The sequence below is a fragment of the Sinohyriopsis cumingii genome, unplaced genomic scaffold, assembly GCF_028554795.1.
Source record: "Sinohyriopsis cumingii isolate HCF-2022 unplaced genomic scaffold, ASM2855479v2 utg002966l, whole genome shotgun sequence".
NCBI lineage: Eukaryota > Metazoa > Mollusca > Bivalvia > Unionida > Unionidae > Sinohyriopsis > Sinohyriopsis cumingii.
The window spans coordinates 60,018-120,965 of record NW_028316354.1 but is presented as its reverse complement, the minus strand read 5'-3'; the positions used below and the strand labels follow the sequence as shown (position 1 = coordinate 120,965).

The 60,948-nt window shown below is 34.3% G+C and overlaps 1 protein-coding gene across 4 annotated transcripts; it reads right to left on the bottom strand.

The window, feature by feature from the left end:
* Window positions 1-4,459: 4,459 nt before the first annotated feature.
* LOC149769943 (uncharacterized) lies at window positions 4,460-39,475 on the bottom strand. Of its 4 annotated transcripts, none has more exons than XM_089949630.1 (23): window positions 39,105-39,475; window positions 35,948-36,016; window positions 34,766-34,863; window positions 33,826-33,927; window positions 33,283-33,399; window positions 30,517-30,801; window positions 26,331-26,466; window positions 25,209-25,425; window positions 21,556-22,073; window positions 20,006-20,344; window positions 19,315-19,432; window positions 18,563-18,742; window positions 17,849-17,885; window positions 17,316-17,588; window positions 16,653-16,703; window positions 14,906-15,048; window positions 14,386-14,575; window positions 13,990-14,109; window positions 11,995-12,149; window positions 11,296-11,418; window positions 10,498-10,612; window positions 5,884-5,977; window positions 4,460-4,709 (listed from the first exon to the last, which is right to left on the bottom strand). In XM_089949630.1, the coding sequence occupies exons 1-23, from the start codon at window positions 39,179-39,181 to the stop codon at window positions 4,577-4,579; spliced, it is 3,690 nt and encodes a 1,229-aa protein (XP_089805756.1). In that variant the 5' UTR covers window positions 39,182-39,475; the 3' UTR covers window positions 4,460-4,576. The 4 variants fall into 4 exon arrangements, with proteins under 4 accessions (XP_089805756.1, XP_089805757.1, XP_089805758.1 ...); XM_089949631.1 differs by having other exon boundaries at window positions 18,563-18,682; XM_089949632.1 differs by lacking the exon at window positions 18,563-18,742.
* Between the last annotated feature and the right edge of the window lie 21,473 nt (window positions 39,476-60,948).

Genomic DNA, 60,948 nt, shown 5'->3' with positions numbered 1-60,948 from the left:
TATTAGATGGACGAAGAACCCGGAAAAAACCCGGATTCAACCACTGACCCAAGGGAAGCTCCTGGTGAGTTTTCTCGCATATCCACATTGGTCGAAACGGAATAGAAACTACGTGGACTGAGGTTAGATGGCTGTGATGCGAAACCTTTTGGCCACTCTGCCACCCGGGGCCCGAATAAAAATGGAAGCAAAGATGGTAATTGTGAAAGGGAAAGGATGTGATGAATAATTTAACTATTGGCAAAAAGACTTTCATTAAAATAAATGAATGAAAATGCAAAAGAAAAATACCAGTAGTAAGGAGCATTTTACGTTTTTAGAAGAATGTTACAGAATAAATCAAGGATTCTAACGTACATTATGCGAGATTTTACCGAGAACAAAACTTAATCTAACACTGTTGCAGTTAAAGAACAAAACGATTAAGATGTAGGAAATGTTCTCTTGTGGTACCAAATGGAATGAGGAAGACTAAAATATAGGAAATGTTCTATTGTGGTACAAAATGGAATGAGGAAGACTAAAATATAGGAAATGTTCTATTGTGGTACAAAATCGAATGAGGAAGACAAAAATATAGGAAATGTTCTATTGTGGTACAAATTGGAATGAGGAAGGCTAAAGAGATGATGATGATTATACAAAATATGAGCTTATATTGTAAAAAGACAAAAATTATATGCAGCTGTAAATAATAGGTCATTAAAAGATATTGAAAAATAAATACACCGGAAATGAATACAACAGGGTAAAAGGTATTGCACATCACAAATATACTGATGCAGTCATGAGGACATTGACACCAATTTTAAATATTTCATTTACACAAATCCTCAATGGACTATGCACTTATGCACAAAACATTTACTAAGATGAAAATTAATGTTCACATATAAACGATGTTTGATTGCTACACTTTAAAATGTTTGTTAGTGATGATTCCGTGAAGGAAAAACACCAATGCATGACATCAAATTTTAATCAGCAAAAACTACAACATTCCACCCTAGAATGACTTAATTCACCTCGGGAAAAAAAACAATCAGTTGATAGATAGTGGGTCAGAAAAACAAAACACGGTACGTTAAGGTTTTTAGAAGTATAGCCAATAAACAATCAAACATTTATGTTTAATTGTTATGGCTGTAAAGTCAGCTATGATCTACTTTGTGAGATAGTATATGCTCTTTCGAAAATTTCTCTGCCACCAATTACAACACTTCTTCACTTCTTACCAAATTTCCAAGAAACATCTATATTCTTCATTTTATCCTATTTTTCTTTTTACCTGTATGTGAATCATTTGCCAGTCCTAATATTTGTAAAATCTCTATGTTATTCTATCTTGATTTCAATCCATTGGAATAATGCTTAATTTACATTTTTCCGTCATCACTCACACATAACATTTTATTTGGACACATGAGTCACATACATACTGGTTCTAAATGTACACAGTTCTCAGAGTAACTCATACACCACACACCATATAGCAAAATATAGTGCGACTCTTTCTTGATACATAAGGTAATTTAATAAGTGGACTATATTCACAGGCCGCTCATTTGTTTGCACTTATGCACTAATGACGTGAGTGATAAGAGATATAGTCACATTTAGTAATAGTTCTAAACAGAAACAATTGTCAGGGCAACTTGTATGTGTACGTATACAACATACCCTATACGGAAATATGGTGCTACTTTTCTTGATACATTAGGTAATTCAGTATGCGGGCCATTTGCACGAGTCTGTCATATTTTTGCAGTTTTGGAAAATGTACAGATATTTATTTTTCCCTTTAACCATGAATATATTTACGTTATCAATGTGAAACCGTTTGTGGTCATCAATATACTATTTTACTGGGTTTCTTTTCATGATATGTATCTTGTGAGTTTGTGACCTGAATACATGAAACTCTCGATAACCTTCTTTGTGATTGAATGAGCTAACATTTACATGTCTATCAGTAAATCTCTCGCCATACATCCAGAGCAATCGGGCTCAGTTACTAGTGCGAAAATAATAAATCGTATTTGCTTTTCCTGTATAATGACATTTAGTGTTTTATTCTCTCCGCTCAAAGGAAAGCTGCTACTACAGCGAATTTACTTTAGTCACGCATGCTATGTATTATATTTTCCTACTACATATATTTTGTTTTAGAGTTAAATGAATGAAGTAATCTAAAATTGAAAAATTACACATAGCACCAACAATACCTAAAATAAAGATTGGATGTGACAAAACACGACATATCTGACAGAATACGTGAACCACGGGAATCAGACATAAAAGAATCAAACTGATTCAAAGTTCAGGCATATTATATATACATTTTATCATTATTTTTGTTGGTATTAATTCAAATCGCATTTGTATAGCATGAAGGATTACTTGTATGGACAAAAGTTTAAAGTGTACATGCATCAATTTCATGGGTGAATGTAGCTTTAAAGTTTATTAAATGACTCGTGCTTTGAATATATGTAGAAAACATCTGCATACGCTTGGCAAGGAATGGATTGTTTTCGTACCATTAATAATATTTTGCGATTAAAATGATTGTCTTACTTGGCAATATAAGTTATATACGTATCCAGAGATAAGTTTTATATCTCTATGTATATGTTATTACAAATATCTCCATGTATGTGTTATTGCAAATATCTTTATGTATGTGTTATTGCAAATATCTCTATGTATGTGTTATTACAAATATCTCTATGTATCTGTTATTACAAATATCTCTATGTATGTGTTATTACAAATATCTATATGTGTATGTTATTACAAATACCTCAGAAGTTTGACATTGCTGAACGGAAAGCGTTTTCATATTAGGCATTCAGCAACACGATTATTAATTTTTTAACTCAGGCTGCTACTTCAGAGACAATTTTGGCATATTCCATCTTTCAAAGAGTGTCGTGTGGCAAGGTTTTAACAGAGGCTATCGAAAGAGCTTTATGGAGATCTACAAGAATGTCCTGATACCTGATAAATGTAAATAGTATTGTCAGTAAAAGATAATCACGTATATATTATAACTAATTTGGTCGACTTGTTTAGTTCAATGCAGATTTTACCATAGGATCTGATACTTTGACACACCGAATCAGGCTATCGCGTGATGTGAACTCAATATAATATATTATTACTCAGACACATTCATATAAACCCAGCAGCCAGATGTGCAAAACATTTATTAAAATCCACTACTTGTCACTTGAGAGTTGGTCTGTTGATGTTTTAATAACATAACCGTTATATACTGCAACTGTAGGGCAACATAGCTATGCGTGTGTGTAACCTAGTTTCGTTTGTTTTGTTGAACGCTTACAAATTCTGCTCTCTTTAGGGCAGTTAATACCCGCCTTTTACTACGCATATATTTGATACTAACTACGGACATCATTTGCTCCCAGGTCATTGTATTGAATTGTATGCTAAATTTGAAAATGATTTTCTTTAAAAAAAAACACCAGACCAGTTACAAGATCTCGAAATTGAAATTGCACATGATAATGTTTATGACATTTATTTGTAATCGTATTCATGCATTCAAGTCCACCCTCCTAGGAAGAACATTTATCAAATGAAAAAAAGGTCAGTGTTGGGAGGTAAAGTTTTCTGATATGACAGGAAGGTAATACATGGTACGTGAGAGATAGGGCAGCTCCGGACTATATCTTTGTAAACAAAGTAAACCTTTAAAGACAAAAAACAAACTGAAGTATACTGTCCTTATCTTACAACCATACAGTGTATACATTACGACTTTTTATAAGTATGCGGAAAGGTTTCAGAAAAATTTATTTAGGTCTCTAGTATGTAAATTTTAAAACGGTTCTTGTTTAATTGTATAATCAATTTAATTGTCGATCTAGTTTGCAGGAAAGCTAATCCATTTTGTTAAATAAATGTGTCTTTTTTGAAATCATTACATAGAATATGTCAGAGGACTTCATCATGGCTGCTAGAGAGCATTATAATCAAATATTTACGTGGAGGTTGACCATGAAATTTTTCATGAAGTAACAGCTACCTTGAAGAGTTAAGTGTTCAAAGCTTAGTTTGAATCACGTGATTCGGTGCAAGGCTGGTCTTCTCAGAGACGTAGTCTTTCGAAAAACTTCTCTGGATCACAGTTGTTATAATGAAGATACGTACATTGCAATATCGTATTGTGGATTTTTTACGATGTATTTACAGATAATTACAGGTCCAGTAAAGGATTATATATTGTTGCCTAATAGAATTTTATCAAAGTTTATGGTGCCTTTCAATACATGATGATTTGAGCATATGAGTATACGATGCCGTTAGAAATACATACACAGATTATTATACTCAAGAAATGACTATATCATCGATAGTCACAAGCACCAAGGTAATCATATAGTATCCCATGAAATATTAGAACAAATGTTGTAAACATACAAAGAGCACCATGTTGTGTCTATTAAAAAACACTTTATTCCTTGGTATCTTACATCACTTTTTTAACGACAATGAGTTAAACATTCACAGCGGCTAGAAAATAATCGTACTGAAAATAATTACAAATTGGTTAGCGTTCGTAGTAGTAATAATCTTCTCCAGCAGGTTGAATGAACAGTTTTCCAAGCTCCTCCCTCATCTCGGTGAATGTTGGTCTCTTGTCCGGGGACATATTCCATGTTCTCTGCATCAAATTATACCACCTTTCAGGAAAGAAAAGGCCATCTGTTATTTTCTTTGATGATTTTAGAATGGCTCATATACTGTTTACGATATGATATCTTCTTATTTGGAAAATATGTCGCAGCTTGTGGTTAAAAGTGTATGTTACCAAGCAGAGGACAGAAAAGGAAATAATCCGATATATAAAAAAAAAATCTTAGCAAAGCATGTCTGATAAGTTGCACAATAGCAAGAATCCACAATATAGTAAATAATAAAAGGGCGATTAGTAATTGAACATCGACGAACTTAATAGCATATCTTTGTTTTCAATCAGAAGTCCATGAAATATTTTGTACAGGAATATACCGCGGAATTTCGTATCACACCGCGATACCTACCATGTAATTATATTATGGATCGAAAATTTATTGTACTTTGGCAGGCGCCTAGCACATATTTATTTCTCCAAATTTGCATATGTCAGTAGTTAAGACATCTTGCTTTGCTTGATATTCAAATAACATAACATAATATCTATTCTATTTTCTAAAACACATAATTAGCTCAAGATAAAAAATTAAATTTTTTAAGCTCAAAACGATAATAATAATAATAATAACAACAACAACAACAACAACAAAAACTGCAGCAACAGGAGCATCATCACTTGCGTAGAAGTAGCAGAAAATAACTGAGTGTAGCAAATTCCTCTAACAACGAAAACTGGTGTTCATTACTACTTCCTTGAAGTAAGAACACATTTAGAATAACAACCTGCTACCACCAGTACTTCATCTGTCTGTCTGTCTGTCTGTCTGTCTCATTTCATTTTATTACTACTGTCACTTTCTCGTACAATAATGATAATGGAAGTATCATGATGGTGATCTGGGCAGGCACATTAATGTGATATTTGAATACAGCATGTCGCAAGCAAGACACTGTATGAAAATCGAGAACGTACCCAGAAAACTTGAATACTGGAACACAAATAGGCATGCAACAAGTTTTACGTGGACATGGGTTTAATACTAATGAGTTTTTTTGACTACATACCAAATCCTTCACTTACTGCATGACATTAAGTGTAGCCATATCTTACGTTTTAAACGTGTTGTCTATAATGTATTTACCGCATGTTGCTGATGACATTAAAATGTAAATATTTGTTGTTGTTTCTGATCAGTGTTAAATTACTAAAAATAAACGTACGTGTCATCGCATAGCTCTGGTCTTGGAAGACGTTCTCCTTTTCTCAATCTTGCAGGTAGGTCACGGCTCTTGATATTGGGATACGGAGTCTCGCCTGTATAGAAACAATATATTAAGCTGTAATCACAAAAAGGCAATGGAGTCCCGCTGTAGAAAAAGATATATATTAATAGTTATAATAACATTCAGGCGACAAAGACAAAAGCCAACACTCTTGAAGAACTATAAATAGATCTGCCCTAATAATAATTACAGAAATGGTCTTGCATCTCCCTCTCCTATACTAATTATCTAGGAACATAGTTAAGGTCCAAGAACTTTTGAAATGTATTATTTCCCATCATGCTATAGATTTTTATTTTGGTGGTGGTGGTGGGGGGATTGTGCCCACATAGTTTCATCGGTGAATTTCCTAACTTACACAATGAAACACACAACGTAATTTTCTCTTGGTTTAAGGCATATGATGGCTGTAGCACATTCTAAAGCACATGTTTTTTTTATATAAAAAAAACCAGTATAATACCATTGAGTAGCAAATGTATGACAAGTGTGACGTTTCAGACGGAAAACTATATCAAAGCTTACTACTATACTTTGTTACCTGAGCACATTTCAAAAGAGACAATGCAAGTAGTCAGCTATATCACAATAGCAATGGTGAGGGACTGCAGCAGCAACTTTATTCCATTCATTCTCAGTCCTCAGTAGCCGACCCTGGAATCAAGTCTCGTTATTCGCGTGAAAAACTGCAGATTTTGTAGAGTAAGTAATACATTATTTTGCATAAACCGACAGCTGATGCCTCACAGCAATTTAGTGTTTTATGATTCGTCGTGAAATACGAATACAAGAGGCGGGTGTCGAGAAGCCGCTGACTAAACTGTCGAAAAATCTTCGAAGTCTACATTGAGAATAAAACGCCTATATTATTTTCATTACGACGTCCGGATCAACTAATGTAGGCAATATTTTTCTGCGTCTGTTTGTACTAATATCTATGAATCAGCACTTTTAAGGTAAAATTAAATAGCAAGTATATTTTACTGAAATGAATTAAGCGTCTTTCCTGTACAAAAATATCAACATGATGCATAATTGTACCTTTACATAATTATTGACATTTTCATTCAAGCAGCACATCCTGTTAGGCTAATTGGAAGATCAACTGACTATGTTTTGGTCCATTTAGACTAGAGACTTTAATGGTTAAACATAATTGATTCTATGCTGTCATTGTGACTTGAAGTAATAATACTCATTACCAAGGTTTTCCGAGATTGATTTCGAAAACCTATTTGAGATTAAAACATTATAATAATGAATAAAAAATGATGGGGAAGACCTGAATAAACCAAATGTGTTCATCTATCTGAAATGTAAGTTTAGTCTGAAAAGGACGAGTGTTAAAACAATTGATTCACTTCGAACGCCCTTACAATCTAACATAAATATAGTTACCCTCTTTAATCTTTGACATTAGCTAATATAAAATAGACAAGAGACACAAAAAACTGCAGTTAAAATGAGATAATAATTTATTCCACTGTAAAGTGTAGAGAGGAGACAAAAGGTAGCAACAAAAATAAGGAAAAAATTATTATGAGTGAAATTTCTTGCGTTACGTAAAAGTAGGCTTACGCTGAGCAAGTCAATAGTCTGAAATAAGTTAAGTTCAAGATGGTGGTACACAGCAGTATGCCACCTCGTACATGTGCGCAATCAATTTCTTGAACAAATTGTAGTAAATTAAATTCATTCTCAACGAATTGTTAAACACCAGACAGTCACTTTTGTCCCAGTTTCAATATATGAAATGAAATTATAAGGAAGAGCTATAAAAATCAATATTTTGTATCATTTTGATGTCTTTATAAATGAAAACAATGCGTGTTCAGTTAGTTGCATCCGATATTTGGAACTACGGCAAAGACACGGTATGTCAAATGTCGAAGAAATATATTTGGTGGCACTTTTACAACCAGTGCCGTGTCGAGACTAACGTGCTATGGTCTATGCACGTGTTCCATTGGGGTCACAGATGGTAACAAAATTAATATTTCTTTATTATAAAATGCTGTCTGCATTGATTGTGAGATCTTCCATAGGTAACCATGTAAATGGCTTTTATGAGTGAACAATATATTCTTTGGTAAACTATCGTCTCGTAATCACCATCTACAAGAGGAATTAACAAGCTAACGAATTGTTATCAGAATTTAGTCAATTAGACTGTGCGGTGCAACATGGGAGAAAGTATGGAGATTCCTTCCTTTCACTAAGATGGAGTGTGTTAGTTATTTGCAGTAGCACGAACGCCATATATGTAAAACAGCTGTCAGCGAAAATATCACTCACGATATGTGGTCCATGTGAGAATATTTATTTTCAATATTGATATTTTAAGGAGTTTTAATTTCAAGATGGCAGGGATTATCATATTATCATACCCTACTCAACAAGACTACATATCAGCTATCATCTTTACGGCTGTATGAACGATGCATGAGGCAGCTCGCTTGAAAGTGGCAGTCGTAATGGCATTACTACACTAATTGAGATCCTTTTACATTTTCTTCAATGATTTACTTCTCCGGTGCATTAATAGTAAGTTCATATGAACCAAGACTATTTTACTTGTTGTTATGCACTAACTTAGACACAACACACAACATACCAGCATAGGCCAGACTGCATTTATTGCAGATAATTGCGTACGAGTGAAATCACCGAAATGTTTCGTGCAAAAGACCGTTCCAGAACTCAACGAATCACTCCTGTTTACCTTTATCATACTTCACAAAAGTCAACAGAATGAACTCAATAAGCCTTTATTTTTGTCTAGACTTCAATTCTGCTTTTCTGTTGAATACATTCATAGTAAAAATCATACAGGTCACGTATGCGCATATGCTTTTCTTGAATTAAATTTAAAAGTGTTGTTTTAAAATGAAATACTAATTTTGTTTAAACATAGTCTATTCAATACCGATTATTGAATGCTCTGCACTTTAATTGTCATGAAGAAACTTGCAGACGAAAAGTATTGATCGCTTTGGACTTTTCCAATGCTGGCCAGGTATTACATTTGGTGAGACTAATTGTCACAAAATAGGGTAGTACGAATTTGTTTATCAACATGCATTGTTTTCATTGTGACATTACAGTGCACGACATTCAGTTTAGATTGTACTGGATCACACCTTCATGCTGATCTCATCCAAACATGTACATGCACTTTAACAATAATTTTTCCGTATGTATTTCTCGGGACGTGTAAACAACGACCTTCCAAAGAAGTATGGATGTAAGAAAATCCGAATAAAGTGAGTAGTTGCCATTTAAATGTATGCAGAACAAAGTCTTAAAATTAACACCTATTGCTGAAATAGTCACTGTTGAATGCCTGCACGACCTGAATGACTTTATTGTAACATTTTTCGTTATTTAACAATTATCCAGAAAAAATCCAGAAAATGTATTATGTAAGAGTTTAAAGTTGTTTTTTTACTGATTTCATCGTGGTATAAACTGTCAGTTGCCGACTCACACAGCAAATAACGCCCGAAGGGCGTTATGTAAGCTGTGTGAGTCGGCAACTGACAGTTTATACCACGATGAACTCAGAAAAAAAACAACGTTAAACTCTTATAATTGAAATTTTAATTATTTGTTATGTTATTTTGTTTGCATCATTAAAAAACAGAAATCTTAATTGAGCGTAGTAATACATGTTTGTGGTTTTTCTGTTACGTAGCTATTTATAGCACTTGGGATGTCCAGCTTGATCGCACTGAGGTCATCATAATACCAGTCCTTCAACCAATGGAAGCCAAATTTTTTCAATGATTTTTTGTTTGTTTGTCAGAATGTTGTTTTTCTTTAATGCTTACTTCATGTCTGCCTTAACTGGCGGTGTTTACCTTATGCTGTACACGTGACTCTGTTTATAGAAGTGGAAAAGTAGTTCTCCTTACAGTTCATATAGAAATGAACGCAATTCGTTTTGATCACGTGGTAACATTCTGACCAATGGAAATGTTACTTTCCTGTACCAGCTACTGGCATTGCAATTATCTACTTGTAAGGGACTAACATATGATACAGTCACATATGATTGGCTCTATTAAAGTAGCACTACCTACGAAAACTTGTTTGTCTGACAGTCTAAAACAGCAAATCATGTAAGGAAGCCAATATGTAGGTAGATAACTACATTACTAAGTGAATGGGCTTGAATATATATATATATATATATATATATATATATATATATATATATATATATATATATATATATATATATATATATATGTATATATGTATGTATATATATGTGTATATATATATGTATATATATATGTATGTATATGTATGTATGTATATGTATATATGTATATGTAGATATGTATAGGTATATATATGTATGTATATATATGTATGTATATATATGTGTATATATCTATATATATATCTATATATATATGCATGTATGTATATATATATATATATATATATATATATATATATATATATATATATATATATATGGTATTTTTTTCTTCTTTCTGCTAGGAGCAATGTAGCCTACGGTGAAATACATATAAGACTGACCAAGACTGAATATTTCCCAAAGGACAACACCATATGACCACATGTCGCTTTTCTCTGTAGCGCCTGCGGTGCTCTCCATACACTCGGGTGCCATCCATTTCATTGGAATCCTCTCCTATATATGTAAATAAATAAATAAAATGAAAAAAATTAAAAATTAATGATGAGGATGACAAACATACTAGTGGAGAATGATCGTAAAAAACGTGACTAATTAGACAATTGAGATGTATACTCTCTGCTGAGATCATGAAGCCAGATTGTGTCAAATTAAATTAAATACGAAATTAGCAACATGAAATGTAATTTGTTTTTGAAAAACGTGTCCACCATGTCATATACAGCAATATTAAGAAACGTTAAGATTTTTGTTTGCAGAAAATAAGATTTACTCATCGGAATACTATTTGGGCCAACTAGAATATATATTCATAGTAAATTACGTTTAAGAATATATATATATATATATATATATATATATATATATATATATATATATATATATATATATATATATATATATATATATATATATAAAGAATAAAGAAAACTTTAAAAATATACAATATTATGACATTCTGGTAAAAAGATGTATATGTCATTAAGAAGTGATAAAATTAATCATAATGGAAAAAGATGAATGACTAATATTATTCAAACGAAATAAACAGGATTTACAATGCGATCGTTTTCTACAAAAGTCACTCTTTGTAATAAGGACTCTTTAGATATTTTTAAAAGACCATGGATTATCAATGCATCAGTTTTTGTTTGTTTTATAATTATTAAAATACAGACCTTCCTTCCCAACTCCACATCTCCATCATCCAGTTCATAATTCTGGGGACCGAACCCGGAAATTTTCACTTCATTTAAGTGCTTCAAAAGAATGTTTCTCGCAGCAAGGCGGCGGTGAACAATCTGGGAAAGTTAATTTGGAATGTGGAATGAAATTCGAGTAACTCCATAATTAGAATATCTTGAATTAACAAAAACAATGAAAAATGACTGGTTTCTTGATTTTCTTTAAAGACATGAACTCAGAAAACTGTAAGTCCACGGATAGGCGAAATGATATCAAGAACAAACTGGACATTGCAATATTTTTATTTTAGCTTGCTTTTTATATTAATATTTGTATTTGATGTTAGTGATAATATCACTTTATATACGAAAGTTTTAATGGCTAGCTGCCTACCACTGTGTATAGCATATACCAGATGGTATGCAAACGTGCTTTACTCTTTGTCTTTAAAACATATTTTCAAAAATTGTCAAAGCGAAATAACTTTGGCGATATTATAGTCAGCATAAACATCCAAGGTAACGTTATAATCTTTTAACGAACCCCAAAGAACGGTAAAGTATCAAATTGTTTCATTTTATTGATTTTCCTGAGATATCTGCTATGATGCTAATTCAACTGCAAAAAGCAGCTGTAATTTGAAATAAAAGTTTGATAAAATCTGTATACCCTGACATTCATATTGTACCAACCTTTTTGGAAACAAGGAATTCCATTCCTTTACAGGTATCCAATCCAAAGCGGTATAGGTTCTCCTGCAATTCTATGGTTACGTTATTTCTTTGGCTTTCCAGGTAATGTCTTAGGCTTCCATTTTCACAATACTCATAGATCATGAACGGGCCAACTGTGTATAGGAAGAAAATAGTCTCTGTACCAAAACGAACTATGGCAGCAACAAACTATCAGCGTAACATACAATGTTGTCATTGGAATCAACAATCTGCTGTTTGACAGGGTTTACATGTACTTAAATACATGTTGATGAAATATGAATTTCGCATCGAATGTGGAAATGCTTAGCTGCTATTAAATTATTCAATTTTCTTTGATTGTTTTAACTGATGTCATCCGTCCTCACTTCCCAAACAGCTACAAAATACACGTTCTTCCCGTAGCCTAATTTATATAAAGTTTATGCCATTCATATTAAATAGTATAAATTAATTTACTAGTATAAACAGATCACACTTAATTAATAGGTAATGTATTTCTTTACGTTTCATCCCTGTCAATTAGAAACACATATGCTACTCTCAGTAGCACTTATTCTTCCATAATTATTACCTTTCTATCATCAAAAAGTTTGACATGTAGAGTAAGATAAAGACGGAAATTAAAACGTTTATCCTTAGACAGAGGACTTGAAACCTTGAATATCTCAGTAGAAATTAGTTTCTTTAGGCAAATATTCACTTCTCTTCAAATAATCAGTGAACAAGTTAGACATCGTACGAGTCTAAAGTTAGGGCCAACGTTCATTATTCGTCGAAGACCTTTTCATCTGATGTACCTTTAAGAGTATGTCGTGTAACTGTAAGTATGCCTATGCATAGTTCAGCGACGTACCAATGAAACGGGATTCAACGTTTTATATAAACAATTAATGTATGCAATTTTCCCAACTGCACCGAAAATACAAGGACTGGATGACTCCCATTTTGTCATTCGTGTTGGGCAGAAGGCAAACGATTTGTAAATATTTTGGACTTTTCTATCAGATAACTCGGGGACTAATGCCAAAATGCTCACGATGTAATATTGGTTGCAGGAAGCAGAATGATGGGGGTGGGTGAGTTCGGCAGTTCGTATGGACTTAACTTCGATTATACAGGACTTCAGTAAGTTCTGAACTTGACTTTGGTTCCACTGTGTACAAAAATGCAAATATAAAATCAAGGACTTAGACTTTCTAGGGAGTATTTCGAACTTTTCGTTCCGACATTATCTATGCTAAAGCGGATGAACCATTACTCAAGACAAACAACAATAGTTCTTCAGTATATAAAAAATATTTTTTTCTAATCCATCAATTCCAGCACACGTTATTGTTTGAGACTTAATACCAAACTCAGATTTTAACCCCTATTACTGGTACCACGTAGTCTGAATTGTGTTGGTGTGTCGTACAACCCTATTTATACATACTAACATGCTTCTATTCTGAGGGAATCTTTGACACTTCTTTCATTTGGTACGGCTTTGATTGGGGGTGGCGTATTTTCAGTTTATTTATCTCTTATCTGGATTCAACTCTGATCTTGTATGGAGAAAATCTTGGAGGTAAAATCAAGATAAACATTTTAGAGTTGGCACTGATATCAGGAAAAAAAATGAGTTCAGAAACTACATGGAGACATTTTGTTTTTAGGATTTTCATGCAACAGACAAACGTTAAAGAAACGTTTATCAGATGACGTTTCAAATATGCCTTTAACAGCTATTCTTTGGTAAATTAATTAAATTGTGTCATAGCAATGCCACTATTTACAGTTAATTGCACACTAAAGGCTAAGTCTTATAGTATTTTGCCTGACAGACAGATAGATAGACAGATAGATAGATAGATAGATAGATAGATAGATAGATATAGGTATTTGTGTAAATACATATGGATATAGTCAGGGGATATATTCTAATACAAACCATTATAATTGTGGATTAATTTAAACGATTAGGTAACTTACTGGCATCGTCGTCTAAAACAGCTCCAAAAAACCGGAGAACATTTGGATGATCTGCGAGTTGAGTACCGGTAAAATTAATTTTAGCTATCATCAGTTCCTTGTCTCTGTTAGAGTAGCCCTCTGTTGAGAACAAATATTGAAGTATAAAATTTGGTTTTATTTAAACCTTATATCTGATTAAAAGAACTAAATACACATACGAGCTAGTGGGGCGCAAGTATTCTGTTCCCATTCTACGTTTTAATGTTATCATTAAATTTAGCTCATAAAAACTTTTTGAATACCAGATGTTGTAACTAAAATATACAATGACATAGTAACGATATGCAATAGCAATATCTCAGTCGTGATCGAGATAGGAGAGAGAGAGAGAGAGAGAGTAATACAATAAATAACCTTTCAGACACTTGGCGACAGCAATCGCTTGATTCTTTGTGCTGCAACAGACAGATGCTTTGAATATGTTGGCAAAATGGCCACTCTTCACAAAGGTTTCGAGAGTGACGTTATTTCTACTTATGTGCCAAGCCTGGCGATCATCAAAAGTCATTGCACCGTATATGTAAATTTCGTCCTCTTCGTTTTCCTAAAGAAAGGAAACAAAAATTGCTGATTAGTGTCATCTTATCATACGTAAAGTCTATACGTATATTCTGAAGTACATATTTTGTTTGCTGTGCATGTGAAAATACATAGTAAAGAATGATTTGTATTTGGAAATCTGTCAAGATGATGTTTTAAGAATAGTTTTATAGTAATCGTCTTAGGCATAATATAAACTCATTACAGACACTTTTGCCTCAAAATCTCACAAACCTGGGTATATCCATCCATCCACATCGATCCATCGATCTATCCATATATCTAAAAATACTACAGGATAAGGACTATTGTACATATACGGAAATCTACTCACATTATGCGTTTGTCTTGAGAGTCTGTTAATCGTCTTTCTGATTCGGACAGTCATGGGACGTAAGCGTTCTCGGACAGGCTCAAGCTTCCCCCTTCTAATCAAGACTATTATTATTATGACCAAAGCAATGATGATTGCAGCCGCTGCAGTTGAAAAAACAAATTGTATAGGAGGAGTCTACAAAATAAAAGTTTTTTGGCCCGCTATGTTGGCTTGACCTTTCGATTTTTTGAAGTTTGCGTGTTGTAAACAAGAAAAGACTTTGCGGCGAGATGTAACGGAATATTTTAAGTGATGTCGAATGTTCGAGTGAATGGTGCTTGGGTAATTGAAATTTTATTATTCTGTTTCTTTCTAACATCTGCCTGAAACAAAGTTAGCAACAAAGTTAGCAACACATTCTGTCAGTCAATGTAAACGAAGAGTAGATGCCATTTTATGAAGCAAAAAGAAAGCATCTGTTGATTCTAATCATTCGTTTGATTTATATCTCCTACCTTCATGTGGCATATCAAATTTCTATCATAAGATAGTTTTATGCCTTATTGCACACACACACACACACACACACACACATATGGAATCGCATCATTCTCATGCACTAGCGCATCAACCAATGCGGTTATTTGTTCGTTTCCAAAAAGGATGAGAGCACAGTGTGCACGATAATCGTGAGGCTAATGAAATGGAGCGTTCAGCAATTCATTGAATTTATGTTGGAATAGCAGGATATATGCAGTCGATGATACGTATAATGATAATACTTGTGAATAAGTGACTGGAATAGAAACTGTAATGTGCATCGTAAACTAGCATTTTGTTCTGTATGATACAGATGTAAATTTAATAATTTTATCATACAAATGCCATGGAATAACAAGTTTCATCTTAGATGTAGCATGCATCCTATTAAAATGTGTATAAAATATACATGCAATTTTTTATGTTAAATCTCCCTTTGGATGAAATAAAGAAAGATCGGATATGACTGTTTGCCGCTTTAGTACTTTAAAGTTTGAAGCGGAAAAATGGACCAGCGATATATAAATTCATCCATCGACAACTATACTATGTAGCCGTATGGTTAAATTACCATCCATTGACAACTAGACTGTGTAGCCGCATGGTTTAATTATCATCCATCGAAAACTAGACTATGTAACCGTATGGTTAAATTACCATCCATTGACAAATAAACTGTGTAGCCGCATGGTTGAACTACCATCCACTGACAACTAGACTGTGTAGCCGCATGGTTAAATTATCATCCACCGACAACTGGACTATGTAGCCGCATGGTTCAATTATCATCCATTGACAACTAGACCGTGTAACCGTATGGTTACATTACCATCCATCATCAACTAGATTGTATAGCCGCATGGTTCAATTACCATCCATTGACAACTAGACCGTGTAACCGTATGGTTACATTACCATCCATCATCAACTAGACTGTGTAGCCGCATGGTTAAATTACCATCCATTGACAACTAGATTGTATAGCCGTATGGTTAAATTACCATCCATCGACAACAAGACCATGTAGCTGTATGGTTAAATTACCATCCATCGACAACTGGGCTGTGCAGCAGTATGGTTAAATTGCACCATTTATGACAGGATTCTTAATGTTTAATTTGAAAATTTACTGGAAGAGGGTAGAATTTCTTGGTAAATCGAGTTGTACCTGTGATACATTTATACATACATACATACATACATACATACATACATACGTACGTACCCATTACGCCTCCAACAGTTCCACCAACTGCAGCAGATTTATCTTCGTCGGCTTAAAAATGTAAATAATATTTTGTTGTTATAATACTACTACTACTACTAATAATAATAATGGTAATAAAAGCAATGATAATGGCAACAGAGGGAGATACAATAGTTGAAAGAGATGATAATGATAATAATCATATTGATATAGCATATGACTTCAAACATTTCTATTGATTTGTCCTCCTATTTTTAAATTCATTATAATCTCCTTGTTGAATTATTTCTCTCTCGCTCTCCCGCTTGCTCGCTTGCTTTCTCTTTATCTCTCTCTAGTAGGTGCGCATGCAATGCGTATTAGTGAAGTCTGAGTTCGTTTGTTGATTGATGGGTTGATGCGATCTGAAGTTACAAGTGCAAGTAGTTAAATTTTCTAAACGGATTAGTACACCGTTTACTAGACTGTGTAGCCGTATGGTTAAATTACCATCCATCGACAACTAGACTGTACAGGGAATAATACTTGAAAACATGAAACCTTTAAATTCAGATTGAGGCAAAACTTACAGCTAACAGTAACATTGTTTGGTTAACAGTTGAGGTAGATAGAAAACATACTATAATAATTACTTTCACACAGATGAAGCACTACTTGATAATTTCAGTTAACTGTATCAACCTGTTCTGAATGTGTAAGGCAAGTTTCCAAGCCTTTGCCCCTCAAATCCTAGGCTAAAAACCGCCTTGTAGTCCCGCGATGCATCCAGTCCGATTATGTCTACAAATTTGGTGTTTCTGCTGACGGTGTACACCCTGGTTGAGCCATCATCTACGTACAGTACGATCACGATATCCGTCCGTCCGTAGCAGGATTCGGTTTCAGGAAGATCCCATTCAAGCCGGGCGCTGTTGGTGTTAATTTCAGTAACGCGAATGTTCATTGGCCCAGAATCTAAAACAATGGATGAAAATAAATTGCTAATCTTGCAGTGTCAATAACGACCTTGAAAATTATATAGAGATATGGCATATGGCATAACTCATTGTCGCCTGACAAATATCTTAACATGCACATGATTACTTTTACTTGATCTCAATCTTGGTAATAAATTGCTACATTAATTATTAATCTGCAATTCAGAATAAACTTTAAAACATTGTGTATTAAAGCTCTTAATAAAAGAATGACATAAGTTTGGAGTGTCTACTTACATTTCTCAAGGCCATGCAATTCATGAATTTTGCCAACCTGGAAAAAGAAGCGATCTAAAATGGTTAGATTCCTTTTAGCATATGTTGAAATATAATTTCTGGCATTACTGCTTGAAAAACACTTATTTGTAGAGAAATCAGAATTATTTTTATCCTCAGATCACACAGAATTATGTAGTAATATAGTTCACTTAATCTACACATGCCAAGTCACTTTCCGTGATACTATTTTCAGTATGGGTCACAAATTCAGCGTTGCCCATGAATTGTATATGAACAATATTCACGAAGGAAATCTCGTTGATATCATCAAGTATAACGATACAATATTAAATATAAATTAATTTTTCATGGTAATTGCATGCTCAAAAAAACTAATTTGTTTTCTTATACATTTCAGTGCTGAAAATGAACTATAATACCACATTGTTTTTTAAGTAGCGCTAGCAGTAACAAGAAGTGCAAATATTAAGTTTATATATTGCAATAAACATTGTAAACATATTACTGTTTGCTTTGTTTTCTTAGTAGGTAATATAAATGCAAAAAATAAAATACCTTGTCAGTTAAGTTAATCAGTTGGAATGGTACACAGCCATGTTCGAAATATGTATTGGAAGCATACAATAGTGCATGAAACTAGACAGATCGGTTGATATGGAGGAGTGGCCTTTATTTCTATATGGACTCGTAATAATGCCTTAGGATACTCACGTTAACTACGAACTTGCTTTCTAACAGTGCTTGGTTGTAAACTGTGACCTTGACAGTTACGTTTACTTTGTCTAAGTCCTCCTTTGCCATCATAAACCAGCAGTTGTCCAGGTCGAGAATCTGGGCAGCGATAAAACACTTCTCAAGAACACATTTACATTCTTGTTCTTTGCAGGATATCTATAAAATGTACGTATTACGCATAATCGAAGTAAATTTATTTTCATTCATAGATTGGCTGTACACTGCAATGTATGCTCACGATTACATTGTTTCAACTCCACGTTCGCCTTCGAAAACCAACATATGTGGAGCTTCAGAATCTGAATCTGAATGATCCTAATTTGTCCATAGCAACAGTACTCACGAAAGTGATGTTTATTTACTACATTGTATTTAATATGGGAAACATTGAACATTAACAACAATTTAAAAATAATCATTGTAAATGTTTTAACATATTTAATAAAATGTAACAGTTAACACCACATCGTTTCGATACATATTTTGAGTTTTTAGTTTCTATTAGGCCGCAGGTAAATCATATGAAACACACCTTTTAACTCGGACATTAAAGTATCCACCGTATGAATGCCTGATAGGCATTTATCTTTTGTGTCAACTACTACGCATTTATTCTTAGTGTTCAACATGCAAAAGTTTCAATCAAGCATTTTAGGCGACCTTTAAGAACACATCCTAGAATTGTACATAAAACAGATGTGAATGACAGTCTTCCCTACATTACTCACGTTTTTTACTGAAGCGCTGGCATAACCACTGTACTGAACATGCCCTGTGTCGTCGCGAATTAGACTGAATCCGATCTTATGAACACCACTATCAGTATCCCATGCAGAGAAGACCAGTCTGAAAAAGATACAATTATCGTTCTATACTTGAAAAAAATAGGATGATTTGTCATACGCTTGAAGAATATCTTTGGGAGTAAAAAGTTTTAAAAATTATGATCAGATTACATTAGCAAAATCTCAAAGAAATGACGCCATGAAAGGGCAAATGCTGAGGCACAACTTTACGAAAATACTTCAGAGAGCAAATATTTATATTAAGCTCGTTAAAGCCATGAACATATTGCAGATATTGTTTGCCACAACATTAATATGAAGAACATTCTGTCAATGAGGATATCATATCATCTATCAACAATTTTGATCCAAGTTAATTTCGGCAAACAATCTTTATCCGTTAAGGTGATTGAAAAAGACATGACAAAATCCAAGCAAGTTAATACCATTCACAAAGCTCCAAACCTTTTCATATAACTTAAAAAAGCAAGGCACTTTTATAGCTGAATATTCGTATAGTTTTGACCTTTGAGTTAAAGACCTAATTGACAAAAAAATCGCTTGCCGTTACGTTCCATGAATGTTAGTAAGGAGAGATGACTATATTTTGCACAACCTGTGCAATATATTATACCTGGATGTGTGATTGTAGGTCCCGTTTTGGTTCTTGACAAATACGTAACTTTGCGACAAAGGTGGCGTTGAATCAAAGTGAACTTCCGTGTTATCGGACTTCATGTTGCCTAGAACATCGTGCGCTCGCACCCAAATTCGCGCAGTCTTCCCGTCTCTGAGGCTTGCACTAAATGTATAACGTTCGGATAGTCCACTGACGTTAATCCATCCATTAGCCGGTTCATCAGTGTCGTCTGTGTAAATTGCATTGACCTCAAAGCGGACTATGCCATTTTTATTCGGCTTTTCTTCGATAGTTCTTTCACCTTCATTGTCATCAAATCCAGGGTAGACAAATCTGTACATTTACAAAAATTAGCAGAAATTAAAAAGAAATAATTTCATAAGTATTGTATTTTGTATGGATAACACGATATAAATATGTTATGAAGAACAGGTACCGAAGTCAGCTATATATATTATTTTCGGTTCTTCTTGATGATTCTAAGAGAAGTGTGTAGCATCCATTTTCTAGGACATCCAGTCAGTCTTTACATATATGTATAACTTGGATATTGTGTTGCAATAATATTATCTTTCAATGTAATGAAATTACTGCTAAAACTAACATTTGTGTCGGCTAATATATATATATATATATATATATATATATATATATATATATATATATGTGTGTGTGTGTGTGTGTGTGTGTGTGTCTGTGTGTGTCTTTATATTAAATATTAAATACACTTGATTAATATAATATATATACTTTATATATTATTATCATTAATATTATTATTATTAATATTATTATTATTATTATTATTATTATTAATGTTGTCGTTGTTCATGTTCTTGCTCTAATTGCTGTCTGCATCAGATACTGCGTCCACTGCTATGGTTCTTTTCTTTCCATGCCATAAAATGTATTAATAAAGAGCAACATTGTCCAAACAAATGTTTCTCCTGATGAGCTCTCCGTAAATCCAAAGTCTATGACTGTTCGTCCATCTGTGTTCATGAATGTTGCCATACTTATTATTATTTCCCTAATATTTCTTTCTGTACTCATTAGTTCTTCATTGCTTCATTCTATGAATATTATGTCTGAGAAAAGGGGTATTGTATTGATTTCCATTATATGTGAGAAGTCATTTTAGATGCTTGAAATCGAACAGTCTCTCTCTCTCTCTCTTCTGTGTACATGCAGTGTGTATCCGTAAAGTTTCAGTACGTATTGTTTGATAGGAAGTTATAGGAGCAGGTGGTTCAATTTTCTGAAAGGAGAAATTATGGATATAAGTGCCATTATTTGATGAGTTTAAAGTATTCGGTTTGCATGCACATATTAGTTCTCATGATGTGCACTGACATTGAAACGGACTCGTACATTAAACCATTAGTATGTCAACGTAAACGCTGATAGCAAAGACACTGGCAGCTCAAATCGAACGAACGTTCCTTCAAGAGCAGTTGAAGCAAAGTTTTGTCCGGTATTATGTTCAGATTATCTCGTAAATACAACAAAAACAAAATAACCCTCACTGCCCTTAATAAACCTACTTTTGGCTTTTTAGGATCCCGTCCCTTTCAATTTCTTTGAACTGAATTGGATAGGCACTGACTTTGTTCAACAGTTTTCTATCATAGATGAATTTATTGAGAAAATGATTCGTCCACTGAACTGTGTACTCTGTCTTTGTTCCATTTCTTGCTGTATGCCACATATATCCCGTCTCAGGAACTGCTGATGCCACAAACAATGAATTGACTTCATCCACGTTCGTGCTTATATTTGAAGTCGGATCATAGAGAACGAGGCGCCTAGCGATCTTAGAGTTATTGGCCATATCGGTTGCTTGGAGCAGAACAGAGTACATTCCACTCTCTAATGGCATGTGGGTGTAATTGTAAGTGTTTCCTTGGGTATGGTTAATATCAGCAGAATGAACCGGTTCCAGGGCTGTGGTTTCTGTAAGGTTGCCATATAGATTAGCAGCGAGTTTGAATATTTCCAAGTGGTAATTCTTCATCCCAGATATCGTGTCTGTCCATCCACCCCAAGTAATGTTGATCGGCGACTGCAAAAAAGATATAGTGATTCAATGCTGGTTCTATTAACATGCAATATATATATATGTCACATAGTAAACATTGCCTACAGTTTCATATGTTTGTATATTACCCATGTGAACAAATCACTTTAGGTTATTCTGATTGGTCCGAATAAGGACATTCAATTATTGTACAGTCTTCTCTTTACTGATTGGCTACGATTGTGAGAAAACATTTTTTTTTAACCCCGCCCTCTGGAATTTTTTGTTTTCATTGAATATTTTTGGCAGCCATTTTTTATATTCGACTCGCGAAAGGGATTTGTAAAAAAATTGTCTGTTTCAATATCGCCAATTTACCCCCACAGGAGTGTGTTATGTCATGTATAACATATCATAACATGAGCCATATCAAACCTCCCAAGACAAGAACAATAACAAGTAAAACTACCAGTATTGCTTAGATGATAACGACGATAGGGGTAGGGTTGGATGGGTGGTATATCTGTAGCATGGAATCCACCCAATATACAAGCTTGGTTTAAATGTGAACTTACTGACGTAAATAAAATTCAACTTTGTTCACAAGAGAATGTAGACATAAACCGGTCTACTCAACTGACAGAACTTTATCCAACCACAGCATATTTACGCGGTAAATATGTGATGCAAGTACGACTCAAAAAGAGATTTAATTTACGTCTTCTGTACAATCCAATGTTCCTTATCAAATACTGCATATATCCGGTCACAAATACATTACAGTAAATATGTGTATGTTTTAATCCTGGAATAGTCTTTTCACAAAAATATCGCAACAATGTAATATTTATTTGTGATGTGGAATTTAAATGTACACTCTGTCACTGTGTTGTGTAGTCCAACTCAAACAGGTTATGTGCACCGTATTAAAGGATGTGACATCACAAGCATCGGACATTTTGTGCTGACAAATGTTTCGCCTCTAGTAAAATGTTCTATTTATTTGGATGAACGCTTATTCTTTGATTTATAGTTATTAAAAATGTATAATATACGTTTGCTATTTCAGCTTTGTTTGGGACTATTTTTAAGTACAACAAATGAAAGGTACAGCATCTGTCAGAATGAACGAAATTATTCGTTCTTCTTTCTATCTAAATAATTTCTACTGAGATAAAACTAGTGATAAAAAGAATCTCAAATGTGTAATGATTGAATATTAAATTTATGAAACTCGTTAAGCAATGTGCAGCTTTTGCTAGAATTGGTTCGCAAAAGCTAGACGTTATTCAACTTATTTCATAAATTCAATAAAATAATTACCCATTTGAGTATATGTATATATATATATATATATATATATATATATATATATATATATATATATATATATATATATATATATATAAGTTACATAAAATAAAACAATATAATAATATATAATGAAATACGATAATTAACTACAGGCAGAAAACAATGAAATGAGTTTTCCCATTGACCATAAAACCATTCCAAATTTCATTTCCAATCTTTCATAATATGGTATATTTATGACAATTGAGGGTTGCAATACTACTACTACTACCAGTAATAATAATGATAATAATAATTGAAAGTATATTGTAGAATAAAAGCAAATTTTAAAGAGCGATATACATTGCTGAAGTAGTCGTTAGTCAAAACCTTCAAGGCCTGTATGAGTTGTATTTAATATAATTTATTGTAGTTCTTTATATCACTCCTGCGTTTTGCTCTCAAATGTAAACTGACAGATATGGTAATGCACATCGTCAAGCTATGACCTGTAGTACAAATACGGATAAACTGATATTTTCAAAGAGGAAAAACATATTCGAAATTTTACGTCAAGGTATTAATGGTGATCTTTCAGTTAGCGTAAAATTTAATTTTTCTGTTCTGTCAAGATATATGGAATAACAATTATTTAGGTAAATTATTTTTGTTTTATATCATATATTGTAGATACTGAGATACCATTTCCTCATTTTACACACACACACACACACACACACACACATACACACACACACACATATATATATATATATATATATATATATATATATATATATATATATATATATATATATATATATATATATATATATATATATATATATATATCGCGTTTGAACATTTCAGGTAAATGTTTCTGATGTATAATAGATAGGTGTTATAATGGAGTCAGAGATAAATTTCTTTCAATTTTTTAATTCCAGCTGGAAAAAGTAGGGCTTCCACGAAGCAAATATCGTGCATTTTCACACCAAACAGAGAGCCATTCCTATCCCAACTATGTCCGTACCTTTTGGCTTTTTTCTTATCCTGCCCGGAGTGCTGAATTGTAGGATACTCATATTAGATAGCCTGAGAAAACTCTTAAAATTGAATTGAAGAATATAAAATTAGGCAAAACAATTTAAAGGTATAACAGTGTTGAGGTATTTAACTTTCAACGGTATTGTAGTCCCTACGAAGATCATTAATTAACTTGTATTACATGTGTTTTTGTAGTCCCTTTGACGATCATTAATTTTCTGTGATTGCATGTGTTTTTGTAGTCCCTATGAAGATCATTAATTAACTTGTGTTGCATGTATTTTTGTAGTCTCTATGACGATCATTAATTAACTTGTATTGCATGTGTTTTTGTGGTCCCTATGAAGATAATTAATTAAATGTTATTCCATGTGATATTGTAGTCCCTATGAAGATCATTAATTAACTTGTATTGCATGTGTTTTTGTAGTCCCTATGAAGATAATTAATTAACTGTTATTCCATGTGATTTTGTAGTCCCTACGACAATCATTAATTAACATGTATTGCATGTGTTTGTGTAATCCCTATGAAGATCATTAATTTTCTGTGATCGCATATTTTTGTAGACCTTATGAAAATCATTAATTAACTTGTATTGCATGTGTTTTTGTAGTCCCTATGAAGATAATTAATTAACTGTTATTCCATGTGTTTTTGTAGTCCCTATGAAGATCATTAATTAACTTGTATTGCATGTGTTTTTGTAGTCCCTATGAAGATCATTAATTTTCTGTGATTGCATATTTTTTGTAGACCTTATGAAAATCATTAATTAACTTGTATTGCATGTGTTTTTGTAGTCCCTATGAAGATCTTAAATCAACTGACGTGATGTACCTTGGTAAATTCATTCTCTATCTTCAGTGGAACATCGGTCGATGTGCACACCACAGCTATATTTTTCTCAGAACAGTGTTTTGGGACCTCGAAGTCAAACTTAAACTCAACTACCTTCTGATCCGTTTGACCGAGGTAGGTTTGGTTCAACCAGACACTATTTTCATTAACGACCTGTCGGAAACCTCCGCTCCGTGCTGTGAATTCAACAGTAAACCTGTACAAATGTAAGAATGCATACTGTCAATACTAAATACTAGTATGTACATGTTTGTGGTAGTGAAACCATTGAATTTGGGTTAAGTCTAATTTCTTCTTGAGAAACCTTTTTCAAACTTGACCTTTTTTATTGCGCAACTTGACCGTCATCAGTTGTATTTTTATTGTTCCGTGTGTTGTACAAGGCTGTAAAAATGGCCAATAAACGTGATACTTAATACATGACGTGTTGTAAATGTCAGATTGCGAAATCTTCTGTGTAAATCACAAATACCTTTCTGCTTCGTCAACAATACGCAACTTTCAAGATGAAGTGAAGTTATTAATTATTTGAATATAAAATGTGGACCAAAATAATATTTGAGATAAAATTACATAATATGTATTATTTAAAATGTCAATACCTCTGCATTGAGGAGGTTGAATTATTTTTTAAATTTTATTTATCAAAGGTGCACAGGATAACCTGACACCAAACAATCAAAATAAAATAAATATAAATACTGCACCGTTTCCTTTACCACAATTTGCTGAAATTTACATTTTATTCGAATTTATTAAGGATATGGACAGTATAGCATGTAGATAATGGAGTACACGTATTTATATTACACAGGTGTTATTCATTTTCAAATGGATAAGGCCATTCAACGTTGACGTGTAATGGTGAAATAATTTTGCCTACATGCTGTAGCTTTCCATACAGTACTAATGCAATTTGAATAGTTTGATTAATACAATTAAAATTGAGCGATTTGATAGGAGATAAATTTACTAAGATAATGTTAAGTATACATAAATATACGCCATATTCTATTGGAGGGCTGGCAAACGTCTAATATTGTATGTATATTTGACAAAATACGCATATGTGTGAATAAGAAAGACACAGAAATACTTCACCAGTCGCCATCTTCCAAGTTTGTATAGAACTGAGATTCTGTAATGATGCATTTGACGATATCCTTGTTTGGAGCTGTATCCGAGATACCGGGGCAGATGTATTGCTTGGTAAAGGCCACATCACGTATTAGACCACCTAATGCTAGATACAACCACAATTAAATCACCGAAACCCGGAACAACACGAGCATATCTCTGTACATAATGAATAGTACACAAATACACTTTTAAAATCAAGGGTGAAAATCATTTTGTTGTATCAGAATAGAGAATACATATATCCTACCCTTACACGATTTCAACGTATATCAGATACTTGAAAGACATAAACTTTATTTGGCTTCTCGAGTTTCGCAACAGCCTCAGAAAAGTGCCATTGCGCTACACAAAGCAATATACATTTATGCAAGGCAGTGCACTAACTTTGTACCCCCACAAAAGCTACGTTAGCAATCCAAATCGCATACACACACGCGCGCGCGCATACACACACACAAACACACACACGCACACACACACGCACGCGCGCACACACACACACACACACACAAAACGTGCACTTCAGGGCACGTGGTAATGCACAGTTGTGAACATGACAGTATGACAGTGCACTGCGGTGAGTAAGACAATGCACATTTATCAGTGTGTGTGTGTGTGTGTGTGTGTGTGTGTGTCTGTTTTGGATTTTTAACGTAGCTTTAGCAATTTTTCAGCCATATCGCCACGATGTCTGCAGTATGACAGTTTATGGTGATCTCAAGCACTACGGCAAGATGCCGTAGACATAGCATGATGTCCCACCCAGTCACATTATCCTGACACCAGGCCGACCAGTCCTAACACTAACCTCTTAATGCTGAGCGCCAAGCTACTAGTAAAATGTTTATAAGACTCGGCCGGGGTTCGAACCCGGGACATCGCACATCCCCACATTTATCTGTAATGAATGAAGTCGTTGCTTTTATGTAGTAGGAGCTATATCAGTATTTTATGAAAACAATATTGAATTTAACAATATTCCGTTAATATTTAACATATTGCTGTACATTAATTAGAGACATGTTGATGATTTCAACAATAATGACGATATTGTGGATGAGTCGTACACTGCGGTAATTTAGGCCCCTTCTTCTTTGTATCATTTATAAGAATACATTTAGAAATAAGGGTGCTTGAAATAGCAGTAGTAGTAGTAGTAGTAGTTGTTTTTAGTTTTGTATTCAATTGTTGTTCCTGCTATAAATATTAATATTAAGACTACCTGAGTTATATTACAGTCATATCGTTACATTAATATTAATATTGAGACTACCTGAGTTATATTACAGTCATATCGTTACGTTAATATTAATATTAAGACTACCTGAGTTATATTAGTCATATCGTTACATTAATATTAATATTAAGACTACATGAGTTATATTACAGTCATATCGTTACATTAATATTAATATTAAGACTACATGAGTTATATTACAGTCATATCGTTACGTTAATATTAATATTAAGACTACCTGAGTTATATTAGTCATATCGTTACATTAATATTAATATTAAGACTACCTGAGTTATATTAGTCATATCGTTACATTAATATTAATATTAAGACTACATGAGTTATATTACTGTCATATCGTTACATTAATATTAACTATACATGTTCCTTTATACACCCAGAGAGTTTAACAATTAATTAAACCTTTCAGTTATTGATGCAATCCACTTTAGGCCAATCTAGGTAAATCGCATCCAGAGTGAACGCTATCCTACTGCCCATGTAATTAAAATCTTAAGCCACACATGTAGATGAATATCGTATATTATGTAGCATTCTTTTGTCATGATGAAGGACGAACATTTATACATAATTTGTACATTTTTAGGAATAAGGTTTACAAATCTAATCCATTATTTAATACGGATAACATATAACTTTTGAAACAAATATTTGCAGGTAGTTTGTGTTTTTCGAATTTTTAAAATCCATGTTAAACATTATATTATGATATCACAGGTTATATTCATGTCTTGTAATATGCTTCATATACTGTACAATTTAGAGCGGGAGTAGAATAAAGTCATATCCAGATTTGTCATGTGACGTTTGTACATTATTCACTGTAAGTAGAGCCTCTCAAATTGATTTACGACCCCTCTCTAAGTGAATAACCTTTACATAGAGCTAGTTAGTATTCATGGCTTTAAACACCTGTAAGTGATTTACTTTTAAATGTGCCTCTGTCAATGATCTAGAATGCTATGCAAGTCAAGTATCTTCAAACAGAGCCTCTATCACTGAATTTAATCCTCAATAACAAGCGTATCCTTAAATAATGAAGTTTGTCATATGCTCTCTCTATCTCTCCCTCTCTCTCAATTATATTTGGCCGAAATGGATTTAGTTTATATTTCTATTTTCCGGTATATGTACTAGTACAAATAATGTGTTATTTTACACTGCACCTAACAAATATATATTTTGGTGAAAAAATATTAGCAAAGAAACAAGTAAGAAATTGTCAGTAATGATGTAATTTCAGTTCAGACTAGTATCATGACACTTTATACAGCTGGACAGTAATAATCTACTTTCAGTCCAAATGAGTAGCATCACACAAACTGGACAGTTTCATAAAATAAGCGTTTTTGTTTCTTCAAGCGCAAAGACCGGAACTCTGTGGTTACTACTACTACTACTACTACTACTAATAATAATAAAGCAGGCATACTACTACTATAAACATTATCATTATTATATTTATTATTAAAGTTTTGGCTTCTGACAATCAGCCAAGATTAAAAACTGAGTTATATTAGCAAAATTAATATTATTAGGGATCCACTCTATATCAGGCGGGAATTCAGATATTCAAAACATAAAGAGAGGAAGAAAAAGTGTTGAGATTGCTATTTACACGCAAACCTGGTCAATGAGTACTATCAGAGCTATACTAACGTGTCTACCTTTATCGGAGGACTAATTAGGTCAAGCTTATAGTATGATAAATATGATATTATATAGATATGATTACTTATAAGGCAGTATACTTAATTATCTGCAAAGAACAATATGATAAAAAATGTGCACCTTTTTTTGGGAGTTCGCGATTTCAGATTTAAATAATAATAATAATAATAATAATAATAATAATAATAATAATAAAGTAATAATAATAATTTAAGTAAAACATTAATAATAATGACGTTGATTGGCAATGCATAGGTCATCATCATCATCATCATAATCATCATCATAATCATCATCACCACTGCAATATAAACAACAATCAAAGTGGCTACCTTATTAACTACGCGTGTGTACATTTAATTGAGACGACTGTTGAAAATAGTTTTAAAGACATAGGAAATAAAATAAAATAAATGTAAAGGATATAACTTCAAGTGAACGATATGAAATGAAAAGAAAACCTTCTGTTTTATTTTAACTTCTTATTTTGATTTTGGTCTTAAATTTGGTTTCATTTCATTTGATATACGTATTCTGTATGCATATCAGCTAGAAAGATCAGAAGTTCCTTCATTACTTCATTGACTGGAGAATAACAGTAAACACTAAAGTCATACTACATTTTACCCATATCTACCAAGATGTTTCCAGTATACAACAATGTTCGGCCTGAGTGTACCTTTTCTACCATATGCACTAGCATGTTCACAAACATTGTATCACCTTTTCACTTCGTATATAAATTGGAGTGCACATTTAGTTTAAGCGTAACACACAATGGCTGTACATTGTATGATGTTTTATTTAGATACAATTTATTTAGTAAAATGTTAGAGAGGAAACCACGCTACTAAACAACAATCTCAGAATTTGACAGAGCTGATTCGTAATCTTTGTTCATTAATTTCTACAAATTTCTAGAGACTTCGAATCTGCTTAATTTTCTTTTGTACTTTATGAAATATAACATAGAGATCAAACTTCAATGCTAAGATAAAAGACAACAAAAGAAATAAAGAAACACCTGTACAGGTACAGAATATTCAGAATATCTTTAAGTCAAGCTATCTACTGAATCAAGGGGATAAATCTTAGAAACGTCAAAGTTGAGCATGCTGTACTTTGCATATAAATCCAAATGTATTTACATATTTCGAACATTTTGAATTCACATGGTTAATTTATGACATAAACAAAATGTGATTTGACGAATTTTACCTGATCTTGGAATCTTGGAAATGTTGACAAAAATTTGGCCTCCGACGATGCCGAAGCCAGAGTCATCGATATATCTAGGTCTATGTGAGAGGGGTGGAGGTTCGTACAGGGAGTGGAATTCAAACATCAAATAGTTGAAATCTTTTTGATTAATCCAAAACGTGTCCTTATGCACTGTGGTTCCATCCATGGCGAAGGAAAATTTAGTAGAGTTGTCTGTGCGTCTGATGTGAGACAAAGTCACTGTGCTAAGACCAATATCCGGCATTCCCTTCTCCTTGGTCACTGTATTAATTAATTAATTAATTAATTAATTAATTAATTAATTAATTAATTAATTATTATTATTATTATTATTATTAATATACACCGCTCCGGTGGCCTAGTGGTTAGAGCGTCCGCCTCGGATGCGGGAGGTCGTGGGTTCTATCCTCGGTTAGAGTCATACCAAAGGCTTACAAAAATGGCTCTAACAGCTGCCTCATTTGGCGCTCAGCATTACGAGGTTAGTGTTAGGACTGGTCGGCCTGGTGTCAGGATAATGTGACTGGGAGAGACATCATGCTACATGTCTGCGGCATGATGCCTCAGCGCTATACATCACTATAAACTGCCACATTGTAGACATCGTAGCGATATGACGGAACAATTGTTAAAAGCTACGTTAAAAATCCAAATCATATCACACATATTATTATTATTGTTGTTGTTGTTGCAGTTAGTAATAGTGGTGTAGGGTATATTGTTATTGAAGTGTGCATGAAAGTCGCTTTTTTGGTTATAGTGAGACTAAACGGTAGTGTTATGTGCGAGGAAAACATATTTTGCTGTCGTTTGCACCTTTTTATTGTCGCTAAGAGACTGAAAGGACTCAGGCGACCACGCACTTTCCTCGCCGACTACTAATGTTTTTCCTGGTTAATCAAATTTTACATGATTGTTGAAATTCGTACAACATCATATTTTTATTCCCGATCAAGACATCTGCTATCGTCCGATCTGGTTTACAGTTTTAGTTCTCAAGGTACCGATCATATTGCATTTTGTTTACCACACGGTAAACAGAAAAATGACCTTATGTATGAGACAAACAGTATACAGTAATCCATCTGGTACATTATTATAGAACTGCCCCAAACTTTACGCTTTCATCTTGTGTCTTTTCTCTTCACAAAATGCTTCTCCGTTCGTATTGTCTCTGCAAAATGCTGCCAATGGCTTTAGAACAAACAACTTCCGGAACGTATACAATCTCGAATGTGCTAACTTCGAGCATTAAATTCGAACGAAGTTATGAGTCTAAAACCGGCTCAAATCAATTCACAAGTGTGATTGATTGCGTTTTTCTATGTCTAAAGTGGTTAATGTCTCATTGATGATGGAACATCAATGTTCATGATGACAATAAGAGCACGCACTAGTGTCGTATTCATGGGCTACGCACGGGGATTTATGATAGAGTAACTGCCCGTTTCTTAAGATTTTACTCTTAACTACTCCTCTGCCGCCCAAATCGCGGCATCTCGTCCTTTAATGCTATTCTAGGTCTAGCTTCCCCGATAAACAAGTGCCAACTGACCTCTTTTATTTATCTACCCAATTCGAAAAAGTGAGATTTTGATTACCAGCTTGCTGGTTCTTAGTGTGCTTATACTGTATATTGTCCTAACATATTTGTCTTGCTTACCATTCGATGCTTCATCAATATAGCCAGCCTGCCTAATAATGTTCCATTTATTTATATTGGTCTCTTCTTTCAAGGACACATATTGTTTTCCTTTAGAATGAACTCACCGTTTCTGACCAAGGTTTTTAACTAAATATTTTGACAGACTCTCGCACGTTTTATTTCCTTTTTCCCAAATTCTAGCCGCAGTTGTAAATAAGACGCTGACATACATATTAAATGGGTAAACACACACACACACACACACACACACACTCGTCTTATGTTTTCTATATTTAATCTCTCTTTCGAAACCCTTGCATGGTTAACTGAAGAGCTACATTACAGTTGCAAAATCCATTGTACAGCTTGAGAGATGAGGAGATTATATATCTAACAATTTACTTCATATAATGTATTAACATGGGGCAACTAATCCTTTGCTTTGCTATATGTGAGTTGTGGTACATCTGTAAAATCTGAACGAGTGTTTGTCAATGTTGTCTTCCTAGAAAGATCGTTGTTAGAGCCTTTACATTTCCTGAGTCAGAATCAGGGCAAATGCTTGCTTACCAGCCGGTATCTTCCTTGTCCATTATGGTCCATTCCATATTGCCTTATTTCGAAACCGATCCACTTTCCATGTGATTAGAAACGTAGCCCGTTTGCCTATTTTATGTTCCATCACTGCTTGTTTTTTTTTATAATTCTTTTCCAAATCGTTCACTTTTTATATTCCATACTATAACATTCTGCCCATATCAGGAGTTTTTAATTACTAATCTAACTCAAAACTGTTACGTTACAGTCGTTTCTTTAAGTCTGACACCACCAACCCCCGTTTCTAACTGCCGCGTTTCTCATTCTAACTCTGACTCTGTCTCGTGTCATTTATGGATACGTATCTCAAACCTCCTTAAGTTGCTCAGATCAATATAATAGTGGGAAAATAAAGAAACACACACACACACACACACACATATATATATATATATATATATATATATATATATATATATATATATAGAGAGAGAGAGAGAGAGAGAGAGAGAGAGAGAGAGAAATAGAAGGAGAGAGAGAGAGAGAGAGAGAGAGATTACTTGTTAAGCAGGCGTCCTGTCCAGTCCCAGAGAATCCAGTGTCGCATTCACACGTATCAGCCGTTTCTTGACCTTTGCACTTTCCAGGATAACATGGCACCAAATGCGAACATTTCACTGAAATGGGACACTTATTATCATAATCACTTTTATGAGACAAATGTGTATGCATGTGCGTAGGCAGGACCTAATTCTTTGATAACATTTCCAAGGAACAAGAAAGAAGGTTTTTAATTTCAAACGAGAAGCAGATGGAGATCGCTCTCATGCAACAGTTTGTTAAGAGATACACAATTAACACACAATTAATTGGAAGACCTGTTACACGTAGATGCGCCTTTTAAAAAGTAAATCTAAAATATGATCGACTAGTTAAAGAAATTCACAACTGTATTAAACCAAGTCCTCGCACATTTGATTGATATGCACATGACAACAAAATGACAGAATAGAATACATAATAAGATGAGAACTGGAGATCTGTGTATTCGTTTCAATCATGCTACAGAACAAGAATTTTCGAAAACTGGTAATTCAACCTACGTGTTGTACAAGCCGTGTACTCTCCGGTGTATCCCGTGTTGCACCTACATCTGTCAGGGGCAAAACAGGTTCCACGAGACTCACAGGAGGGGTTACAAATTGCTGTAATGGTATGCAATATATTATTTTTTTCCATTTTAAAAAGTCGATGCATATGTTGTTTTCTTTTAAAAGAGAATTCATTATTCTTACTTGCGTATCTTGCAGTACATCCATTTCTAGAAGTCTTAGAATTTGATCTTTTCAACGAGACCAGAATTGGTAACAGACATTTAAATTGATCCGAAGAAAGGAATAGGATGATAGCAATGAGAGCATACTCTCTATCTTGTAAGGAATTAATTAGATTTTAATTTACTTGATGTTTTCCGTTTATGCAGGCGACATTTTGTTTCAGTAAGATCACAATATGTCCAAAAGAAATATAACACTGTAAATCAACGGTAAGATACTCAGGAATTGTTAGCTGCTTAACTTTCTTCAACATTTACGACAACTGTAATTGGAAGGCAAGAGACGTCATAACTTTTGTCCTATGCTACATTTTTAAATAGTTACCTGTTTTCTTTTATTAAAGTAACTATTATTTGTGAGAAGCCAATTTCTCTGGATTTCATGAGTCATACACCACCAAGTTTAATGATCGAATGAACATTTTAAAAATATTTCATTAAGATAATGATTCTCTTCGTTAATTCATTATTTTTGACTGAATGTTGAGTCGAAAACGATGTTAACAATATTAACCGCATCCCAGTGACTGAATGTTTAGTCCAGGGCAATTTTGATAATATTTTCGACTTCTTCAGATTATTGCGTACTGTCCTCAAGTATCACACATTAGTATTCTTGCTTACAATTTGAAGGTTAGATTTTAAAACTCAATGAAATATTTACATAAACAGTCGAATTAGGATTGTAAGTAATAGGTTATACTTACGAACATCACATTGCTGACTACCATTTGTCATCCACCCTGGACAGCAATATTCTTCAATTATAACTGTACTTTTCTGACGATAGGAATGGCTAGTGCACCTTAAGGGAGAATGAAAACAGTCATAAGAAGAAACATGGATGTTTTTGAGGAGAAGTTTCTAATTTTTTCACATAATGATAACAAAAAATCCAACGGATTGATTTTATAGCAGATGACCTCCTTTACGAAATATGGAACCTTTGATCGTAAGTGTGAATTTATGTTCATAATACTTAATTGATGTAAAGGTAGAGACACATCAATTTTCAGCAGTACTCTTGCACTGTCCTGGGACACACCAGCAGTACTCTTGTACTGTCCTGGGACACATCAGCAGTAATCTTGCACTGTTGAAGATCAGAAGACCGAATCTCTCTTTAAAATAGCCCCTGAATCTTGGCTTTACAAGACGCTTGATTAGACTTGCATTTTGGATCACTTATCTAGGTTAAGTTGAGGCCGAAATAGTCTGTTGAATCTGAGTGGCAACACTCGGTCTCTTCTACGCTATCAAGATATCCTTCTCCAATCACTAGCATGTCTCCTCGATACTTTGCCACTTCTGGCACACATCATGGTGAGTAAGTCCTATGGCCTAGACAGTTATCGCAGGCAAAAGCGAATGAATGAATGATTTAAAAAGCGACTACAATAATCTTTTACGATTACTGGAAGGCATCCTTGTATTTATTGTGCCCATATTAACACAGTCTTTAAAGCACCGGAAACATATTCTTATAATTAATAAAAACACCAATTAGCGTAAGCTTTTAATTCCCAACAGCACCTGAAAATTTAACGCAAGAGAAACTCAACCAACTTTAAAAGTTCTCCAACAAAATGATCTTTAATGTAAAACGTTTTGGATTTTAACTGTTCAGGTTTTAATCTTGTACGAAACAGAGTGGTTTGATTTTTTCTGTTGCTCAGAATGACCGCCATGATATGAACAAAACAAAATGGATAATTATTTTCTTATTTTCTAGCATCTAAGAATGTAAGCTGAAGATTCAGTTATCAAGTATGATTCATTTCTAAGCTATACTCTAAAATAGTACATTTGTGAATTTCATTTATAGGTTAATTTTATTGCTTGAAATGTCCCATTTCATGAAGAAAGGCCAACATTATATTTTTACTTACCACCATAAGAACCGACAGGAACAATAGCGTTCAGTCCAATATTCAATTCGGCGTCTAGTGCAAACATTTCTAAAATAACACAATATAAAAAAAAATTTATGAAAATGACACATCTCAGTGACAACATACATGATACGGATATATATTTAAAATATAAATTAAGGTATATACTTTCTGCATCACATAACATTTAGCGATACGCACAGTTCCTCATTTATGTGACGTTATACTAAGAAATATGTGGGGTATATATACGAAATTATAGTTCTGAATTAACATTTGTATACAAAACAGAGACAAAATGTTTATCTCTAGATACCACACTGAATATTTAGATATTTGCTTATATGAAATAAATTTTTATTGAATGACACGACTATTATTAAACAGTTACATTTCCTTCCAAGCAGGAATCAAAACAGAGCTACTAGCAACTGGACCTCTCCGATGTCCTAAGTGGTCAGAGCGTCCTCCTCGCCTGCGGAAGGTCGCGGTATCTAACCCCGGCTGAGTCATACCAAAGTCTTATAAAAATGGTACTAGCAGCTGCCTCGCCTGGCGCTAAGCATTAAGAGGTTAGTGGTAGGACTGGTCAGTCTGCTGTCGAAATAGTGTATTTGAGCGAAACAAGTTTCGTAAACGTAATTCATAAGTTAAGTATCAAACTTATAAATGAAAACGTGAGAGGGACTTGCAGTGTTATGAACTGAACTCAAATAATCCTGATATAGTTATACGACAGTATAAAACAATGAAAAGTTCAGGATAAATTTTACAACCGGAAATGTACTTGTCCACCAAGAATGGTGATGTTGTCAAATAAGGCGTTATCCAGACCTTCATAATAACATGAAGAATTAACAATATTTTCAGAACAATATTATAAACCAAATAATAAGCACTTTCTGTATCAATCAGTGCAAATAAGTTAAATAAATTGAACCTAGTACTCTGGACTCCAATGATGCTTCGCTTATGAAGAAAACAGAAGACAAAAAAAAACAACAAAAAAAAACACAAAAAAACAAACCGAAAATACATTAGCAAAATTACCCCTTTTCAAGTATATCTTCTCAATTTCTTTGGAACGTTCCAGTCTGTAATGTCGTATTTCAACTTAGCACATTATTAAAATTGATTATAAAGCATCACTTTATGATCTATAACTTAATGGGTGAGGCATGTAGGGAACCAGACCTTATATTCTTCGGGAGTTATCATATTATTCGCTGAAGGTTAAGTAACGCATGTTAAATTATGAGAAAGTTGATTATGGTTTCAGTTCAGAATTTTAATCTACACCTTAGAGATGCAGCATGGTAAGTTGGTGGCGAGGGGACACATTTTACATATACGCAATTACACGGAGACTGACTCGCAATATCAGGAGTTAAGTGACGCCGTATACGATTAAGATTTATTACTTTTGTGATATGATTGTATATGTGCAGTCTTTGAGCTACACTGGTGATTCATTCCTTATCCTACTTTTTGTTAGACTATATGTTTCCCTACTTTAAAAAAGTAGCATAATATCCTTTATAAATGTGTCTTGAAACTTGATTTCACACCGTAACGAAGCAACGTCAGATATAGTCTCTGTGATGTGGAACGCAGTGTTGTAGAAGAAAACCAGGGTACTAGGATAAGACTGTTGGCATAAAGAACCGTCTTCTTAGCAACACAGGTAATTCTTAATGGAACGAACATAAGGCGATTAATGCTTCTTCTATCTTAAATGACTATAATAATACCGTAGATACATTGAGTGGTGACTATAATAATACCGTAGATACATTGAGTGGTGACTATTATAATACCGTAGATACATTGAGATATGTCTATAACAATACTGTAGATATATTGACTGGTGACTATAATAATACCGTAGATACATTGAGTGTTGAGTATAATAATACCGTAGATACACTGAGTGGTGACTATAATAATACCGTAGATACATTGAGTGGTGACTATAATAATGCCGTAGATACACTGAGTGGTTGACTATAATAATACCGTAGATACACTGAGTGGTGACTATAATAATACCGTAGATACATTGAGTGGTGACTATAATAATACCGTAGATACTTTGAGTGGTGACTATAATAATACCGTAGATATATTGAGATATGTCTATAACAGGACAAGAAAAGTAATACTAATAAATAATGTTGGCAAACTAGACTGCTAAACCGGGATTGTTAATACTCCAAGTTTGTTTGAAATGGGGACTAATATGAAATTCATACACTGACTATTCATACTGTTCACATATTAAATCTAGTATGAATATGAAGAATTGAGCAATGGAGAGAAATACATGTAGAGTTATACATCTGACCTTTGTCTCTCCGAAAGCAGACCAATACAGATCTCTAGGTGCTCTTAACATTTAAAATATTTCAAACTCTCCGTATTGCAACTAAGCAGAATAAAAAATAGACTTGTCCTTCTTTGAACTTCCTTTTCATTATAAAATAGTCACTCTCTGAACTTCCTTATCATTATAAACTCGTCCCTCTTTGAACTTCCTGGTCATTATACATTTGTGTTGAAATCAGATCACAATATATTTCTCTTCGGATTATGTTTAGAAATGAAAGACTGGTAAGGATCATTGATATAAGGGAAGACATCGTCTTCTTTCTTGACTCCCACTCGAAATGTTTGACTTAGAACGTAGATTTTCTTACGTTATTTAGAAAGTAGAAAGGTAGCAGGTTCTTCTAAAGACAGTGAAAAACTGGTTAACTATGTTGAGTTTCATCCAAGTGTTATATAAGAAAAATTAGGGAGAAAACTAGAGCTATCTTTGATTGTGCACCATTCAGCTCTGATATGAAATCTATAATATATTTTCCGCAACGATTAATTTTTGGATTTACACACTACAAGTTTATGTTTTAAGCTTATTATTTGTTTAAATATAATATTGCTTGAAAAACTAATTACTGATAAAACTAATTGTGAATCATATCTGCTCTTTTAATGTTATTACATAAAGGCTGTATTTACCAGTATGAAACATTGATGAAGTTTAGATCTTTGTATCAATGATCTAGACGTAAGGGACATGGCTTAGAATAATTAGCTTTTGTAACATCAGGTGGAAAGTATTAAAACTTTGAATAAGGGTACAATATGCACTTACCCGCTCAACGCTTGGCTTTTGTTGGTCAAGGTCAAGAAACAGAGCAGAACGAAGAAATGAAGAATCTTCGAATCCATGATATTAACGATATTGTCTCTGTAGATACCCAGTTAGTAGAAAATCCAAGAGTAAATGCAAGATGGAAGCTGAGCATTCATATCTTAGTGGATATCTTCCAATGACTATATAGTCACGGTTAATGTTGCCTTTTAAGGAAAGAGACGACCCAAAGTTAGTTATGAAACTTTACGGCAGTACTGAAGAAAATGCCTACAATTCTCTTCAACTGATTATTATTTGATATTAAAATTGCAGTTAAAAGTGTAAAATATTCACTTTGTGTCTTGCTCCAAATGTTTGAAAGTTATATTTGAAAATCTAATCTTCCAATCTTCCTTCTTTTATACCATCTTGTGAACATGAAATCTTGAAAATGACATGATTGGTGCGCCCGTCAGATAGTAATATACGTGGTCATGCGCAAGCTATTTGTGTCATTTCCAGCTAGACATCGTGTTCATCGATCCATAGAGGAAGTGAAAGTATCTATGATTTCCTTGTATTGATGCAATAACTTCTATAATTTAAAACAACCGCTATCCTGGCTGAAGGATGAGTGGCATAAAGGTATGACTTTTGTTTTCAAGAGTGCTGGGGAGACTCTTCGTGGGAACAATAAAGAAACAAAGTCTTTTTGGCAAAAGGTCAATAAAACTTTCAAAACAAACAGCTGTAATGTATCTTGTAAATTTAGATATATGTTTGGTTTGATATGGATAGTTTGAATCGAAACCTAGATAACTATCTTTGCATGTTTATGGGGATTAAATCCAATCATTAAACTATCCATAGAAAATATATGTTTTGTCATCATTAAGAGTTGAAAATGCTGCTTGCTTACAAGAAAATGTAATGTAAACGAGCGACTGTACTGACTTGCATTGATTTGTTTTGTCCTAAGACCGACTGTACTGACTTGCACTGATTTGCAATGTCCAAAGACCTGACTAAGTTCATGATAAGACCTTCACTTTAAGGCCTTGCAGTGAAATAACTTTAACCAATGTTAGCATTAATAGTTGATGCTCTCGTAAATCTTTTATTTTCTTGGCCGAATACGGAAGCCTTGATTGGTATGTGTCTATGTTAAAGATGTTGTTCACCTTATCCTTCTAGATCTGTAAAACATTATCTAGTATTGGAAACTTCATATAGTATATGCAACATCTTAAAAGACAATACTTTTTAAATTGAACGTCCATGAAATAAGCATAAACCTTGTCAAAGACTGCATGAAGAGCCCACTCTTTTTTCTAAAGAAAAAAAACACACCAGTTAACATCGATGTTAATATAGGTTGTGGACGGACGTACGGACACCAACATTAACAGCATGTATAATTATGTCAAGGCGTATTGAAATAATCTAGAATTGACGGTCTTCTAAGGGTTTGATCACAACAAGTTATTGTACATGCTTCTTTAATTTTATAGTCTTTTTATCATTATTTTTGCATACATCCTTCATAACTGGTCATCCGTGCAAAGTAACAGCCAGTAACAACCGTTCTTACATGCTCATTTAATTTCAAATGGCGATCTTGAGTTCGATACAGATGGTCAACGTGTGGTTTCGTATCTCACACCCAGCCTGGAAGTACATTAAAAACTTTAAATACACAATAATAAACCACTTATAAAATGTCCAGAATGATTGATAGCTATGTATTTTGAACTATTGAAAACTGTCAACACACGTTTGTCATTTTATCCAGATACTCATATTAGTTGAAATACAGGTACAGACAAATAATTTAAAGAAATTAACCACCGCTACAGCATTTGATCTTGAAAGGAGTATGCTAATTCCCACAAAACGATGAATTATTGGCGCGACGACCTTAAACAAAATGGTTTTAAAAAAAACGATGAACAAAGAGTTCTGAAAACACGTTGATCTCGTTCCTAGCAACAGCAATACCAAAATTATCCAACATTATTTCAGGTTTTAAGTTTCAAAATTATGGTATATGGATTTGTTTTTTATATATGTTTATAGATCAAATTTAAGTGGTGAAACCATCAGTTTGTATGCTAATATTGCTAGGCGATTAAAGTCGTTTAGTAAATCTGAGGATAAAACTGACAATCATTTGCAACACTAGGGCAGACTTGTCAAGTAGGTCATCGGCCGTGTTGACTCTGACGCAAGTGTAGAAGAATTACATCTTGTTAAAAAGTTGTTGATAACTTTTTTGTCACTGGGACACACGCAGGAGGTGTGTTTGTTTACATTTTCTAATTCTTGGGACTGTTCCAGTAGAAAACAATAAGAACAATTAACAATAATGTTTACAGTTTATTTGGTAACAAATATCCAAATGATTTTAAAAGTCTATTCCGCATGTTAGAAAAAGACTTTATATTCATTTTCTTGAAAATACATGCTAAATTATCACACTTATGCTTTATGCATTAATAAGGAGTAGAGTCTCTGAAAATGCTGTAAATGAATAAGCTTTCTGTTTAAAGTGGAATGTATTAAAACTATTGTATTCTGTGAAATATATGCAATGAAATCCGTTTTCAAGTAGGCTGTGTGTATTCAGTAGTCTGTGTGTAAGATAAATGGTCCCTTACTGGTCCAAAACCTATATTCCATTTGAGAGATAAGGAAACTTACTTACCTGTGACACAGTTTAACCCACGTTTTTATGTCCCATACAATATGTTTACAAAATTAAAAGCTTATTAGTAAATCAACACATTAGCAATGCAGATCTTCCTATGAAGCAACCGCACAGTATATATTTAGGCCAACCCCAGTTACATAGGATTATGCAATATCTGTCATGCAACAACAAATGTCTAATTCATTTCTTTAAAAGATATTCATTACAAAGCCGAAAAGAATGTGCAAATAAAGGTGGCGGCGATATGTAATAAATAGAAAACCACATAAGTACTTTGTTCCCAGTCGGGGGAAAGGACTCGATTGATACGGCGTAGGAATTCACCGGAAGGCCTAGGCATATTCCTATTCCGAATCAAACTAGATTTTTTCCCGCCCACTCAGAACAAAATACACACGTAATTTTATCTATAGATTATCTACCATAGCACATACAAATTGCCTCCCATACGATCATCAATAGCGAGCAGAAAAACAAAGGCAAACTACGTAACACAGACTACTGCCATGATCTTTGCCATACAACTTTAGTCCTACTTTATAGTAACACAAAATGCTGTTTTTAATGTTTCCTTAAACAAAATTAATGTTCTAATGTCGATTGCTACTTTTCTCTTACGGTTTCTGCTTGCATTTTGAAGCATTCTTTAGCGCAAATCATATTTGGAATACTTGGATGAGAACAGCTAAATGTAGAAGATGCGCTTTGACAATGATGTCCACAGGAATAAAAAGCATCCACTTATCTTTTTAATTCCAGATGTCTGTAGGAGACGGAATGATGGTCTTTGCTTTCAAAAAGGATCGTAATATGTGTAATACTATAATGTGAATCACACGCATATATTTAAGTTATGAAATCAGCACTGAATGCAATAGTTGTATCATTGTTTATTTCTTTGAATTTCGTGAATTATTTTAGTAGACTGCTTAAATTATCGTCTGGAAACTGGACTTAAAATAAACTTACTCAGTAGGCTACCGGCACGTTATAACACGGACTATTGATTGCGGCAAAGTTTAAAGAAATAGTGCACTACTTGTTTACTTCCAATGGAACAATGTTAAATAAAGAAAACAAAACCAAAACCAGATTATCTCAGCTCTGAATGTATCTCTTACCTCAAAGGACCTCACCGTGCCACATAGTTATTTTGATATAGAAAAGCGCCAGGGCTTCTTATCATGTAGACCGATTGCGTTAAAAGATGACGTTGTTGTAATAATACTGTATCAGAAATTAGGTGTTCACGCTCAACCGTGGCCTTTTTTTTATTTCTTTTCATTTCTCTTTTCTTTTAAATATAAATAAGTTTCTATTTTATTTGCCTTCTGTAACTCATGATATCCTGTTTACAATATTTCTATATTTCTGTCTCACTTTCCATTTCTTACATGTTTCTAAGAGGTCCCGATTAATGTTGTATCAGATCTGTCCGTGAGGATAGGCCAATGTGATTATGCGAGAAAGCTTACTTTTATCTTCCTGTTGTCGTGGGTACTTACCGTGGTTCTCCCGTGTTTTACCTACATCTCCACTTCAAAACAAACAACAAATTTAAACTTTTATCTATCCAAAGGGTTGAGTGAGTAATTTTAGAGTAACTTTCGAAGTAGGTTTTTTCTTTAAACTACTGTAGTTTAAGGTGGTTGCTTATATTGTCAAAAGACGAAGGGGTTGGTGATGGGTGTTTACAGCACTTTGTAAACATTGATGGCTAAATCATGCCGTGGAAGTGCTAGCTAAGTGCTTTTCCCAGTGACACATCTAGACAGACAGCCCGGGCTTGGCTTTTATAGGTATCGCGGGTATAGATTACGAATCTGACGCTCTAGCAACCAAGCAACCGCGCCTCCCACCCATGCATCCCAAAAAAGTGAAATTGTTCGACCCTAACTAATGGGGGGGGGGGGAGATGGCACGTGTTAACTAAATTGAAAATAGTTATTTTTGACATGTAGCTGTTGCGAGGGGACATTCCTATCCTCTATGCCTCTCTATACAGAATCTGAGTGATATACATGTATTATTTACATAAATTAGGGTATCGCGCGCATATGTTTTCATCGATATTTGAGTAAGAGCATCCGTGACGAGAGAGAGAAAGAGAGAGAGAGAGAAGCTATGTGAATCACCCTAGCTAAAACAATGTGTTAATTAAGGCCTTTTCGAGCATATCTTTAGTAATTTTCCAGTGTCCAGTTGTTTCATTTTTAATGTCCTTTACATATATCTTATTTTTATTTTTCAACTTCATTTGTACATGGAGTTTGCATATTTACACGCGTGAGCGTGCATATACGCGAACTGAAATTTTGTCAGTACCCGGCAACATTGTCAACCATAGTTGCTATTATTTCAGATTAAACGGTAAATTAATAAACCAACTATCAACCTGAAAATTTGGTATAAATTATTTGTATTGTAGTGCTTGCTGGTCCATTAAAAATATTTACAACTTGATGCCATGTTTGAGTGTGTGTCTCCAAGCGGGTATGACTATTCATAAATTCTTGTTTTGAATGGATTCTCAATCAATGCACAAGAAATGCATTTCTGACATTTATCAGTGCTGAATGTTTGCTTATATACTGATTTCATAATTTAATTGAACATTAAACAATTGGTGTGCTGGTATTCCAGGCTTAGTTTCATGTTTAACTTTTGGAGTGGGATTTTCTTTCGAGTCTGTTTATTTCCTTACACCTCAAACATTTATTTCAAGTAATAAAATGGATGTAATTAATTTATTTCTATACATCAGAGCAAGACACTGTTTGAAAGTAGTTTTTGATCACTTCAAATTGGTTAAGTGACATTAATGAGGGGTGTTGATCAGTGGGTGGGTGCACATAGGAATAAATACATTTGTAATAACTGCCTGCTTTGTGTTGTTGTTGCTCATCTAGGAAATAGGTTGTCTTAATTAGAAAGCATGGGAATAAACTCTAATTGATATATCTACTATACTCACTCAGATATTTTTTATAATGCTGTTTTGAGAAACATATTTTAGACAGCTTTATCCACTTTATTTGAAACAAATATATGAAGACCAATTTAACTCCCTCAAGGGACTTACGTGGATGGTTCATTAAATCAATGGTGCTGTCCCTGGTGATTGTACAATTGATGCAACAGTAACAATTTTGGACTTACGATGAATGTTTTCTTTTTAAGATTGTTAGTCTTGGTTTCTAACTTTGTTCATGTCGAATCTGAAATCCTGCTGAAGAGTTATAGAATCTGCAAGACTATTCACCTTGTCATTTTCATTCTGTACAGTATAGCGTAATATAGTCTAAACGACTATTCGCCTGGTCATTTTCATTCTGTACAGTATAGAGTAATAGAATCTGAAAGACCATCCGTCTTGTCATTTTCATTCTGTACAATATAGAGTAATATAGTCTAAACGGCTATTCGCTTTGTCATTTTCATTATGTACAGTATAGCGTAATATAGTCTAAACGGCTATTCGCCTTCTCATTTTCATTCTGTACATTATAGAGTAATAGTATCTGAAAGGCTATTCGTTTTGTCATATTCATTATGTACAGTATAGAGCCATAAAGTCTAAACGGCTATTCGCCTTGTCATTTTCATTCTGTACAGTAGAGAGTAATATGGTCTAAAAGGCTATTCGTTTGTCATTTTCATTCTGTACAGTATAGAGTAAGAGAATATGAAAAGCTATTCGTCTTATTTTCATTTTGTACAGTATAGAATAAGATAATCTGAAAAACTATTCGTCTTGTCATTTTCATTATGTACAGTATAGAGTAATATAATCTGATAGGCTATTCTACTTATAGATTTCATTCTTGTCGGTATGGAGTAATATAGTCTAAAAGGCTATTCGCCTTGTCATTTTCATTCTGTACAGTATATAATAATAGAATCTGAAAGACTATTCGTCTTGTCTTTTCATTCTGTACAATATAGAGCAATATAGTCTAAACGGCTATTCGTTTTGTCCTTTTCATTCTGCACAATATAGAGTAATATAGTCTAAACGGCTATTCGCTTTGTCGTTTTCATTCTGTACAGTATATAATGATATAGTCTAAACGGCTATTCGCCTTGTGATTTTCATTCTGTACAGTATAGAGTAATATAGTCTAAACGGCTATTCGCTTTGTCATTTTCATTTTGTACAGTATGGAGTAATATAGTCTAAAAGGCTATTCGCCTTGTCATTTTCATTATGTACAGTACAGAGTAATATAATCTGAAAGACTATTCGTCTTGTCTTTTTCATTCTGTACAATAATGAGTAATATAGTCTAAACGGCTATTCGTTTTGTCATTTTCATTCTGTACAGTATAGAGTAATATAGTTTAAACGGCTATTCGCCTTGTCATGTTCATTCTGTACAGCATAGAGTAATATAATCTGAAAGACTATTCGTCTTGTCCTTTTCATTCTATACAATAAAGAGTAATCTAGTCTAAACGGCTATTCGCTTTGTCCTTTTCATTCTGTACAGTATATAATAATATAGTCTAAACGGCTATTCGCCTTGTCATTTTCATTCTGTACAGTATAGAGTAATAGAATCTGAAAGCCTATTCACCTTTTCATTTTCATTCTGTACAGTATAGAGTATTATAGTCTAAAAGGCTATTCGTTTGTTATTTTCATTCTGTACAGTATAGAGTAAGAGAATCTGAAAGGCTATTCGTCTTGTCATTTTCGTTCTGTACAGTATAGAGTAATATAGTCTAAACAGCTATTCGTCTTGTAATTTTCATTCTGTACAGTCTAGAGTAATATAATCTGAAAGGCTATTCGCCTTGCCATTTCCTTCTGTTCGTTGTAGATTTAAAGGCGTATGTACCCGTGTCTTGGGCATAACCAGCACTTGACAATAACTTTTCGGTTTTTCATTCGAAAAAGTTTATTTAACTGATGGTTTTAACTGTATCAGGAAACCACATATTTTTTTTTTGGCCGTGAAGATGTTGCAATCATTAAACTAGATACGATCATCACTAGAACAGAATACGGTTGTGCTGTTCAGAAGCATAATTACCAGTGTGTTAATCTAATGATTGATGTTTGGGAAAAATATTTAGTATTCTGAACAGTTCAACTATTTTGTCTCAGATAAGAATTCCATTTAGAATCTACAGCCAACCTTTCTCAATATGAATTACCTTATCGACAATAGTTTAAATCTCAGGACCAATTGTAAACATGAAAATCAATGATTCATAAATGACTGATATAGCTAAATCAGAAACAAAGCAAGTAATACTGGTGCAGCAGAAGTACATCAAAGAAATGGATGACACTTAAATTAATGAGTATACAAATGAGAACTTGAAAAAGAAGTAGAGAAAATAGAGCACTGTGACAAATATGGTGGAGAGAGGGATATGAATGACGAAAACACAGGTTCACTCAATAAGCAAGAAGAAAAGTTATCTGTTCTTAGAGACACCATTGTTTCAGACACTATATTGAACACGATAGTTGCTCTGTCTAGTGACGTCTACGATAGATGATGTTTTCATATCCTGATTGTGCATGAGATGAAAGGATGAGTGACGATAATCTATTTACACTTATCATGTATTCCATGTCAATAATTGATTTATCTTTTGATGTGAAAAAATAATCTTTTCGCACCAGTCACGCACTACATACATAAAGTCGGGTGAAAATCTGAAGACGAGACAGAGAAGGGCAATAGATTGTCGAACTTCATCTATAGGAATATTTGGAACAGTAGAGTGTATCCTGTTTCCAGTATCAGCTGTTCAATACAGCGGCAAATATGATTCGTTCGTTGGCAAAATTACAAAAATACTTAAGCAACTTTTGGCAATTTTTTTGTCGTGAGAACAGTAGCACCAATTTATTGGTCGAATCGTTTTTCCCCCCCCCCAACTGAACATGCTTTTGTTGTGGATATTTGTTTGCTTTGAAGTGTGATAATGGTGGTATAATTAGTTTATTTGTAATTTGTTTATTTCGTCGGAGGTGTAACCACATTACCTGGCAGAATTAGTTATTTATAGTCGTGCTCAATCATCGTCTGCACTCGTACCATTTGTATCGCCAGACTTGTCAGCAATTTCAAAATTGGTTCCATATGTAAACCATGTAAAATGTAAAGCAAATCGTGCAACCATTAGTATCAACATAAAGGACTGTTTATTTCATGGTCAATATTGTGTAATGAAATTTATAAATTGTCATGTGTCGCTAGAACTTCTTAGCATCAGACATCGTTGTCAGTTCTGACACTAGGACTGTCATCATCATCGTTGTCCTTATTTGACAGTAGGACTGCCATCACCATCTTAATAATTATTTGACACTAGGACTGCCATCATCATCTTTGTCCTTATTTAACAGTAGGACTGTCATTATCACCTTTTTCCTTAGTTGACAGTAGGACTGCCATCATCATCTTAGTCCTTATTTGGCACTATGACTGTCATCATCATCTTTATTCTTATTGGACACTAGAACTACCATCATCATCTTTGTCCTTATTTGACAGTAGGACTGCCTTCATCATATTCGTGCTTATTTGACAGTAGGACTGTCATAATCATCTTTGTCCTTATTGGACACTAGGAATACTATAATTATATTTGCCTTTATTTGATACTAGGACTGCCATCATCATCTTAGTCCTTAATTGACGCCTGGAATGCCATCACCATCTTAGTTTTTATTTGACAGTAGGACTGCCATCATCATCTTAGCCCTTATTTGACAGTAGGACTGCCATCAGTATCTAGATCATTATTTGTCACTAGGACTGCCATCATCATCTTTGTCCTTAGATGACAGTTGGACTGTCATCATCATCTTCGTCCTTATTAGGCAATATGACTGTCATCATCATCTTTGTTCTTATTGGACACTAGAACGACCATCATTATCTTAGTCCTTAGGACTGCCTTCATCATCTTAGTCCTTATTTGACAGTAGGACTGCCATCATCATCTTTGTCCTTAGTTGACACTAGGAATACTATCATCATCTTAGTCCTTATTTGACAGTAGGACTGCCATCATCATCTTAGTCCTTATTTGACAGTAGGACTGCCATCAGCATCTTAATCTTTATATGAGAGTAGGACTGCAAACAGCATCCTAGTCGTTATTTTACAGTAAGACTGTCAACAGAATCTTAATCTTTATATGACAGTAAATCTGCCATCATCTTAATATTTATCTGACAATAGAACTGCCAACATCATTTTAATCTTTTTTCACTACTTATATAATATAATTATTTTGTATTATTTATTATACTATATTCATTTAGTATTATTTAATGTTCTCGTATATATTTTCTTATAATGTGACATATCCTTTATCATCTACGAAATGATGAATTTTACTTAGAGGATAGTGATGTAATGGCTTGATCCAAGTTTATAAGAATCACGAGGTTTCTGTAAAATAGTTGATTTAGATGGGGATACTAACCAGCATCATGACCATCAGAGCCCAGACATTAAAGACGTCATTTCCCTAAACATTATTGTCGTCGTTCTCATCGTCATCATTATCATCATCATTTATTATTCTTTCATTCTTTCTCCTAACGTACCGCACTTTAATGTCGTGCCCGACTACGTGCACCTGAGCTTGTTTACAATATGTTTATGTGGTGATTATTGTCGTATCGAAGACAGAAAGTAGTATAATAACAGTATGTTTTTTTAATCAATATCTTTTATGCTTATTAATTTCCCAATCACATCTGTAAACACTGATCGATAACCGTTGAATGGTTAAATAGGCTATACATTTTAGAACAGTTATATTACGATAGCTATATTATAATCATGTACACAAGTTACAACAATACATATTATATTCAGAAGCGAAACTAGAATAAATTGTTGGTGGTGATGATATCTTTTTATTACCGAATAATCACAACATAAAAATATTGTAAACAAGTTCACGTGCACGTTGTCGGGCACGACATTAAAGTGCGGTACGTAAGGAGAAAGAATGAATGAATAAATAAATGATGATGATAATGACTATGATAATGATGACGATGAGAATGACGACAATAATGTTTAGGGAAATTACGTCCTTCATGCCTGGGCTCTGATGGACTATTACAACGAAATTAATCTGGCTACAGTAAAATCTTCTATAAGCGTTTAACCATCCCTCTTACGGCATACCAGATTAGCACAGTAAATTTAACGTTCAATTCATTTTCTACGAAACAGATACATTGTCTTCCGTGAAGTTTACGAGAAAACGCTATTTTCATCTGGATTTCGTTCTGTTTTATTTCTTCTGAAAATCGTATATAAAAGATATGTAACGGCCGCTTAAACCCTGGAAGAATGTGTAATTCTTTATGCCATACTCCCAGTTTATGTCATAAGCTTTATCCCAGTAAAAATTGTGGCAACTGTATGCTCTTTGTTTACGAGAACTTCTCTACTAAATCTTTCAAGTGTGTTCACGATCTGATACACAATTATGATATTAAAGTGTCTTGTTGTGTGCTGAAAATTGCATAGGATATGTGTTTCAGATGTAGATAATGGATGGAGAGAGAGACTTTTGGCAAGACAGTGGCTTCAGAGTAATCACAGTGATTCCCAGCATATGAAGTGAGATAAGCACACCCGAATTTGTCTTGGTTCATAGATAAAAGGTGACTTATGAATCTAAATTCTACCATTTCTTACAAAATATTAAAATGCATAAAGTCGAACGCTGTGCATCAAATATATTTTTATTTTTATCGTTTATATGTAAAATCAAATAAAGTGTCAGTCGTATAATAAATTTACCGCTTTTTGTGAAATTTCTACAGAACGTTAGTTGCATCTGAGTCTTTTATTTATTTATTTGGTCTTTTTTTAAATATTAAATCCGAAAACGCTCGGCAAATTACGGAGTTACTGTTTATATCAACAAATTATTTACCAACGCACAACACGAAAAGTAAATAAAAAACTGAGTACTGCCAAACAAATATAGTTAACTTATCTTTTTGGACCAGTATCTTACTTACTAGTATATGAAATTGGAAATTGTCATAAGAGGTAACATTACTATTTTCTCTGCTTGTATGTTTTGCTTATCTACATATGGCGAATAACAGTCCTTTCAAGTGAATTGGATCCAACAAGGGATTGCGTGATTTGTGTGTGTGCATGGGTGTGTGTGTATATGTGATTTGGATTTTTCATTTTGTCATATCGCTACGAAGTCTGCAGTGTGACAGTTTATAGTGATGTCAAGCACTGGGGCATCACGCCCCACCCAGTCACAATATCCTGACACCAGTCCTAACACTAACCTCTTAATACTGAGCGCCAAGTAAGGCAGCTGTTGGTACCATTTTTGTAAGTCTTTGGTATAACTCGGCCGGAGATCGAACCCACGACTTCCCGCATCCGATGCGGATGCTTTAACCACTAGGCCACCTGAGCAGAGATTGTCTGTGTTAAGGATTAATTAAGATAAATGTAATAAACTGATAACGAAAGTGCAAAACTAACCTTATCTTTATTTAATGTACATTTGATATAATTTTAACATTTTTACGATTTCTAGTTTATCTTGTATTTCGTTTTTGCATTTATTTGAAATGACTTATTTTCCTACGTTTTGTGTAATTCATTTTACAGCTTTCAAACTTGATTTTGTTGGCAGGATATAAACTCTGTTGTAATGAGATGCCGTAAAAGCTACCAAATACATACATACATACATACATACATACATACATACATACATACAATATATTATATTATTTTTTAAGTTATTCGCTTTCCTATTTAATTTAGACCCTTTTATTATTCCGTTTAGCAATGCTTCACATTGTCAAATGTATACAATTATATATAAAGATATTAAAGTTGAAAAAGAATTAAATAGCACGTGAATAAAACTCAAAACAATTCTCTTACTTTTCGACCTAAACCAACGTTTTCCTGAAGTGACTGAAGACCATATATGCACACAAACACAGAATAATGAATATTTACATTTTGACACTGAGAAGCACTAAGGTCCAGAATAACGAAAGTATCTAGACTACAGGAAGAGAAACGTGAAATAACAAATAGCTAGAGGTCTTGTCAGCAACATAGAACAGATAAATAATGCAATGAAGTTTGGATTTAGGATAGCAGCAGTATATCGTCAATGGTTTTATGTTTGTTTCATTCAGACCTCTTGGAATCCGGCGCTATCTATATAAAGTAAACCTATCAGAAAAAAATGGATTGTGTAGTTTTATTCTTAAGTTCTTCGATTATTCAACAGACTATAAAAAACATGAGCGCAAAGTAAAGTAAAAATATGTGAAAACATAATGGATCAAGAAGGTTGTAAACCGTGTGATCGGAATGAATAAACAGAAAGGGAGTGGATTTATGGTAGTATCGGTAATGTTACTGATACTTCCTCACTGGCGAGATGAAATGCGTCCCTGTGTCAGTTTCACTTTTCTTAAGCCGCGGCTGCTCGGTGACTTGCGCGTCGGATTCATGTCCAAACGGTAGCGGGCTTATCTCTACACTGGATGACTCTCGGCCTTCAATGTGCATTTTATGTCTTGTCTTGCCGTTAAATACCAAGCAAAACCAAACAAACCTCGTCACCTTTTTATATCCCTGTCTGGTTATCCTCCATCTTTCATCCATGAATATATAACGATTACGCGAATTCAAGTCTTTCTGAGAGCATAATGTATATATTAAACATTTGGACCATATATTTTTCTGAATTTGATAATTTTGACCTTCACATTTTATCAAATTTTCCGAAGGTTTTATCATCCATATCTTTTTTTATTACAGTTACTTAGTTTTATAATTTTAAGACCTAACTTTTAATAGGCATATAGCCATGCTGCGTTGATCTGCCGTAGACATATGTTCTTTTTATCTGTTTTTCTTTATACATCTTGATTGATTAATACTACATCCTGGACACTATTTGCAATTCTTAACAACTATTTTCCAGTCTTACTGTGTCGTTTTGAAGGAACGGAATTTTAATTACATTTAAACCCAGATGATTTCTACGTGACGTTCATTGTGTAATGTCACCAAGATTCGCCTCTCGTAACAGTCCAAAATCATGTCATACAGCACCACCAAGACTGGCCTTTCATAACAGTCCACAATCATGTCCTACAGCACCACCAAGACTGGCCTCTCGTAACAGTCCACAATCATGTCATACTGCACCACCAAGACTTGCCTTTCGTAACAGTCCACAGACATGTCATACTGCATCACCAAGACTTGCCTTTCGTAACAGTCCACAATCATGTCATACTGCACCACCAAGACTTGCTTTTCGTAACAGTCCACAATCATGTCATACATCACCACCAAGACTTGCCTTTCGTAACAGTCAACAATCATGTCATACATCACCACCAAGACTGGCCTCTCGTAACAGTCCACATGCATGTAATACAGCACCACTAAGAGTGGCCTCTCGTCGTAACAGTCCACATGCATGTAATATAGCACCACCACGACTGGCCTCTCGTAACAGTCCACATGCATGTTATACAGCACCAACAGTTTCTGAGAGCCAGCATGGACATAAATAGGAACAGTGGCAGTGGCAAGTTTCGCATATTGGTACCTGGCAAATTTCTTAACGTAAGGGTATGGTGTAAGTTTTTGAGCTATTATTGTGAAATAATTAAAGAACTGTGTGTTTCGGGCCTGTGCTGTTCTTGAAATTGATGTGATGCATGTCCACCTCCCATAGTCACTGCACAGTATGTAGCCATTTAAATACCAATACTAGGCTAGGAAGTAGAGCTAGCCACCCATGGCAGTAGACACATGGGTTCAAGGCAAGTTGAATATCTATTAAAAAATGGCTCGGATGACAACTATCCTGAATTGCATCAGGCTATTTAGTAGACAACGTTTTTCAAAAGTATCACCCAGGAAAAGAGTTTGCGTTTGCACTGTGAGCACTTCATGTTGTCAAAATGGCCTTCGGATGTGAAAAATACATGTATACAATGGGAGTTGGTGGGTGATATGATTATGTTGTATTTCATAATACTTATCAAAAACTATGGACCTTTTTGACCTCACTCATGTATTATTGTTTTAATGAATTTTTATATTAGGCAGGTTCATGAGACATTAAATTTGTACACAAAACTGGCCTCTGCCCCTCTTCTCCCCGGTTCTTCTGTATCGCAGTGAGGGGCACACAAACACATTGCTAGAATAAAAGACCAGGAGCGGACATGCTGGTTGGCAAGTGACTTTTCATGTCTCCGCTATTACTACTACTACTGCCAAAACACACACACACACACACACACACACACACACTATTGCGGTGGAATTAATTTCCAAGTATATTTGGTATATTATCTCGCAAGACCGCAAGAACAAAAATAATCTTCCAGGTATATTGTATTAGATATATAGGTATAAAAATTGGTTGAATAGAGCCTTCAACCGTTTTGATGAAGAATGCAGTCTCCGAGCGATCTCACTTTGCAGCAAATCTGTATATGCTACAAGCAATCATTATGATATTGCTATCACGTGTACGTACAAGTCAAAGTTACAAATCGAAACTAGCTCTTACACCTAGGATAGGACTATAACGAAACTGTTTATACACGATTCTCGAAACACGGAAATAGGAAACTAATTCTTGTACTGGTCCCATGGAGGAGTACAACATAATGGTGATTCATTGCATTCCGAGTAGAATGAATCTGCTTTCGATGAAAATTTAATCATATAAAAAAAAATCGAATACATGTAAGCTAAGTTCAGCCTAGAGGTATTGTCATGACGTACATACTGCTAATTACGCGTTTTAATTTCACGTTTACAGATGACTTTGTTTATTGTTTTGTTGACAAGAACTATTATAAAAAAACTCTTATAATATTATGGATGCCACTTGAACGCTATCTACTACTAACTCATAAAGGTGTAGAAATTGCTATCGGTAATTATAATGACACATTTTCCGAATATGTGTTGACTTTTTAATTTTTTAACTAGAATTGTTGCCGATAGCATATTACTTGTATCCTGATTTTCTCCATAGGTCTTCTAGCAGAAATAGATATATCATGCATGCTTCCTACTATTTGAAATACGTACAACTTACTATATAATACATATGAAAACAACAAATAAACGCAACGTTAAAGTTGATTTACAGTTAAACTCTTATCTTTTTTAAGTTTATGAATAAATTTTAAAGATTTTAGCTCATTTTGATATGCTGATTAAGTTCATGACATATTAATACAAGCTCTTAAAACTTTAACTTGCATTTATTGGTTCTTTTCATACGTATTGTAAAGGTATAACAGTGTTTGTCATCTATAAATAAACTTACCGATATGCAAATTGTCTTTGAGTTACATATTAATATGATGTAGAGACATACAAATCAAATATCAAAGTCTTAACACTTTTTTGATCATTTTGACATACTAATAAAACGCTTGACGTATTAATACAAACTCTTAACGTTCTTAGATCATTCTGACATACTAACAACGCATGAAACACTAAAACACCGCTGGACATACTAATACAATGCTTGGCATACTAATGCAAGCTCTTAACGCATTTAGATTATTTTGACATACTAATACCACGCCTGACATGCTAATACAACGCCTGGCATGATAATGCAACGCCTGACATGCTAATGCAAGCTAATGCAACGCCTGGCAAGCTAATGCAACGCCTGACATGCTAATGCATGCTAATGCAACGCCTGACATGTTAATGCATACTAATGCAACACCTGACATGCTAATGCAACGCCTGGCAAGCTAATGTATGCTAATGCAACGCCTGACATGTTAATGCAACGCCTGACATGTTAATGCAACGCCTGACATGCTAATGCAACGCCTTGCAAGCTAATGCAACGCCTGGCAAGCTAATGCAACGCCTGACATGCTAATGCAACGCCTGGCAAGCTAATGTATGCTAATGCAACGCATGATATGTTAATGCAACGCCTGACATGTTAATGCAACGCCTGGCAAGCTAATGCAACGCCTGGCAAGCTAATGCAACGCCTGACATGCTTATGCAACGCCTGGCAAGCTAATGCAACGCCCGGCAAGCTAATGCAACGCCTGACATGCTAATGCAACGCCTGGCAAGCTAATGCAACGCCTGGCAAGCTAATGCATCGCCTGACATGCTAATGCAACGCCTGACATGCTAATGCAAGCTCTATATAAATGAACACTAAAAAAAATGTGAATAACCAAAATGCTCCTTGATACAGACAAGCGAAATAGAAGACAGAAAGGGGTCTTGTGACAACATTTTATATTATATTTATTTGATATTCCAATAGTTGCGTACGTTTGTCATCGAAAGAAAAGGAGGCTTGCAAATATTTTATCTATTCACAGTCCCTTCAGAAATCGTAAAATGCTTCAGTTTTGAACTTCTATTTTCATTAATTGTAACTAAATAATTAAAACAGATGCTTAGGATTTAACCATGAAAGCTGATTTAATGAAGGGCGCAGAAACTTATAAACATTGCATGGATATCACTCAAAACAGTTAAAGCGAGGCTATTTGATCACGGGCGAGAACGTCGAAACGAGTGGAGAATAGTTTAAGCAAAATGATAAGCAGTCAGCAAGAGTTAATTTAAACAATTAAAATTGTTTACATTTGATCTATGTCATTATTCTGCATTACATTCGGTGTTACTTACAAAATAATGGTCTAACCCCTTCCCCCTTTTTATATTCGTGGGACGGTTTGTCTGCCACCTTTCCCATCATATCTCAAGATAACATTACCTGTTGCCATGAGCACAAACCCGCAACAGACATTTATCAGAGATTTTCACCCATAGCATGAGACGATGGTCGAGAGAGAGAGAGAGAGAGAGAGAGAAAGAGAGAGTAATTAATAAGTGGAAATTTATCACCGATCTTGAAAGTAACTACGATATATCGAATGATGTGTGTGAGAGTGTGTGCGCTTATGTGTGCCTGTGTGTGTATGGCTGTTTCTTATAGACACCTCATACAAAAAGGTATTGTACTCTAGATTTCAGTGTGGAATCTATATACTGAAGGAAAATAACGGCAATATTGTTTCATTTGTCATTTACTTGCAACATTAATAAAGCGTTCTGTCTGATAAAGCCTTGTCAAGAGAAATTTTCCGTTTTAAGATCCAGATAAACAGCTCTGTGAGATTTTACGTTTGCTTACTCATCCTATCTCTCTCTCTCTCTCTCTTACTATTTGTTTACCTTCGTGGCAAACTCGATCTTTAATGTCGCTTCTTAATTCTATTATTTGAACCTCAAGCGTCGTGTTATTTAACAACCAGATAGACTAGAGATATACCAATTTGTCAGCTTGATTCAATTAGCGGAGTATTTCAAGGTCTTTATAATCATCATAACGTGTGTTTATCAATTCATGGCATGACGCAATGCTTATATAAATTCATGAAAATATGGGATACCCATTTGTAGAAAAGTGCTAAAACTGGTCTATCATTGGAAGTTTGACATTTTTCGGATATTTACAGCACACTCGCGTCTTCGTATCACTGGGAAATTGAAAGAAATATTTTAAGGTTTTTGTTTGATGAATTGCTTCTAAAACCACAAACGGTGTGTAATGCGTGGCGAAAAGACTATTTCAAAACAGGAAGAAAACGTATTCTGTGAACTTCATCCTTAAATTCCTTCCTCAATTTACGTATAAACAGTAAAACCGAAAGAGCTGGGTTTTATTTTTAAGTCCGGAAAATGCAGGAAATATATCATATAACCAAACGTAAGAACACAAGACTTTCATGGTTCACAGTAGGCCTTCTTAGTAATTGCCCACTCCACAAAAATTGATTTTGAGAGTTAATTCGAAACCATTATCATAAAATGTAACAACTATTTATTTACTTCTGTGCATAAAGTAATTTTAAACAGCTTCAGATTTGGAAAACTAGAGATGACAAGAAAGAACAGGTATATATAATACAACATAAATATGTTCATTTTTGTTTTGTCTGCCTGCCATTCGTTGTCCAAGCCCTTTTCTTGACGAATAAAGTTTTTAGTATTTATACTGAAATGAAGTCAGTGTCTTCAAATCCGTTGCCTAACGTGGTAAAATGAACATAGAGCGAGAACGATTTATTTTGTAACAGAGCTGTTGTAACGAATGCTACATATTTTACAATATTATGAAGATAGTAGTGTACTCATAGTTGGCTTATAGACGTTTCTGCTTAGTGATGTAAAATTGTATTTCTTTTTCCTATTGAAAACAAACCAAAAGGTTATGTTGTTCTCTGAAATATTTTACTGTGTAGCTCGGATGAATGTTACAGTTAGCGTAATATGGACGGGTATTAAAAGTATACCTGTTGTTTATTAGGCAGACGACGAGAGAGTCGTGGAAATGTGTTTCTCTTTCATTGCTTGTAGGAGAACGTTATTATCCTGAGCAATATTTTGAATATATAGCTTTATTGTAGTAACTAATAATTAGGACAACATTTATTAAGATCATAATGAAATTTAAGTATATCGAGATTCGAATTGCTGCACTATATTAATTCATTCAAAAGCATTGATCATCATTGCTATGACATATATACGTTCGTTGATTGGATAGTAAATCTGACCCTGGCGAACAGCTTTAAATAAGTTGTTATTGGATCCTTTTTATGTCCATAAATAAACAATTATTTCCCGTCGCCTTACGTCTAGGCTACGTCAGGAAATCCACGTAAGTTTCTATCGTTGCATATGATTTTTCCTACAAATTTGATGATCAGTCAAGAATGTGACTTATATGCTTTGCAAAGGAGCGTCAAAGCCTCAATGGAAAATATAATATTCAATTGGGTCCCAAGTCTTCGAGAATTGGAGACGGAATTGAAACTGTGGCCGAGACAGTTAAAGGCGACAGAAGTATAGTCGTGGGGGAGAAAGTGGAGGTGGAGAAGGAGTACGGATAAACTAGAGGAGTAGGAGAAGGAGACTAGAGAAAGTCGAGGAAAAGAAGTAATTTAGAGAAAGGACGAGGGGAAGGAGGAGAAGGAATTGGGAGAAATAAGAGAGAGAAAGAATAAAACAGATCAGTAGGAATCCAATGACAGGTGGTAATCAATTTCACACTCCTATTCAAGTGATGCGATATGCTTATTAAAGGTTTGAGCGGAAGTAGTGACTAGGGTCACCCTAGCGTCAATGGGAATTAGCATTACAGACCCCCCCCCGGGTCAATCTAGCGTCAAGGGAAAATTAACATTGAGAAAAATCGTGGGTCAATCTAGCGTCAAGGGGAATTTAACATGGAGAAAAAATCGTGGGACTGTCTAGCGTCAAGGGGAATTTAACATGGAGAAAAAATCGTGGGACTGTCTAGCGTCAAGGGAAATTGAATATGGGATTTTTTTAAAAAAAAAAATAATTTTTTTTTTTAGAAAAAGGGGTAGGCAATGGAAAGTCATTCTCTTTTCGAGACCTATGGGTGGCCCTGAAAAGGGCCTTTGGGTTTATGTTAATGTATCCATTAACATAAAGGGCATCTGCGGCATCTTCTTGTCCTCAAGCTGCGTCGTACTCGAGGGCCATAAATCAGTGTCCTCTTGAGGCAACCTTGTCTTTCTACGTACACTCTTCGTATCCACAGACTGGTGTCTGACTTGTCGACAACGGTCCACTTGGACCGGACATACATGAGCATGTCCGTCCTAAACACCATGGAAGACACAAGGGTGGATGATTCGACTGTGGTCCACATCTTGAAGCGACGAGAACAGGTGAATCAATGCAGTGAACTGCGCTTATTTATAGGTAGAGGAAGGATTGAAACGGATTGAGTTCATTCACCAATCCGAACACGCGTTACAAAATTCAGTTAGCCCGCATCCAATCCGAAGAGAGCAGTCTGTGACGTCACGTGGTCTATATAGATTCGCTAGCGCTTGTGTACAGTCAAATGCGACCGTGATTCAACATGACGGAAACTCAGAAAACGATCCATTGGGGTGCACCAGCAGGGGAGACTGCCCAAGGGAACCCGGATTTACTTTCAGAAGAGGTACATTGGGATTTTGTGGATTTTCTTAACTCGCAAGAATTTGTTCCGGAACCTTCGTTACCTTCTTCATTACCGCAAGTGGAGAATTTTAGACAGAGACAGAAAGAAGAATTGGAGAAATTTATACAACGACAAAAGGAAGCGGAACAAGCTTTTCTCCTACAGCAGCAAGAAGAAGAGGTAAGAAAAAAACAACAGCAACAACAGCAAGAAGAAGTAGCAGCAAAGAAACAAGAGGGTGAAAATCAAACGGTTACGGTACTGTTGGACATTTTAGCGGAGTTAAGAAGTCTGAAACAAATGTATAAGACTTCTTTATTACGACCGAAGAGAATACGACCTTCCCGAGCTAAACACGTTAACCCTGTGACTAAGCCTACCGTACCACCCTTAGTGATTTCAACCCAATCATCATCATCAACATTACGCAGTCCAGAAGTAGGCCTTGGCCGTGGCAAAGGCTTAAGGCAGTTAAAGTTGATTGCTTAAACTCACCCCTACACCAAAAAAGGCCCTTTTCAGGGCCACCCACGCCTCTCGAAAAGAGATACACTTTCAATTGCCAATAACTCAAAAAAAAAAAAAAAAAAAACCAGCCCATTTTACCCCTATAGTACGTATCTGTGTATGAGTGCGTGAGTGTACGTTCTTATTTTAAAATCAAAACTCAAAGACACTTACCTTATATAATTAATTTATTCGTTTATCCATAATTACAATCCAATTCACAATTCACAACAGAACACTTTAAAAAAGTTCATTGACTTCTTCTTTCTCCTTGTTTAGTCTCTCTGTTTTTTGAATTTCATCACCGTCTTTTCCTCTTCTTTCTCCTCATTTTCTTCCCTTCTTCTTTTCTTCTCCTGTTTCTTTGCCTCTTGTAAAGGAATTGTCTTCTTTCTTCCTCTTCTTCCTCTGAAGAATCCCTCTCTTCCTCTGAAGAATCCCTCTCTTCTTCTGAAGAATTCATCTTTTCTTCTGACTCCTCTTGTTTCTTTTTTGGGCAATCTGGAGATCAATGTCCTTTTTCATGACAATAATAACAGGTATCTTGACTTTTGTCTTTTTTAGCCCTTT

Coding starts and splice junctions, on each gene's coding strand:
- LOC149769943 (XM_089949630.1), bottom strand. CDS start 39,181: ATGGATTCGAAGATTCTTCATTTCTTCGTTCTGCTCTGTTTCTTGACC. Junction 36,017..39,104: donor AAAAGCCAAGCGTTGAGCGG/GTAAGTGCATAT, acceptor GTGTTATTTTAG/AAATGTTTGCACTAGACGCC. Junction 17,886..18,562: donor AAAGCAAGTTCGTAGTTAAC/GTGAGTATCCTA, acceptor TTCTTTTTCCAG/GTTGGCAAAATTCATGAATT.